At 40.9% G+C, this 52,386-nt stretch overlaps 2 protein-coding genes across 2 annotated transcripts; both read right to left on the reverse strand.

Moving 5' to 3' along the window:
• Positions 1-254: 254 nt before the first annotated feature.
• Positions 255-18,404, reverse strand: LOC306710893 (SWI/SNF-related matrix-associated actin-dependent regulator of chromatin subfamily B member 1-like). The gene is made up of 9 exons (XM_079179620.1): positions 18,267-18,404; positions 14,966-15,077; positions 12,938-13,046; positions 12,361-12,498; positions 10,214-10,341; positions 9,919-10,085; positions 7,811-8,001; positions 7,435-7,566; positions 255-2,639 (listed from the first exon to the last, which is right to left on the reverse strand). The coding sequence occupies exons 1-9, from the start codon at positions 18,354-18,356 to the stop codon at positions 2,600-2,602; spliced, it is 1,107 nt and encodes a 368-aa protein (XP_079035746.1). The 5' UTR covers positions 18,357-18,404; the 3' UTR covers positions 255-2,599.
• A 492-nt stretch (positions 18,405-18,896) lies between these two features.
• Positions 18,897-28,152, reverse strand: derl2 (derlin 2). Its single transcript, XM_079179386.1, has 7 exons — positions 28,022-28,152; positions 23,968-24,033; positions 22,530-22,603; positions 22,247-22,340; positions 20,807-21,002; positions 20,590-20,680; positions 18,897-20,243 (listed from the first exon to the last, which is right to left on the reverse strand). The coding sequence occupies exons 1-7, from the start codon at positions 28,112-28,114 to the stop codon at positions 20,138-20,140; spliced, it is 720 nt and encodes a 239-aa protein (XP_079035512.1). The 5' UTR covers positions 28,115-28,152; the 3' UTR covers positions 18,897-20,137.
• Between the last annotated feature and the right edge of the window lie 24,234 nt (positions 28,153-52,386).

Raw genomic sequence — 52,386 nt, forward strand, 5'->3', positions numbered from 1 at the left:
AGAATATTTATGAATGCTTATTTTTTTATATTCATATAATAAATCCAAAACAAAATAATTCAGAATTTTGTAACAGTCGAGACCAAAATGTTCCTGTTAGCGACTCCACACGGTGAGATAATGTGTACTTTCATTCAATAACTAAATACACTCCTGTATCTGTACCTTTTATGCAAAGTTATTCATCTCATGGCGAAGAGAAATTAGCACAATAGAATATAAAAAAAATAAATACACAGGTTAACAAAACAAGATATTTCCAACAAGTTCTCTTTATTGTTATTTTTCATATAAAAAACAAGTCCACTATAAAAGGTAAAGCCATTTTACAAAAGAAGAGAACAAGAAGCGACGGTACACACGTTAACAGAATTATCTGGAGTACGTTCAAGTTGAAAATCAGCACTTTAAAAGACACCATCGGTTCTCGTCAGCTTGGATTTTTCTTTGTCTGCTGCTCACAAACGCTCCCAGTAAAACAGAGGTTCCAGTCTGCACGGTGCAAACAGTAGTAACAACAGGAACAATGAGTCCCTCATGCACAGGGTACAGTATGAACTACCTATGTTTTAGCATGCAGATGAACACTGGTGCACATAACTGATCACAATTGGTAAGTAAGATCAGAACCAGAGTCTACATGCGAAAATCAAACCAACTCTCTAAATTGGCTGCAAACACTTGACAGCTTTGAGCCACTGCTGCTGTCTGAGCACACAGTAACATCACCAGGGTTTATAGTTTGTTTTTACCCGACTGATATAAGCCAGAGTAGCCAAAACACTTCAATGTGGCTCACTCACATGTTTTAAAGGCCGTATGTGTACGATTTACTGGCTTAAATTACTGCGTCTTTCAAATGATTCTGCTAGCATGACAGTTTTTGTTTCTTGGCAAGTCACACCATCCCAAGGAGAATTGGGACTTTTTTTCATCCTCTTGGGTTCTCCCACCACACATGGGGGAATTTGGTACTATATCTGAGGGATCGTCCACCGACAAAGGTTTGCTTTGCAAGGCCAGTATGAATTGAATAGTCTATAAAATAATACAAATAGGGGAAAAAAGGCCCATCACAATTTCAAATGTTTGTCTGACAGCACAATGAAACCCAAAGATATTCATCTTACAATGATATTCAACGAGGTAATGTGAAAAATGACTCAAATGATTTATCAAAACATGTCATGAAACATTTACAAGTGGTCCCAACCGATGGTCACGTGGAACATCAAAATGAATGGTTTTTCCCAACAGACACTTTTTTTAAATTTACATTTAGCCCCTTCATACGTTTTGAGCAGACAACTCAAAAAAAGTGTCTAAATGCATCATAGAAGCATTCAAGACAGATTTAAATCGGATTGCTTGAACCATCTCCAGAGGAGATTTCAGTTTAAAATGTGTAGATCAATCTGTGGATATGTGGGTATATCCACTCACTGTCTGATTATTTACATATATCCAGGTCTGTCTCCGCCGTCCTCCTGAGTTACACTACAAGTTGTTCTCTCTCTCATTAAAGCAACAAAACACACAATAACATACAGAATGTGTGTGGGCGGGACAGCATTTATTTGTATGGGTGAGATAGAGCAATAAAAACTTCTGCCTCATAGTTTATAAATGAGATTCATTCATATGTTTGTTAGCTTATGAATAACTGATAACTAAAGCTAGCTACTGTTGTAACCAGACTGCTAAGGTGCAGAAGTTATTCTTTTTCTGGCATCATAGCAGTTACCAAAGTTTCTTCAAGATAAGATGTTTGAAATTACACGTGTAAATGGGATCTTTGACTCGTCATGGCTGGAAAAGCACAGACGTCATTAATCTTACTCTCCACTTCATTCTATGCAGCTTAATAAGTCAGTATGGACACAGAGCCGACATTAATGTTATTAATTCTACCTATGCTTCTCCTTTCTGCTGTGAAAAACACCCATAGTGCAGTACTAGATGTCAATTAGAACAGGATCTGAATTAGACTGCTCAATCGTAGATCATTTTGTCATTTCAGCTGGAATGTTGGTAGACAGAGAACATGACAGACCTCTGTGACAGATGTGATAAAGGTCTGAAGTACTTGAAATGACTGTTGAAAGTTTCGCTGATGTTATACAAACGCTGTCCATATCGTATTCATACAGATATATCAAACTCAGTCACTGTAATGCCAAGTGTGCTGACTTGACACGTGTAGTGTGAATATTGCGTGTGACAGTGACTTGTGTAAACCTCCTTCAATGACAAACACTGATGTTGGGTGAGATTTGAACTGTTGCTATGACTGAAACATGATGAGGGTCGACTGTGTGGAGGAATGCCTGGATGTGTGTGTTGTGTTCAGTCAGTGAGGGGTCCATGGAGACGGACCACCCGTCTGTGAGTGCAGTGCAGGATGGGATGACCTGGTGTGTGTGTGTGTGTGTGTGTGTGTGTGTGTGTGTGTGTGTGTGTGTGTGTGTGTGTGTGTGTGTGTGTGTGTGTGTGTGTGTGTGTAACTCTGTGAGTATTTACTTGATTATTTCAGAGTAACAGGAGTCTCCTGAAGACACATCTGTGTCTCCGTCTGTCTGATGCAGCTTCATGTCTCTTTCTACCAGGAGGGAGCGGTGTTGGCCAGTCGTCTCATACGCCTAGAAAAACACATTTTGCTCACGTTATTTCAAGAATTCTGCAAAAAGGAATGATCTCAGCATCTGGATTATGGTTTTCTCCTTAGACAAGACTAATATTATATACAGCAGAGGTTCCCAAACTTTTTAGGCCACACACCCCCTTCTACATCCCGACCGGGTTCATGCACCCCCAATCTCCCACACCTTAAAATAAAAAAAGCAACAGAGCCTATTTATAGCCGCATAAAAATCGGACCAATGAGAGAACAGTTTGGCCCGTGGCGTTTGTTTACCAGATTTAGTCCGCTGTTAAATGTTGCCGTGTGAACACAAACCGAACGAGACAACTGCAACATTGTATCATATTAATCAAAGCAAACGAACTACAGGTGTGAAAACGCCCTGAAGCACAAACAAAGTTTAAATACAATTCAGTTACACAAGGCGTCACTTTTAAAGAGCAGTAAGGATGGCGAGGACACGCGCACAGGCTCAGAGGCAGATTGCATCACATTTCATTTACGATGAACCAAACATAGCGGCTACATTGGCAGCTGGCCAGCACACGTCTTCTGTGATTGTGTGAGGTAGCCCCTTTCTTCTATTCTGTAACTGAGCAGATATGAAGCCCGTAGTGCGTTTTTTGGAGACCCAACACATGAATGAGACTGCAGTTGTGTTTGGCTGTTTTGTAACTCCTCCAATTTCCATATAAAAGTGTAAGGGGCTTTTGACTTGCACTGGCATGCTTGGTGTTCAGGTGGTGACGTAGATAAGAGGTCTTCAGACAGCTGTTAGCCAGAACCTCACTGCACACCACGCACTGTGGCTTTGGGCAATCATTGCCAATCCAAGTGAAGCCAGACCAGATCATTCTCATCATATTTCCTCTTTTTCTTCCAGTCTGATGCTCACTCTCGTTTCCTCTTTTTTCACCTTGACTCCGCGATGGGCCGATGTGCTCCCGATGTGTCTGTGCTATCCCTTCCTCCTCTTCGGTCTCCTCCGTCTCTCCGTTTCTCTCGCCTCTGATTCCTCCCTCTCTCTCTGTCCCTGTCCTCTTTTATGACTGATAGCTTCAGATGTCCACAGACAGTTTTCCTCGATTTCAGCCATTTGCATGAATGTTGCTGAATGAATGAAGTTAGCTGTTAGCTGACGTTAGCTGCACAAGCTAGGCAAGCTAGTGTGTAGGCTACATAAAAGACAGTCTGGCGGCAGGAGCTGAAGTGCATTTATTTATTAAATTGTAAGTTTTTAATTTTAAATCTTACAAAGGGAATTTTTATAATTCATGTTTTTATTTTGTGAAAAATCCCACTTACATTTTTTAAAATTATATTTAATATTAATTATTACACCATTACATGTTTCCTCTCACGCACCCCCTAGAGGCAGCTTGCGCGCACCACACTTTGGGAATCCCTGATATGGAGGAACTACACAAAAGGGACTAAATAAATAAACATGCAAAAATAGATTTTTTGAAAACGGTGCGTGTTCCCTCTAGGTTCACCATGAAAAGCAGAGCCTCCATCTTAATCCAATGGATTAATAGAAATATTAATGTGAGTGGATGCAGAATATTATGTCTTTATGAACACAGCAGCAGTAGTGAAGGAGCCTGAGTTGAGGAAAAGAGTCAATAATTAAAACTACTACGTTTTATTCAGCGGAGTCCACCCAATCAATAACCAGACTTGACTTTCATTAAAAGAAGTGCAAAAAATTTGCTATATATTATAAATAACTTTCATAAATGTATTTACTCAGCAGTAACCTGATGGGAACAAAATGCAGCAGGAAGCAGTCATAGATCAGAGAAAGACTTTCTGCGAGATCACAACGCCTGATTACCAACGATCAGGCTGACAGAAGACTGGTGGAATTCTTGGCAGGTCAGACATGTTGTTTGGCTGTCTTCAGTTTGAGAAGTTCAACCGGACAGTTTCACATAACATAAGTCAAACACTGTGAATAACCCTTAACGGTTTTTTAATACGTACATATGATCCGTCATTGTACATAATCATCCAGTCCATCTATAACCATTCAGTATTTATTTATTTGCACTATTTCTATTTTTCACAACCTACAGAAAATTTGACTTGAATATAGACATTTTTTTCCTCTTATTTTATTGATGTAATTTGTACTTTTTATATAGATTTAAATATACACCTATTTTTTTCACTACTTGTGAACATTACATTCCCGTTTATTCTGTATCTTTGTCCCTCGCTCTTATTTCTGTTTCTGTGCAGGCATACCAGACCAAGCCAAGTCAGCTGATTCAAGTCCAGCCGGCTACTTTATTATAGGAATTTTTGATGGCTTCAAAGGATGATGATAACTTGCATCCATCCTGCCCACACATACTTTATATGACAGTGTTTCCCCTACCATTGGGGGGCGCCCGAGTTCTGCCCCGAAGCGCACACACACACGCACACACACAGACAAGTGCGCGCAAACACAGGTGAGCACACTCCCACCAGCGGACAGAGAGCGAGCTTTGGAAAATATGTTGCGTCAACCACCTGAAAAGCAGACAAGAATATCTGCGTGGTGGAGATGGGAAAACTCGCTCTCCTGCTAAGTACAGGAAAGAGCCCAAGTGCTGCACGCCCCAATAATGTACCCCCTTTAAAATGTTTTTAGGTAGGTAGTTGTTGGTTGTTGCCACAGTTGACAATATATGGCAGTTAAGGATTGCATTTTTTTAATTATTATTATTATCGTGTAATTATTTGAGTAATTATGTATGTCTGTTATTCTTTAAATTAATATTTTCAAACTATCAATTCTGCTCCATAGACTGTCATCAATGGTTTCAGATTTTGGCAGTGGCGGGCCGTCAGGGCCTGCAAAGCCTTCTCTGCTGGCCTAAACAGAATCACAAAGTTATAGCTATTTTATAATTTAATATTTTTTCTTAAATACATTTCATTTTTTCTTATATGTATTATAATTTATAAAAATATTTTTCCCATTATCTTATTTTCTCATTGCACAGCTACTGTGCTCCTCAGTTGCTCTGCTTCCAGTGCAGCTTGTTTTAAGTAGAGCTTTGATCCAATCAGATTTCACCTCTGTGTCTCTAGGTAGAAGAGAGGCCCAGGCCTGCAGACTCACCCAGTGCTGCCATGTGCAGTTTAAATTGAATGGGGACGATATTGTTGATTCAACCAATCAGATCTTTAGTTTGGGATTCATGGCCGCACCAGAGCAGTTTGCAGGCCTAGTTACGTCAGCTCAGAGTCCGGATGCCTCTCTGCCAGCAAGGTGCAGAGTGTGCTGTGATTGGTCAGTGGGCGGGCACGTGACTATGTGCCCGCGAAACATGATTGCTAGCAGAGCTTTGTAGCAGACAGAGTTCAAGTGGAAATATTTGAAAGACATTTTACCTAGCTTTGTTTTTTTAATATGAAATGGCGGAAGGAGGAGAAACGGATTTAGTGGAGGAGTTACTGGGAACGCTTTTCTCAAGAAGGACATTTCTGAACAAACTGGACAGTAAGAAACGACCCCACAGCTAGCAGCCCTGACCAGCCAGGAAAAGGATTTGTATGCAGCGTCAGAAGCGTTGCACATGTTATGGCTGTGAATGTGTTTCATTTTATCTGAGCATCGGTACTTTTGGAGAGACTCGAGTGGATCTACAACTCACAACCGCGGTCTGCCCTTCGCCGGTCCACGGCCGAAGACGACCACCGAACGCGGTCGGAGGCGACCACCGAACTGCGGCGGAAAACGGACAAGCGACCAGCGGCGGATCCGGTTGGACTTCTTACTGGAACTGATGTACTGGGATTAAACTCTTTGTCAGCATAGACAGCATTTGGTAAGTGAACTTCGTTTGTTTACCTCTACTGTTCATTTGTCTATCGTGGCGTTTTTATGAATAGTATTTGAATGGCTCGTGCTCGTGTGGTGGAATGCGTGGATCCGCTGCAGGTCTGCTGGATTGATTTGTTGCTTTGTTGTCATATGAATATGTGCGACTGCTCTTGTGAGTTTGTCATTGTGTTACATTGATTTGGACTATATTGTCCGTTAATGACACAGCGTCCTGTCATGCTCGTATTCATGTATCTGCACATTTTATTTCATTTGTCAAATGTTGCAGTGTTATGTGAATATGCGGCTTTTACACGAAACAAATAATAACCCGTAGCTGTGACGTCATAATGAGGTTATTAGAAGTGGAGAACAGCACTGAAGGCCCAGGTATAAAATCCACGGCCCGCCACTGGATTTTGGTAATGTTCAGGCTGCTTTAGTGGATTCAGAGCTGGTTCCTGGTTGAACGTTGTGGAATAGTGATACTCGTTACCCGGAGAGGTTGGAAGTAGATATACGTTTTTAAACGTTAGGTTTCAACATACAAACCTGTGAAGCTAACAGATGATGTGGTGGTTCACTGCGTGTGTGGAGCTTAACAGCAACCAAAATCACTTTTGTTGGTATTGTTTTACCACAGAGATCTCAGGGTTTGTGAACTCAGTTTGTTAAACCAACTAAATTAACTTGCACCTTGCAAATTAGTCATTGCTTATTTGTTTCAATACTATGCTATGCACATTTTTCTGACCATCCAAATGACATCTAATTTACATTGGAGTGTTCTTGTACTAGACCTTCTGTTTACTGAAGAACATCCTTCTTCAAGCAGCCAGCAATATACGGCGGTCAAATGTAATTTAAGCAACAGCTCTTGAAACAACAAACCTTGTGTAGCAATAGGTACAATGGAGTAGATATACATTTATTGAATGAACCTAAGTATTCTATCTGTATCCGACTGTCTCACCGTGTGTTCCTGTCTTGGTCTCGGATCTTCTTCTCCATTTCGGCATCTGTGAGGGTCTCCAACAGGGGGCACCACTGGTCTGCATCACCTGTGTTGCGGATGGCAATCTCTACTGTCGGGAGTGGGTTCTCACTGTAAGCACATTACAAGCATGGCAGTACTGAATCAGTCCAACATGATACACCAAAGTACATCAGCTCATAATGGGTATAGAAAATAAGGAATAAGACTATATGTCCTCCAACGTCAATGAAAGTTTGTAGTATAATTTGAAGTCAAACCTCTTCAATACATTCTATGTCTACCTTAATCATAGTGTTTAGACCACTGCCCCCATTGATTCTACCGACGCTGTTGCAGTGAGTGGCTGAGTTACCTGAAGGCGTAGGTCCTCTGGTGCCAGCTGAGCTGACCGCGAATGCTGTAGGCGATAGTGGTGACAAACTCTCCGCCCAGACCGAGCTCAGAGCACAGCTTCAGTGCAAATGACTCCGGCGAGTTCTCTCTCTCTGACATGTCCCACTCAAACTGGTCCACCAGAGAAATGTTCCCCACATGGATGTTCAGCTGAGGAATGGAGAAAAACAAATACTACATGGTTTTTACCAACTTAATCCTGTTAGCAATATGTCTTTCAAATTACAGTGGATTCAAATCTGCCTCAACCCAGACGATCTTCCATTCTCTGGATCATCATCATCATCCTCTGTCTCTGCATCTCTTCTCCCTTCTCTCAGTTCAATCGGACTCTGACGTTAAAAGTCTTTATTTGGCTAATTCAACAAATCAAACACTAGCTAAATACGTATATCACAGTAAATTAGATTTATGTTAAATTGGATAAAAAATGTTAAACCTACTTCAATAATAATTGGGGTAGGAGGGTGGCAGTAATATTTGATTAATTGGGGTTCACAGTGAAATTGAATTCTATGGTCTATGATTTTGCGTCGGAGTGACTGACTGAGAACAGACATCTTCAATACTGTAAAACAAGAGGAAAAAACTAAAAGAACTACGCCAACCAATTTAAAAAACAATAACAGTCTAATCTTCAAAACAGATTTTTTTTTTTACTATATTTATCCCGGCAAGGGGGAAATTTGTCTCTGCATTTGACCCATCCCTGTATACAGGGAGCCGAAGGGGTTCAGTGTCTTGCTCAGGGACACTTCGACACATGACATGACACGTCCCAGCCAAGGAATCGAACCGTCGACCTTGCCAGACAACCCTCTTAACCCAGTGAGCCACAGTCGCCCCCAACAGGTGTGCTGGTTGCTATGAAAACGAAGTGGTTATTGACTCACTTCATATCTGCCTTCAGCTAATCTAAATGACACATTTTCAGATATACATAGATTTTCTCACTTTAGCAGAGAGCTTGATTCGCTCACTTTTATTGACCTTTTCCATCACAGTTGTCCCAAGACATGACATATACAGGTGCAATTAAAATGTAAACTGGTTAATAAACTGTACTTGTATTTCTCTTTTCTATTCTTCCGACCACTCAAAGCTCTTTAACACTACATGTCATCATTCACCCATTCACACCCATTCATACACTGATGGAGGAGCTACCATGCAGGCTACCCATCAGAGCTATCTGATCATCATCATTCATCAGTGGTGGGCCGTCAGTGCCAGCAAAGCCTTCTCTGCTGGCCTAAACAGAATCACAAAGTTATAGCTATTTCATAATTTAATAATTTTTCACAAATACACTACATGTATAATTTTTTTCCCATAAGCTTATTTTCTCATTGCACAGCTCCCGTCTTCCTCTGTTGCTCTGTTTCCAGCACAGCTTGTTTTAAAGAGAGCTTTTATCCAATCAGATTCAGCCTCTATGTCTCTAGGTAAGAAGAGAGGCCCGAGGTCCTCTAGGTAGACTTTGCAGATTAAAGTAAATGGGGACGATATTGTTGATTGTCATAGTCTTCAACCAATCAGATCTTTAGTTTGACATGTTGGGCGTATTCTTTGACGTGCCAGTAGCACCGAGGTAGCCTGCTAAGTACGTCAGCATTAACGTGCGCCGTGATTGGTCAGTGGGCCAGCGTGACTTTTGTCAAACAGAAAGCTAGCTAGCAGATCTTAGTATTTAGTAAGATTACTTATGTAAGAGAAGTTATGACATTTTTAGCATTTTGCTTGGTGTAGATTCTTTTTTTTTTACCTAGCACTTATTACCTTAACACTCAATGGCTGAAGGAGGAGAAACGGATTCCTGGCGAAGGACATTTCCAGAAAAACTGGACATCGTATTGCAGTGTAATTATTAGGCTTCCATGTTATTTTCTCCACATTTGAAAGGTCTTCATGTTCATATAGTGTTACTATTGTTCATGTATTGGAATGTTCCTTCTCTCCTTAAAGTCAATGAAAAGAAAATGACCTAACAAACCCTGGTCTAGTATGTTCCTGCAAAGCCACCTGCTATTTCCTGAGGAATTGTTGTTCCTTTGGTTCAGCACGCACCTTGATGATAACTCTCTGGTCTGACTGCTCTTCCAGTATGCTGTCAGTCGGGTAGGACTCAATCTGCTGACGAATGGCTGAGGCAATGGCGGGGACGAAGGCCAGAGGATTTAGGTCCAGGTCATCACATAAAATCTCTGCAAACATCTCTGGGGTCATCAGTTTCTCTGAAGAGGGACGGATTGGGAGGGTTAGAGAAAATTCTAAAATTAGACAGTAACAGTATTGTCTACTGTAACAGTAGACAATACTGTATGCTTTGGATGTTGGTAAGCTAGTTGACGTATGTATTAACCATTCATGTTCCACGTGAAGGCATCTCGCAGTTTCTGTCCGTCAATCTCCATGTCTAGACGAATGGGAACCAGCGCCTCTACCTGGGCTGCGTTCTCATGGATCACTGCAGGGTCGTGGTCATCAAAGCTGAGCAAGACACAAGACACAGAAAACCTCAATGTTGCATTATTATTGTGTATCCGAGGAATTATAAATTGTCTTCAAAAAAAGATGCACTGTGTAAGATCTGGCGAGGCTCAACTTGCAGCAGCGCAAATCTCCTGAATGGAGATCCCTCTGAAAAGGGCCCATGAGGTAGAAAGACCCCGGGTAGAATGAGCACGCAGCCATTCTGGTGGCTGTAACCCCTTAGAGCTATAGGCTAAAGCAATAGCCCCCACAATCCAGTGAGAGAGCTGCTACTTTGAGACTGGCTTCCCCAAGTGGTTCTTTGCCCAAAACACAAAGAGCTGGTCACTTTTCCTACAGCCTTTGGTTCTGTCAATGTAGATGAGTAAAGCACGCACCGGACACAACATATGTAACCGCTGATGCTCCTCTAAGGAGAATGGCGGAGGATAGAAGGACACCAGATCAATTGGGGAGTATGACCCTAACACCTTAGGTATAAAGGCAGGGTTAGGATGTAAAGTCACCCTTACATTCCCCAAAGAGAACTTTGTACACGCTTGGTGTACTGAAAGAGCATGAATACGGCCGAAGACGGACGACCGACCGACCGACCGGCCGAAGACGGACGACGACGGACGACCAACCGGAGGCCGAAGACGACCGGCGAAATACAACTGGGGAGGCTCAACTGTTATCACTGGCGTCCATGAATCGAGAAGGACTTCTTACTGGAACTGAAACGATGTACTGGGATTAAACTCTTTGTCAACAAAGAAAGGAGGATAGACAGCATTTGGTAAGTGATGTTTGTTTGTTTACCTCTAAAGTTACTACTGTTCATTTGTCAATCGTGGCGTTTTTAAGAATAGTATTTGAATGGCTCGTGCTCGTGTGGTGGAATGCGTGGATCCGCTGCAGGTCTGCTGGATTGATTTGTCATACTTTGTTGTTTATATATATATAAACGCTATATATGCGACTGCTCTTGTGAGTTTGTCATTGTGTTAATTACATTGATTTGGACTATATTGTCCGTTAATGACGCAGCGTCCCGTCATGCTGGTATTCATGTATCTGCACTCTGCATTTCGTGTTTTGTATGCTAGGTGTTGAGCTTCATGTAACATTTTATTCCACTTGTAAAATGTTGCAGTGTTATGTGAAAATGCGGCTTTTACACAAAACAAATAATAACCCGTAGCTGTGACGTCATAATGAGGTTATTAGAAGTGTAGTAGAACAGCACTGAAGGCCCAGGTATAAAATCCATGGCCCGCCACTGAGAAGAACAGATGTACACTTTGCCTAATATGTAGCTTGACAGAGTTCTCCATGTGTGCCCTGGTGTTCTCATGTGTCCTTACCTCCTCATCCCTCACTCCCTAACTGTCCGTTGTTTTAAAAAGCTAAATAAGTTGTTAGCATGACTGCATCCAGCTAGCCAAACCTGTCTGGTACAGCTAGTAGAGAAGCTTCATGTCCTGCTTCTCTTACCCGCTAGTCTGCTGTCTGATTGTGAGGTCAGGCTGATCTGGGATCAGCTCTTTGGCCTGAAATTTCTCCTCAAAGTTCTCCTTTCAAACGGGTCTTGGAGGAGCAGCGCTCGCGCTCGCCTGTAGAGACTTCTTCTGACGAGAACACGCAGCTTGGGGCCAAACGACTTTGGCCCCGAGCTGAATCTATTTGAGGACGCTGATTGGCTAAATTGTATGTCACTCATTTATATCTTTAATCAGCAATTGGCTAAACTGCTTCATAGCCACGCCTTCTGTGGGCCATGTCTCAACGGCCCCAGCGCTGCTGAGATGTGCAGACAGGCAGAGAGGACGAGCAGGAAAAGCATATTTTGCGCAGATATCATATTTTACAAATATTACTGGTTACATTCCATATTTCAAAAACACAAATATTGACAATTTGTATAATTTATTATTATTATTATTATTATTTATTTTTTGTGGCTCAAGGAGGGGCGCTCAAGGCCCTCTATTGGCCAGCCGCCACTGTGCACCTGTAGTTGTAAAGCTTTCTTACCACAGAGGGAAGGTCCTTTTCTTGTCGCGGCCCATTCGGTTGCGGTTGATGGTGGTGGAGCAAGGCACAGCATCGAGATGGTGAGAGCTGTTGGGCAGCGTGGGGACCCACTGACTGCTCCTCTTTGCTTTCTGCTCCCTTATAGAAAGGGGAAAAAAACAAGGTTGACACAGGTTGACAAGAAATTAAGTATTGTAATTGACGGACTCACAAGAAACAGTTTAAGATATCCTGACTTTTCTGACTGGCTCAGGCTTTCTGTTATCAATTTGTAGTTTCCAAGCCCACGCTGAGATAACCCTGATGATGACATCGCCATGAATTCATCAGGATTATTTTCTGAGGTTTCTTAATACTCCCTTCATTTGTAAAATTGGTTAACTGTTATCTAACTATGGTACAACTAATTTTAGTGCTGTGAAAAGTATTTGGGGCCCACATCTGATCCTTCATGTTCTGACACCAAGGTGCATCTTGAATCACATTCTTTTTGGGACAATGAAAACAAAATGAAAATGTAAAAACAACAACAAGAACACAACAAATGCTAAATGAGCCATCATCTCATTGAAGTTACCTGAGGTAAGCCGGGGGCTCTGTGCTGATGGACACTGCCTTGTATTTCTCATCATTACCCTCGAAGATCTCTTCACATTCTGATGCCTTCAGCAGCGTAACACTAGTGGCTACAGATGGACAATGGCCAAGACAGAAACACAGATGCATGTTAACTTTTACTCACATCTTAACTGCTGAATATTACATGCATTGTGGATATAATTGCTAAGGATGTCTAACTGATGCAGTTGCTATCATGGTCATAATGTTTTGGGTGGGTTAAACATGGTAGCTATCTGGCCACGTTAAATCTAGTATCCCCACCTCCTGTATGCTGGACAGTTTTCCCTGTGTGATGTTTTATCAAACACCAGTATAAGGAGCCAGAGCGGATGTCATAACAGTGCCTCCCTCGCCACACTGTTTGTATATTAACCAAACTTAAATCACTGACACTACGAGTAAATCACCTGCATTCAGAACCTTAGTCAAGTATGTTATTATCAGCTAAATATGACTTTAAGTACTGAAATTAAAAGTACCCATACAGTAAAATGTTCCATGTCAGTGTGAATTATATCTGATGTTTTAGGATATACAGTATATTATTGCTGCATCAACGTGTATGCTGCATGTTTTTAACTAATTTATATACTGTTGGTTAGTTTAATCTACAGCAACGCATCATATTCTATAAGATCATCTAACTTTTGCAGCGCCAGTACAGCACAGTACAATATGTACCTCTGAGATTTAGTACAGTAAAAAGTACATTATGTACCTCTGAGATGTAGTGGAGTAAAAAGTACAACATGTACCTCTGAGGTGTAGTGGAGTAAAAAGTACAACATGTACCTCTGAGGTGTAATGGAGTAAAAAGTACAACATGTACCTCTGAGGTGTAATGGAGTAAAAAGTACAACATGTACCTCTGAGGTGTAGTGGAGTAAAAAGTACAACATGTACCTCTGAGGTGTAGTGGAGTAAAAAGTACAACATGTACCTCTGAGGTGTAATGGAGTAAAAAGTACAACATGTACCTCTGAGATGTAGTGGAGTGTTTAATGGCGGATTGAAAACCACCTGTTTAGCGCCACCTAGCATCTGTGTCTGGAGTGATATTCGGCCAATCCAACGACGAGGATTGTAACCAATTCAATTTGGTGATACAATGGCGACTCGGTCTGCCCACTTAGTGTCAAAAAGAAAACCACGAGCGACAGAGCAGTGATAGAAGTGGTGCACCAGGAGGCACTCCTTGCTCTCAGCATGGTTTTGTCCTTGCAGGCTTTAAGTTAGCTCGCACTTCTGCTGCGTGAGCTGCTGTTCGAGTTGCACGGACCTCTACGGATGCGCGCAGATCTCCTTCATGCTCACGGACTTTGACATTGATTTGCCTTCATCCTGCTGCAGTCTCCAAATGTTCTCCAGCCTACAAACTAGTTTTACTTGTTCAAGGTGAGCAGGAGGATTTTCCAGTTCTGTTGTTTCTCCATCATCACCGAATTTGACAGTCGACACATTTTCAATAAATTCTTTACAATAAAAGTCCCCTGTCCTTTCTGTATTCAAAAGCTTTTGTTTTGATGGGTTTTCATGAGCAGTAACTTAACAGGACTCAGACAGCAGGGGTCAGCCAGCTGTTCCTCTCTCCCCTTTGCTCTCCTCGGGAGAGGAACTGTGTGGGGGAGTTGATGGAGACTTTTGATAAGTTGTCCAGACTGTGTCCACACGCTGTCCACACGTCACTGAGATCTGAACTCAGTGAGCCAAGATGAGATGTGGGAGCGTGCAGACTGGGCAGCTAATGCATGCTGGCATGGTCGGATGACAGAAGTCCTGCTGGAAAGACAAGTGTAACCACGACCTACGTTGACAAGTCACTAGTCTGACTGGTCACTCGTTCAAATATTTTGTTAAAATTGTTTATAGCTGCAATTCTTCAATATAAACCTTATAAACAACCTATGGACATTACGGACGAGTAATCCCAAATGACTTTATTTTTGTCCAGAGGTGAAAAAACAAACAAAGACACACCACTCACCATGTGATGATGCTACGATTTTCTTCCTCTCCTCCACCGAGGCCAGCCTCCTCCATAAAGAAGGATATCGTTTATACAGAGAGCCTCTGAACATGCGCAGGTAGTTTCCAACCTGGGGAAGAAAGGCAGATCTTTACTTTTAGTAAACCAAAATGAACTAAAGTTCTGCAGATTAAATCATTTTTAATATTTGCACACAAGGCCTCAAAATAAACTAACCATCCAGGTTTTGTGGTGCTACAAGTTTCTAAGACAAGTTTTTATTGGGGCTTTCCACCAAAAACTAAAATCCCTTTCTGACCTCACCCCATTTCTTCCCTACAGGTCGACAATATGAGAGAGTGTTATAAAGTGGTTTGATAAACCACAATAACCAACTGTTCAGGAGACAGGGGCCCTCACAGCTGGTTCATCTTGGATGACCCCCACCCCACTAAATACAGATATCTTCAAAAATAAACACATCGGTATGGTTCTGTTTATCGCTTATTTACAAATTCAATACTTTGGGTATTTAACTTTTTAATATGTTGTAGGGTAAGGGAAGTTATTCATTAACAATTACATTTTTAAAGAAATGGGTTGAAAGTGATGAAGCTTCCTCTGCCTGGTAAAGAGCTTCCCTTTAGGACAGTGATGCTCAACTGGTGGGTCGCGACCCACCAGTGGGTCATTGCCTGACATTTTATGAAGCGGATTGCCGTCTATTCACACTCCTTAACAATTCCATCACATTATCCAAACCGCTTATCCTACTCAGGGGCGCTGGAGCCGATCCCAGCTGACATTGGCCGTGAATATTGTGAAGTATTCAATTTCAACAGCTGGGATATTGTCCTTTGCAAAGAGGAACAATGTGGAGTCTGTATTTGGTCTGTTGTTGCTGAACCAATAGTGGGCACAACACAACTTGGGGATGTAAAGAAGTGGCTGACCCCTCTCGGTCGTATGTCTTCCAGTCAAGTTGCAGTTTACATCCACGTCCGTCAGGCCTCTCACAATACAAGACTTTGAAGGATTTTAATAAAAAAATGGTCGTAAGTATATGGTTTTGGAAGTTATCGCTATATTGACGTGTGTGATTCCAGTGAATAATTTCCAGTCAAAAACATGCTGTCCTCACTCCGAGACTCTTTTAACAGAGAAGTACAGAGGACTGATGGAGAGGTTTTGTCACCTGAAGCTCAACATCAGCAAAACCTACGAACTACCAGAGGGACAGGAGCACGCTGTGCTGGTCGTCATCCAGGGAGAGGAAGTGAAGGGAAAGAACTTTGGGGTACAAATCAATAAACTGGACTGGACTCACTGAAGCCCTCTTCAGGGTGGGACAGAGCAGACTGTTCTTCCTGCAGCAGACTCCTACAGGTCTTTATCATGCTGCAGTAGTCGGGGCTCTGCTCTTCGTGACCAGGTGGTTGCATCAAGACCTGAAGGTCACCAGTCTCTCAATAAGCGATTAAGGAAGGCCAGCTAGGTGATCGGCGGAGTGAGGACAAGGGACAAAATACAACCATCTTGGATAAACCTTGTAACCCTCTCTGCAACCAGACGGGCAGATTGGCAGCTCGATGCAGAGAGAAGGATAACGAACAGGATGGAAGCCTGGGAGCTGCTCTTCTTCAAGCGGAGGCCCCTTGAGGCAAAGTTTTTGATTTACGTTAGGGATGTATAAATGAAAGTGTTGATATAGAAACAAATGATTTGACTTTGCTGTTCTTGATCTGCTGTATGCCTATTGGTGTGCAAGTTAATTGAGAGAAAAAGAAAGAGCCCTTGTATGTGTTCACATACTTCTGATAGACCACGGAGTTATAGCATGTCAGTAGACGACGCTTGACATAGATGTTGCTGCAAAGAAGCTACAATCGGTAGAATGTGGACGCTTCAACCCGGCACCACATTAGATCTGTACAATCACCAATCAAGATCAGTGTCACCGATTCAGTCTCCGTGTAGAAGTCAAATATGGCCACAATCTTTCCTATTATGACATTTGTGTGAAATGTTTCCACAATGATTGTATTCATCTTTTAGTTATGGCCAAAACCCTGATATTGAGGTCACAGTGACTTTTGACCATCAAATTCAAATTCTGGGTCGAAGAATTAGGGAAATATTCCCTAATTTGCTTTGTTTTAAAATTTCTTTTAAAAGTTTGGACTAAAAGTATTGAAATTGTGAATCACCTTGTTTGTTATCCAATGATGAGAGAAGCATACAGTCCTGTTTATATTTGTAGAAGATATCTGTGTCTTTAGGCAGCGTGAGCCTCGAGGGGCCACTTTGAGGGCCCCGTCTTTCTGGCTGATCAAATCCGATTGGAACATCAAATTGAAACGAGTGACACCCTCCTGTCTGTCTTACGGGACAACACAAACATGCTAAAGATAACGCAAATATAATACTATATAAGTATCAACTCCCCTCTGACCTCGTCATGGTTTATATTCTATAAGAAGTATTTTTTGACACTGATCAACAGAGAAAAAACGATGGTTATAAAAGGTTAAATAACTGATTGCAAAGTCTTTCTCTGCTTTCAAGTAAATATTGGGAAGAGGCAGCTTTGGCAGCAGTTACAGCCTTGATTCTGTGAGCATAGGTCTCAATCAGCTGTACGAGGGTGGACATGGAGGATCTCCTCCTCAGTTGAAGTTCTCTTACAGAAGAAGCTAAACCCATCAGACCATAGACGCTCTTTGTTCCAGAGCATCTAGTTTAGTGAGACAGTGAGCATCTCAAAGCCAAGACTAAGATCACCGACTGGGTAGACCTTCTTTAATACTCACTCTTTCATGGCCCCTAGACCCGGTGTTAGCGTTCCTGCTCGTTCAAACATCCCTAGTTAGTATAATATAGTAACGTAGAGGCGTCACTACTGTAGACATATATATGGTTTAGCTTTAGAATTGGTATGTTCAAATATCAGCCGTGGATTCAGACTGAGGGAGTTCGCGCGTTACTTTATGTTGTTGTAACGTTACGTTAGTGATTAACGTTACATCAACTAACGTTATACTAGACTGGAATTACAAGTTAACGTTACTGCAAGACAGCACAAGATATTCTGTTAACTTATTTATTTGGTTGTGAATATATAAAGTATGTCTAACTTGCCGGTTGCTGGCCTTACTTTAGCCGATAACATCCCGTTCTTCGTTTTTAGGTATTTCTTTGTTTAAGAAACCATCAATGGGGGCTGGTTAGCATGCTAGCATCAACTAGCCAGAAGAATAGATAACTGAGGCTAACGTTAGGGTACCAAGCTTTCAGAGTAAATTAATAGATCGTCACATACCTCTGACCCAACCATGTAAAAGTCTCCATCTTGCTCTAATTGGAATTTAACTGGTTTCTGGCCAAACGTTTTACTAAGAGCCAATTGCATCTTCACGCAGTCATTAACCAGCTATATGAGCAGCCTTCTCTTCTCCAGATGCATTTGAGACCTAGGATAAAAATGGGAAATCAGGGTGTCCTTGACAATTGCGTTCACTTCGGTTTTCTGCATTTAAAAACACCAGCTAGGACAATGTCGACCAAAATAGATGTAGAACTGCATAAGGAGAAAGCAAAACATACTAAGACTACAACCACTGCTGGACACGTCCCGCTTTAGAACGTCTATTGATCCACATCTGTGATGTGGATTTCTAAGTCTTTGTTGAAGTTTTGTTTTGAAAATCAAGAACGCTGCATTGGTCTTACTCTTCATTTCAATGTAGAGGAACAACTTCCAAAGCCCACTACCGCCCCCTACTGATCTAAGATGAGACTAGATTTAACCCACGTTTATCCGCAGAGACATTAAAATGGCATTTCCATTTCATTGGGGATTAGTCAAATTTTAAATCCCATTTGCTATATTACGATAAATACTTAATATTTAGTGAGATCAAAACAAAACACATGAAGCACACATGTAGGAATTAGATGTATGAATGTAAACGTTACACTGAAATACAGTGCATTATGTTGGTTAGAACTTGGCTTTTTAAGTCAGACAGTAAAATCCAACTCCATTTGTATAGCAGTTTTTTAAAGATTATTGAGAAGTGTAAAATGCAACAGAATAACCAGTTGTAATACATAAATTATGACTTCACTACAGTCCATTACTCATCTCAACCCACTATACAATAGTACAGATTAGAAACTCAAATTAGGCCCATATACTGTATATATTCTTTGTTCCAGTGCAAGCATAATTCAACAAAGCTTTTCAATCCTCCTAATTTGACATATGCATTTCACACTTCTTCATCTCAGCTTATTTGATCCCTTCTCTAGAGCAACAAGCAGGTCAAATATTCTCTACCAGGATTCATAATCAAACCAGATCACATGGTAACATTTAAAAAATAAAAACAAAACAAAATTCAAAATGTGTGGAAAATCCATAAAAAAAACAAAAGGGTTGTCACAAACAATAACATTGGCAAGACTCACCCCTTTTGTATATGACATAACTACACATATCTGATTTAAGGCCGTTTGTATCAAATACAACACAAAAGGAGTACAGCTGTGAAAACGTCACCTGATAGAGGAGGGAACGCTGGAGTTGAGAAAATAGTACAAATCTTGATATTTATATGACAATGAGCTGCTGTGAGAACAGAATGCAGTTATAAGACCCTTTCTACAGACAACAATGCTATTTGTATGTATCAATTAGTCCGAGATGGTTTTGGTTTCAAGCAGTACTACCACACATCAAAGATGAAACCAAAGCATCATTTGCCACACATTTATTTCTTTAAAAAGTGAAATGAGAAAAAGAATGCACTCGCCATCTGAATAAATTCATTTAGATATTTTACTGATGTCATTGTTTTCTCTTTAATATGACAGTTGTTTTGTAACCTTTTTTTTTTTTTTTTAGATTGAAAAAAACATCACCGGAGGCCAAAGGCTCACAATCCAGAGCTCCATCAGAAGCTGGTGTTCTCTCAAATAGTCTTAGAGCAAGGATCTTGCATCAAGAAGAGTTTCTGGGGATGATATAAGCCCATATACAAAGACAACAGACGTTATCTCTATATTTGGCAATCTTCATCCAGAACTAAACAAACAAGTCAGAAACAAAGACCATGTTCGTCCCCTTCATCTCTCTGAGGGAATGTCCTTGAAAGTGACCTGACAATCGGACACCATCTGTGGCCGTATTTAACCTCCAAGGCGCTGTCCCTCTCCCCAGGCAAATCCTCCTGGGCGCTCCTCGGGCAAAGGGTTGTAGTTGGCATCTTCCTCTGGTGTGTCAAACAGCATCTTTCTGTGGGAGACACGCAAAAGGAGGAGGATGAGGGATTTTCTAAAGATTTCGGATTGAACACCCATGATCTAGTGCCGCCATCAAGCCAAAATATACACCGTACACAAAATCTCATTGCAGATGGCCATGAAACTCCCTAAGCAGGTTCCGGCTCCCCAGAGGACGGGCCCTTTTTATTTTGGCTACTCAGCAAGCTTTCCTCTAGCCACCATATGGACAAAATACATACAGGTAAATTCATTCATTCCTATACTCTCAAATTGTAGGGTGGACTGTATATTGAATCTTACAGGTTTAGGCTTTCAGCACGGTTTAATCAAAGTGTTATTAGAAAGCAGAAACTCACATGATAGATGGGGTCTTGAGCCACCTTCCACCACCTGGCTGGTTGGGGAAAACATCCTCCAGAAAGAAGTACACATGGCCAACAGCGATACCTCAAGAACGGTAAAAAACATTTTAACACTTGGCACTATTCATACTGTACACCAACTACTACACCAGTTCCATTTGAGCACATCACCAAATAATAAATAAGGACTGCAGATGACAGAGATAGGTACCTAAAAGATCCACAATGATGGAGTTTCCCAGCAGAAGTGAGAATCCCATCAGCACCCAGGGAAGGAAGGGGGCCTGGAAATTCAGCAGGCCAAAGAAATTCATGCGAACGTTTGGATTTCGCCGACTCCACACGTACACCAGCATGATAGTGAAGGCTTGGCCCAGAAACACCAGGCTTACAAAAGTGCCAAATATCTGACACCTTGTTAAAGAACATGTCTTGAAAAATCTTTGAACAAACTGATTATTGTATTATGGGCTACTCCACAAATACAGAATTAACTGAGTCTGGATGAGACGAAGAAATATACAGTACGTGTTAGTTATTATGAGGTCAGTGGGACAGAAGTGACATTCCACCAACAATGGGCATATGGAACACCGCTGGTATATGAATATGAAAAGCAACAAAAGTGTTGCACACAGCAGCAGCATATCAGAATACCACTGAGCATCAATATATGCCCCTTAAACAGGAGGGGCATACCACCTTTTCAATTTAGCAGCAAAGATGCCGGTGCAACGTCTCCCACAAGCTTGTGGTTATTAAATCTTCCTTTCCTTTACACAGTACAAGTGCAATGCATTGTTCATGGTAAAAAGCTAAGGAGCTACCGGCTTGGTATCCCATAATGAAGGAGGAATGAAAAGATGCAGCGAGTGAAATGCCTACTGACCCTTAATAACGGCATCACACACGCAAACACACAATATTTGTGAAAGTTAAAGGGCACCATTAGCTGTACAAGAGAGCGGCCAATGACTCAGTTTACATGCACCAAATATTCCGGTTTTTACCCTTATTCCAAAAAAGAAAATATTCCTAATAAGCCGTTTACATGGCTAATGAAAATAAATATTCAAATTTACATGCAGCCGTGTGAATTCTGATTAACGGAGAACGACCTCGTGACTCATCCCCATCATTCTCGGCTGTGTTTGATGAGGTGAGGCCATAACATGTCGATCACATCAAACTATGGAAAAGTGATATCCAAGTCCTTCACAATGCTTAAAGGTAGGTGTGCTTCTCCTTCCAACCAGAAATGTAGGCTTTTCCTCTGGGCGTGTATCTCTACTCCAGCTTTGCAAACTGTTGCCGAGTTTGTGTTCAACTCACAGAGCTGGTCGTAAACAGGAACGAGGCCGTGTTCTGAATGTCCAAAGAATGCTCCTAAAACCTGGAGAATATCAACACATCACACACGTCTTCATCTGAAAATGCTCCATTTCAGAACATCCAAACGGAATATGATGTCTTTGAACCATATCAAGTTCGGAATATTATCATATCTGGAATAATATGAATAATACAAGTGTGCATGTAAACGTAGTCAATGCTGAGGTCAATATAAGTAATAGATGATTTACTGGTCATTGAACTGTTCACTACAGCCCTCATTGTGTGTACATGAAAATGATTTTCAATGGAAGGATACAGTCATCAGAAGGCCACCAAAGAGGAACATGAAGACAAAGTCAGCCGTGCGTCCCCTGAAGGAGCCCTCCTCCAGCATCCGGCAGTATCTATACCTGAAGGCTAACGGTTAAGGAACTCGACAGACGTTCAGCCAGACACATTTCATCATCACTAGAGAAATGCCCATCATACAGAAGGTCTCTATCATGTGACACCACATGGAGCCTTCCCCTGCCAAACAGGAAGTATGCAAACACACTTCACAATGTAAATGAAGTGAGACATGGAACCGAGAAGGATACAGAAAAATCATATTGAACAGGAAATTGAAGCCAACTGGACCAAAAAACAGGAAGTTGGTTATTAGTCGCCATACCTACAAAAAGAAAAAGACCACATTTAGCTGTACATAACATACACACAGAGTAAGATTTGTAGTGGCTAGAGGCTTTGTTTAACTGCAGATGTTATCAGAAACCTAGTTCATCATGTGAAAAATCAATAGAACTATTTCTATTTGATTTAGATCATGGTGTGATTAACCAGCTACAATCTAAGAAAACCACAAGATAAATATATTTGTTCTTATTTCGACAAAAAAAATGATTCTAAAAGATTAATTGTAACATCATATAACAAAGATTTAACTTATTTATTCATCCTGTTTGTAGTCAAAAACACTTTTACTATTAAATAGAAGAAAAATCTGAAATGCTCCTTTTTGTCTCAACCGGCTGGAGTCAGTGTTTGATTGACAGCAGCAGACGGTGTTAAGTTATGGAGGACGAAAAATGTATTTGTATAAATAAATAAATACATGTATAAGTAAATACAGGAATAAATGTATAAATAAATGTATAAATACAGAAATTAATAAATACAGAAATATTTAAATGCTGAAATAAATAAAATAAACAAATTCCAAGAGAATTTTGAAAGTTGCCAGATTTAGTGAGAAAGTCGTCAATTTGGCAACACTGAGCTCGCCAACTTCAACCTTACTGAGCAAGGCAGCAGTAGCAGACCAGAAGCCATCACACTGCTGTGACCAATCCTGCTTTAGACAGAGGTTAGGACCTCCCACCTCATTAGCATACAGACACATAAATGAATAAATGTAGGTGAACAGAAACGTAGAAATAAATATATGATATGTATTTCTTTATGTCCTGTTTGATTATCAACTTTTATTTATTTATCTATACATTAATTTATTTATTTCCTTATTTATTTATCTATTTCAACTTTGATGTATTTATTTCTGTAATCAAACATTTATGTATTCCTGTATTTATTTATGTATTTATACTTAAGTCCTATTCTGTCCTCCATATGAAGTGTTTGTAGGTCAGAAAGGAGACGTTAGCAGGAAGCCCCAGTGGTAGTTTGAGTCTGGCTCTTGCGTTGTGTGACCACGTGCTCTGCCTATGATGCTGACCATACTGCTTTATGCAAGACTTGATTGGCTGGTTCAAAATAAGGTCTCCATCTATGCAGACAGATACCCAACTGTATTTTGTCAATTTAATAGTGGGCGCCATCATTAAACCAAAAATGTGACAAATAAATGTCTTCCTTTTGGGGTTTTTCTAAAGGAAGAACACAGGACAGGTGACATACAGAAAACAGACAAATAAAAGCTATTTAATTTCACCTGAACTTGTGAACTACTCATTTCAGCTGAAACACTGAAATGTCCCAGTATGCACCCTGAATCCTCCTGAGGATCAGATAACTCACCTGGTAATTCCTTAGAATCAAATCCGGATTGAAGTATAGCTGAAACGGTGTGATGATCTCTAGTTGCTGTGAGAGATGACAAAACAAACAATAATAATGTTCAGATGAAGGATCCAGCTTTGACAAACATCGGAAAAAAGAAAGAAAAAGAAAGAAAGAAAGATATATATATATATATATATATATATAAAACCCTAGTCTCAAAGAAGTAACTCCTATTAATCCATTGCTTGTTGTGATCATGTTTGCCATATCCTGGTTAAGCCGGATAAAGAAGCCAGTTTCTTCACTTCACTACTATAAATGGAAATAGAGTTTATCCCACTGTTTTTCAAAATACAAGTGACTGGCATACTCTGGTAAATATAAACTGGGTATGAAGTGTTTACAAGTAACAACATATTTGAAGGTGTGTGTACATGCACTAACTGTTGCCAAAACCAACTCTTATCACTTGGTTTAACAAGAACACATGGAAATGTCTTCATTCTAAACGATGAATGGGTGTGTTTGTGTTAACATATAAGATATCTCATTTGTACGATCTGCCTATGGAAGGGTACAACAGAAGACTTCACTGGTGCCAACCTAAGGAATCCTTTTAACCAGCTTGTTGGGAAGGATCCTAAATACCGCTCCAAAGTTCAGCTACATTTTGGCAAAGGAAACACCGGCATGGTCCCTTGACCTCTCATCTCAAGACATCTGAATGAAAATGGTTCTATTGGTTCCCACAAGTCTGCCCTTTACAGACATGCCCACTTCATGAGTATATGTTATTTTCCAATATTCTTAAAATGGTGTATTTAAATTTTTCTAAACAGTCTTGGAATGAAATAAATGACTGGATCACGGAATGTGTGATGATGTTAGTCCTCATAGTAGCGAGACATTTTGTTAAACTTGACATCACTGTATAAAATGACCTGTTGTGACCTTTAGGTTAATCACAGCCTCATCAAAGCAGAGACCTGGGGCATTCAGAGGAGGTCTGCGTTTTCTAGCTATATGGACAATAAGGGGGAGAGGAATTCTCAGCTGTTTCCAGAACAGAAGTGCTCGCAAATCACTGAAACCTCTCCAAATGTCAAACCTTTGATACCAAATCAGAGAGTGTCTTTTTTATGGTGTTCCTCAAGGTCTTGGTGCCATTATATGGTATTTGAGAGGGATGTTTCATCATTCTTTATCAAATTTCAAGTGGTAAAAAATGGTTAAAAATGTAGCACTAAATCTGTGTAACAAATGAAATCAACCATAAAAATGCCGCAACAAATTATGGGGTATGATTGAGGATTGGCATCATATACCACCATCAGAATGCTCTATGGCAGAGGTCTTCAACGTTTTTCTGGCCAAGGACCCCCAAACTGATAGAGAGATGGAGCAGGGACCCCCGACTATATATATATTGTATAAAATTGTGTTTTATATTAAACGGGCCTAGTGCCATGTATAAACATACCTCTTTATTGTGCATTCAATACTAAGCTATTCAAATAATACACAGGTTGATATGTTCATGTTGTTATTTTAAACATGTGAAGGTACAGTGAGTAGGGGGCCGTGCCACTGACATTTAGAAACATACCTTGTCAGATGATACCAATGACAATATCAACATTGTCTGTCAATTGCATGATAATCATGCATACAAGCTATTCAAATAGATGTTTTTATTTTAAACATAAATGTGGAAACAAAAAGTGAGTGATGATCTATTAGTGCCGCTGTCATGCATAAATACACCTGTTATCTTGCATACAATACTGAACTATTAAAATAATGGAAAGAATCATGTTTGGAAAAAATATATATATACATACACATTGAAAATGTTAAAAAATGGTTTAATCAACCAAAAATGTCGCGGACCCCCTGCAGTACCTCCGTGGACCCCCTAGGGGTCACGGACCCCCTGTTGAAGACCTCTGTTCTAAACCCTTATAAACTTTCACAATTTACTTTTCTATAAATTAATTCATATATAGATACATTTCAGATGTATGACTAGAACAACTTGACACACTGAGGAGCTGCATCTGAAATTAATCTCCTGATGATGTACAGCACTTCTATGCATCTACTGTATAGCAGGTTTATTTGACGCTATTCTTCGCCTTTTAAGCTGAACTGCACCCGGTGACGGGTCTGCTCTATGTGCTGCTGTGTGTAAGAAGTGTTTAAATAAGTACGTCTGGCTGTGCTGTACAGTTAGTCCAGGGACTGACTGATGTCTTCAACAACTAAGGTAGTGACTCCATGTGTGTGCCTGGTGACTGCCTATGTCCACTAATAACAAACACTGTCCCCTGATGTACTCCATTCTGTTCGATGATGACAAATGACCAACCCTTCAAAAAGTCAACACTATGACTACAACGTCACCACCTGTGGCAAAAAAATCACCGGTACCAAAACTTCCTCTATGTTTCCACTAGGGGTGGGAATCACCAGAGGTCCCGCGATACGATATTATCACGATACTGCGATACGCTGAGTATTGCGATAACATATATTGCGATATATTGCAATTTATTACCTTTTTTCAACTGCAAATTATGTTTTATCTAATAAGATAACGTTTTCAGTCTGTTCGTCTCACTTCAATCATTTTTATTGCCGCAAAATGGGATTGTCAAGCAGACAGACCAACACCGTCATAAAAACCTGTCATAAATGTTGCACCTGACAAACTGAACTGTTTGTATTACAGTCTACATAGTCCCACTTAACAGAATGCAAACGTGCGAGGACAGCTGAAGATACAGGTATTAACAATGCAACTTGTACAAAACAAATGCAGCATAAGAATGGGGGATTGCCGACAAAAACCTGGTGGTTGTAACCGACAATGGTTCTAACGTGGGCGTTGCCGTTCAGTGAGCGGGATTCCTGCAAGTGTTTCGCTCACCCGCTCAATCTGGCCTCACAACGGGCCTTAAACCTGCCAACAGCAGCCAGGCTCATGGGAGAGTGCGGCGCGTAACTGGCTTTTTCAACAGAAGCACGGTGGCAAACGTCCGCGTTTGATTTAAACGCGGAACCATCAGTCGCGGACGGCGCATTTCTGATCTCCGATGTCTCCATCTTTGTTTTGACCAACTTCCTACCAATCAAGCTGACCCGGCACCTCTGCTGACCTCACCAGAAAACAACTCAGCGCCATCTAGTGGACTGAAAAAGCGATTTATTTTAGTTTTCTAGTACCAAAAAGTTTATATAGTAAAAGATCGATACTTGGCTTCGGTGTATCGATAAAATATCGCCACGCAAAATATCGCGATACTACGCTGTATCGATTTTTTCCCCCACCCCTAGTTCCAGTGTGGTTCTATGTAATGAGAACATTCTATCTCTCACACACACACACACACACACACACACACACACACACACACACAGTATTTGAACCTAATTTGAGATGTGACACTGAAGATGGATGTACTTCTTACCTCCATTCCAACTATTTGACAGCTTGAATGATTCAGATTTTATGCAAATATATGATCAGTTTTAACACATGTTGCATTGTAATAGACTGATGTATTGATAGTTAGACAATACGTATCCAATAACAGAAGACATAAACACAATAAATTGGTTTCCGGGTTATATTTTATGGAATACGAACACATACTGGCTAAACATTCAAGTTATGTTTAAGTTGATTGGGATAGAAGTTTAGTGTGGGTTTAGTGTAGCTAACTATATTGTATAGCAGCATCTGCAAAAGACTAAACTGACATTGTGAGCCTTCCGTAAACTGTCACCCGATAGAAACGCAACTTAACGGGCCCTTACAATTATGGATCCCTTGTTATAATTTAGCAAATGCACCGGGCAAAGTCAGCTACGCTTCTGTTTTTGTCTTAACTTGACTAAGAGAGCTAACATCCCCAACAACCAGATTCCGACACGTCTCCTTCTCACAGGTGCTATAACGTTAGCTAAACCGTCGAGCTAGCAGCAAAGTAACGACGTTACGTTAGCTATTTTAAGCAACAACAAGCTATGCCCAAGCCAACACGGTGAACATGTGAATGTATCTTACCACTGCAGCAGTTGTGAGGACACAGGCGGTTGTATATGCCCTGGTAACAACAGGAATCTGTAGGTACTCCTGTTGCAGTGTCTGGTAAGCCATTTTGGACAGACTGGAAGCTTCCGGCACTTTGTTGACACGTCATCCCACAAGGCGAAGGGTGGTGCGTTCATGCACGTGCGAGACATTTGCAAGATATCAACGGGCCTGGCATAATAATGTGTATGGATGAAGTGGAGTTAAAAAAAGATATGCGTTTTCAATTTATCATACAATTAGCTACCTACGTCAAATGAAAAGACAAATTGGGTTTTGGAATTTGAATAATGTTCTTCACATGGGAAATTAAATGTCCTGCAAATGGAATGCATCAATTAGGTTAAGTTGATCTCTTGGTACCACTTCCTCTTTATACACCCGTTAAAAGATACCCCTTTTAAAGTTTTGTTTAAGTGCTATTAACCAATGGCTTTGGTATTTATGGCTATTAAATCACTTATTAATGTGTATTGGGTTGCCAGGTTTAGCTGAGGATGATTCTTGAGCTGAAAAAACCTGTTGACAACGTGAGCGCATTGATGACTTATTAAAATGGCTTAACTGTAAACCTACAATCATTTATTAATGGATCACCAACATGTATATATAGAAAACACCATAAAGCATCAGTAAACTGTCAATAAAGCCAATAGTTACAACTTACCAACCCTTTATTGAGAGTGACTTATAATTCAAGGGGAGCAAATACTCCAAGAAATTAATGTTTTACAAAGAACAAATTACATGATTTTATGCATATCTATTGTAAAAGAATAAAATCAAACAAAACTGTGGGAGAAGACAGTACGTGAAAAATCGCAGACACCGAGGAGTCATTCTTCTCTGTGTCAAATTCTCAATATGTGTCAAGTTGTGTCAAGTTTTCAGGAGCCAATCAGACAGCTCAAATCGCTGTGTCAATTTCCAGGAGCCAATCAGGCTAGCCAAGGTTTTGGCATCCAATCAGATGGCTGCGTTGTGTCAATTTCTAAATCTGGAGCCGCCATGTTGGATCCTCGCTACCGAACGCTCTGTTCAAGTTGAGACGTCCAGGCTATTACCACGTAAGTTCAATACTTTCAATTTTATTCAATTTTAGTGATATAGCGCTTGTTAATTTGTGTTAGATATGAATGTAAAACACAGTAAAGCTCGTATAAACGTCGGACATTGGTCACACTGACTTTACTGTCCGTATCTGAGTGATGGATGCTCACTAGACTGTAACATTACAGTCGGAGCTTTATAGTTCCTACTAGTGATGGCGAGATGAAGCCTCATGAGGCATCGAACCACTTCAGCCAATTGGTTCGAGAAAGGGTTCATTACTCGAAGCTTCATGTGCACACGACACCACCTAGTGGCCAAAAGTATAATCACAGGCAGCTGTATCTGAACCACAATGTGATGCATTGAATTGTTGTGTCTGTTATGGCTGTTGGGAATGACTGAATTACAAAAATGTATGCCCAAATAATTTCTGTAAATAAATGATCACATATGTGCATAATAAAATATGTTTTGAATGTATCCTGTGTGTGAACATTTTCCCAAAATGGTAGTGTCGTATGGTAAGGCAGGTGGTGTAATGTTATTATGTCACTTTAGGGAAATGGCATGGGCTTAAGCAGGCAGGACAGTGAAAGTGCTTGTGGAACTAGGAAGAGAGGACTGAATATGCTTGTGGAACTTGGACAGTGATGTACAGGACAGGGGACATTTTATTCATTTTTATTCAGAAATAACAGTTTCTCAACAGTTTTTGGTTTTAAACGATTCCTTTTTTTGGACACAACCTCTCCGGCCTTTGAAAACACCCTTTCACAGGGTACAGAAGACGCTGGCGTGCACAAAAACGCAAGAGCTAGTCTATATAAATGTCGATAAAGAAATTTTTGCCTCTCCCAGTACACCAGAGGGTTTTCCAGCCGCCCAGCCTTGCCGGCGCAGTCACGTGGTACAGCCGGGTAGCGAGGCTTCGGACGTCATCATTTCTGGCTCCTCCCCTACATGAAGCAAGCCTCGATACGCGCTTCGAGGAAACGCCCCCTCCATTACTCGACACACGCTTCGAAGCGTCGGCACATCTCGTAACAACACTAGTTCCTACTATGTCAAACTTTAATATTAATACCTAAAGTTATAACGTTGCACTCTTTATCTGTGCTTTGTGTTAACCAGCTAACGTTGGTGCTGTTTGAACCGTTTTATCGGCTGTAGGCTGGACTCTAATTTCGCTAATGCACCGCTAACGCACCGCTGTATGCTATATAAATAAACTGCGGTCAAGTGGACCGTCATCTGCGGAACTTCGGTCACGTCAGCCGGCGTTTGAAATTAAATGCTCGTCTATTCGTGGTGTTACGGTACGGGTGCTTGGATAGCCCAAAAAGCCCAGAAATAGATCAAAATTCATCAATAATTTGTCAAGACTCTTGTTTATGAAGACTCTCACATTACTGTACAGTTTTTGAGAAAAGTACATGTAAAGTTAGTTCAAATGACATTTTGATATGAATAATTTCCCCATATTTGACATTTTATTAAAACTAATTCTTAAGAGGTTATGTAAATGTTTCACTGGATTCTTGTTTATGACGACCCTGGCTATGCCCAAGTATATTTTCAAGAGATATTACTGTACAGTTTTTGAGAAAAGTACATGTAAAGTTAGCTGAAATGACATTTTGATATTCATAATTTCCCTATATTTGACATTTTATTAAAACTAATCCTTAATAGGTTATGTAAATATTTCACTGGATTCTTGTTTATGAAGACTCTCACTGTACCCATGTATATTTTCAAGAGATATTACTGTACAGTTTTTGAGAAAAGTACATGTAAAGTTAGCTGAAATGACATTTTGATATGAATAATTTCCCCATATTTGACATTTTATTAAAACTAATCCTTAATAGGTTATGTCAATGTTTCACTGGATTCTTGTTTATGAAGACCCTCACTGTACCCATGTATATTTCCAAGAGATATTACTGTACAGTTTTTGAGAAAAGTACATGTAAAGTTAGCTGAAATGACATTTTGATATTCATAATTTCCCTATATTTGACATTTTATTAAAACTAATCCTTAATAGGTTATGTAAATATTTCACTGGATTCTTGTTTATGAAGACTCTCACTGTACCCATGTATATTTTCAAGAGATATTACTGTACAGTTTTTGAGAAAAGTACATGTAAAGTTAGCTGAAATGACATTTTGATATTCATAATTTCCCTATATTTGACATTTTATTAAAACTAATCCTTAAGAGGTTATGTAAATGTTTCACTGGATTCTTGTTTATGAAGACCATCACTATGCCCATGTATATTTTCAAGAGATATTACTGTACAGTTTTTGAGAAAAGTACATGTAAAGTTAGCTGAAATGACATTTTGATATTCATAATTTCCCTATATTTGACATTTTATTAAAACTAATCCTTAATAGGTTATGTAAATGTTTCACTGGATTCTTGTTTATGAAGACTCTCACTGTACCCATGTATATTTTCAAGAGATATTACTGTACAGTTTTTGAGAAAAGTACATGTAAAGTTAGCTCAAATGACATTTTGATAATAATAATTTCCCTATATTTGACATTTTATTAAAACTAATCCTTAATAGGTTATGTCAATATTTCACTGGATTCTTGTTTATGAAGACCCTGGCTATGCCCAAGTATAATTTCAAGAGATATTACTGTACAGTTTTTGAGAAAAGTACATGTAAAGTTAGTTCAAATGACATTCATTTCCCCATATTTGAACTGTTAAATAAACAATTCCTGAAAAGGTTGTAGTAAATTTTAAATGGATTCTTGCTCATGATCACTCCGACTATGTCCTTTAAAATGTAATGTAATTTTATTGCATGTCTAATGTTTCAATTGTCTATATTGAAAATCTAGACATTGACATTAGTAAGCCTTGTTCTTTTGTGTCATTTTGGACATATGTAGCTCTACCTCCCTCTACCTACTTCCTTAGTGAGATGGTGATCAAAGGCATTGTAATAAACATTAAGAGTATCAACTAAGTAAAAAGTGCAAAATCCCTCATGGGACACCCCAGCAGACACCCCAGCAGTGTGCTGGGGTGTCCACTGGATACAGTGGAGGTGGTGGGAGACAGGAGGATGATGGCTGAGCTATCATCCCTGATGGACAACACCTCCACCCCATGAGGGATTTTGCACTTTTTACTGACTCCGTTTCTCCTCCTCTTCCTTTCTTGTTTCTTCTCAGGAGAATATACAGGGTCCTGATGACCAGCCTGGGTACCAGCACGTCCTGAAGCTGGCCCAGGCCCTGGTGGAAGGAAGGAACCTTCAGGGGCTTGCTGACAGTAGGGTAGACAGTCTCATCCTGCTCTTGCCAGAGCAGGACAAACAGCGAGCAGTCTACCCTCCCAGATACCGGGACAGGCAACCTAAGGGGCGGTTCAAGGCAGCGAAGGGGAAGAACACCTCCTGTCCTGGCAAGGAGAGTCTCCAACGGTACGATTTTTTTCAAATATGAATAGATCCTCTTGTAAATATCTGCTGTATATTAACACACACTTTGCTCTCCATGACTTTTTCAGCTGCCTTCTCGGACCGAACTCCAGCCCTGCAAACTGGCCCAGCGCCAGTCGCCTGGTCGAGGCCATTTGCAGCCAGCTCTGCCAGCTCCACCCAGCGGCCACGCGGGTCTGTGGGATCACGAGGACTCGGTGGTCCCTCGTCCTCAAGGACTACGTGGCCATCAGAGAGGCAGTGCTGGCCAGCCGGAGGCTGATGGCTCAGACGGAGATCCAGCTCTTTGAGCTGAATCAGAGGACCCTGACCCAGTGGTAAGGGTTCAACATGAAGCTTTAAAGTTTTGATGGGTTGTAATCTGAGATTAATCATTTGAACAATCTGCGTTTGTCTCCCAGGTTCTCTCGGCGGCAGAACAGCGAAGCGAGGGATGTGCTGCTGCAGGCAACTGGCGTCGTCCCCGCAGCAGCTGTTGCCGTCCACCCTCTCCCTCCAGCTAAAGGGCTGTCCTCTGTTCAGGTGGGACAAGGACAGCCCTTCCCCTTCAATGTCCCCGATGAGCAACCAGGACCCTCATCGGGTGGCCCCCCCCCCCCCCCCTTCCTCCTCCTCCTCCAGCAATTCTCCCGGGTGTCTTCCGCGCTCCTGCCCCTGCCGGTCAGCCTCCTCTTCCTGGACCACAAATGTCCAGGTCCACGGCCTATTCTCAAAGTGTTTTTTTTATTTAATTTGTTGTTTATAAATAAAAGTCTGTAATCTGCACTTTGTTTGGAAGCTTTATTATTTCTGATTATATATATTTTAAAAACGAGCTTTACACATTAGGATAGAAATATGAGACCCATATTATTTATATACAGTATATATCAAGGTTGAAGGTTCAAGGTTCTTTATTTGCCATTTGCACATAGACCAACAGTCCAGATACATTGGAATTATTTGTGCAGAGCTCTCTGACTCAAAATTAGGAGATAGTAAAGATAAAAGTAAGGATAAAAACACTTTATAATAAGAAGAAGGATATACAAATATAAAAACACTATACATATAAATATAAAAACACTATATATAATATGGAGAATGAGTACCTGTGTATGGGAATATTTCACATTATGAGAGGTGGAAGAAGGTTATGGTGGGGATATTGCACAGATAAGAATATTGCACCTGTTCATAGATAATAATCTCTCCGGCTCCTCCTCCTTCCGTTTCTCCGCCTGTCCATCAAACGTCCCACTTGTCCCACTTGGCCCTTTTGGCCTTTTTTCGGGGCCCTTTGGACGCCCTTTGCGAGCCTACTTGTGTTCTACCTATGTTCTACCTAGGGAAGCCCGCCCTCCACTGTGATTGGCCTGTTCAACCTAAATGTGTTATTTCGATAGCACATATACTAAAATTGGAACAATACAGAGAAGATTAGCATGGCCCCATATATTTCGATAGCACATATACTAAAATTGGAACGATACAGAGAAGATTAGCATGGCCCCTTACGTGTTATTTCGATAGCACATATACTAAAATTGGAACAATACAGAGAAGATTAGCATGGCCCCATAGGAGTAGGATCTGCGAGCCTACTTGTGTTCTACCTATGTTCTACCTAGGGAAGCCCGCCCTCCACCGTGATTGGCCTGTTCAACCTAAATTCCCGTTCCCATTCGCTTGTTCAACCTAGGATTACCGCGTTGATTGGCTGCTACCGCTAAAGCCCGCCTCCCTCCCAGACAACAAAACTCGCCCTCTCTTCATCCCCTATTCATTGCGAATTTACGAATACAGCGGTGAGTAGAACTCTTTAAATGTTTTAATAACTTAAACTGTGATGTTAGCGACCATCTTATAACAGAATACATTCATTTAAAAAGTGTGTCTTACAGCTCAATTTAGAATAAACTCCGTAGTAGTTCTCCGGTAGATTAACGGTAACGTTACTTCACATTTAATGTATAGAAGACCGTAACACTTTAATGTTGTATTCCATTTAAAATAACGGCTGCATCTTGTAAATCCATAGGTTAAGTTGTGTAGTAACGTTAACGCTTTTACAATTCATTTAATATTACGGCTGCATATCGTAACGTTAACGTTTTATAATACATTTACAATCGAATAAACTCCGTAGTAGTTATCCGGTAGATTAACGGTGTTGAGGCTGAAGTTTCTCAAACAGAGGAGAAGAAGAGCACAGAGGAGAAGAAGCAGCCCCCCCCCCCCCTTGCTCTCCTTGTTTCATCAGCAAGCAGGGCCAGAATCAAATGGTTCAGGTTAAAATCAAAAGTATTTAATATTCTTAACAGAAGCCAAAACAAATGCAAACTGAATTACACTATCGACAGTAAAACAAACATAATATTCCATGAAATATGAGGCCCCGTCCACACCACAGGACAGAATGGTGTGTCTGTCCCATGATGCGGAGGAGGTCTGAGGATCTTCTGCAATTGGAAGATCCTTTGTCCCTGCTGAGTCTCTCAAAAGTATCATGTTTCACATTTCTCAGCCAATCGATCAGCTCAGTGATTGGCCGGATTCCAATAAGCCCCTCCTGGGCCGATGACCCATTGTTCTGTTCTTCTCACCTAGGTCAGCCAGCTTCGTTCCAACCCCCGCTGGCAGACACCTCCTTACATTCTTGGGGCCAGTTCCTTTGTTTGATTGGCCGAACCCCCGCTTCCAGTACACTCCTCACACCTTCCTCTTACAGTATGAAATGACCTCTGATGATGAAATTACTTCTTGGTCTAAACTCTTACAAGTAAACACACTGTAACATATAATATCCAGCACTAGGAATGCTCTAAAACTTAAATTCCTCACAACGGTAACGTTACTTCACATTTAATGTATAGAAGACGGTGAAGCTTTAATGTTGTATTCCATTTAAAATAACGGCTGCATCTTTTAAATCCGTAGGTTGTTTTATCGTAACGTTAACGTGTTATAATACATAAGGGCTGCATCTTTTAAATCCGTAGGTTAGGTTGTATAGTTACGTTAACGGTTTTAGAACACATTTAATATTACGGCTGCATCTTTTAAATCATAAGGAGAGAATGTGTTTGACAGCAGGTGAAAACAATGATATTTATTGATGTTAGGTGTTATTATGAATAATGTCTTCATGTTATTCCATACAGCAGTAATGACTGTGTTGTTGTAATTATACTGTGTGGTTGTTGTTGTTATGTTATTACGATCTCATAATACTACATTATTATACAGTATTACTACAGTACTGTGTTATCACTGTGTTCATTGGGTCTTCCTACTACTGTCTCCTTTTCATGAACAGATGGACTACATACCCAATTTCCGAATGACCTCAAGAGCCAATGCTCTCATCTTTAAAGCCTCACCCGAGGCGGACGCCTTCAGCCGTGAGCAGGAGGGAGTCCGGCCTCACCGCCCCAAGAACCCTGCCTCTACCCTGCAGGACGCAAAGGACCGTGTCGTTGCTGGTGGAGGGACTGTACCGACACCAAACTGGTCCTCAGCCGCCATGAGATCCAGTTTGGCAAATACAAAGGCCAAACCTTCCACTGGCTGTTCGGCAACGACGCTGGCTACCTCTTGATGATCCTGGCATCTCATCAGCAGCAGCGTGACTCGGGGGACCTCGACACCAGCTCGCTGATGCAGAATAAGGACGCTTTGTCCCGGTACGCCAGGCTGTTCCCCTGCGTTATGTCTGCTGTCCAGCAGAGGAGGGTGTCTGACGGCTCCTCCTCTGAGGGAGCGCTGGACAGCAGGCTGGTGGGATTCGGGGAGCATGCTGGACTCTCGTACCGGGAGTTCTATGAGTCTCCAGATGCTATAGTGCAGAGGTAAGTCACAGAGCGAGTCTTAATCAAAACGTCACCGTGAGGCGTTTTCTGTTTTCATCTAATGTGGCTTCATCCCTCCACAGCTACAGGATGTGGCTCAGGAGAGCCCGCGTGACCTCCAAGGGCTCCAGCATGGACAACCTGAAGAGGTACATGCTGGAGTGGGACCAGATGAGGAAAGCAGCCTCCTCGCCCTCTGCTCCACCAGCCACCGCCTCCTCAGCCACCGCCTCCTCGCCCTCTGCTCCACCAGCCTCCTCAGCCACCGCCTCCTCCACCAAGGCCTCCTCATCTTCCTCAGGGCCGTCACCGAGGAAGAAAAAACGGACGATGGTTCTCAGAGGTACTTGGTCTTCATCAGCAGCAGACCAGCACTGCTTTGTGCGCCTCTTGTGATTTTGGGACGTCACGGTGTAGCTGAAATAACTTGTCATGTTTTCTCTGCGTGTGACCTGCGGTTCTTCCTCAGAGGACGACATGGAGCTGGTGTCAGCTGCTGCTGAACTAGAGCTTTCCCTTGCTTCAGGTAATGACACCAGAATGACGTTCTCATGTAATAAGCTCAGTACAGTGATTCAACAGGTTTGGTATTTCCTGTTCACCTGCAGTAAGAAAAGCATGAGAGTAAATAAGTTGTTTTTATTTTACCACCATCTCTGTAGTTCCAGCTGCTCCAGTGGTCCCTGCGCCAGTGGTTCTCGCTCCAGCGGTCCCTGCTCCAGGCCAGAGAGGACCACCTGCTGTGACAGCACGTGTCCATTCTGCAGCTGATGTCAGTCTTCTGATAAAATCTAAACACACACACATATTGCAGATGTGATATTGCAAGATGAAGATATTGCAAAATCTTTTGCCAACTGTTTTTATATTCTATATATTCATTCTGTGTCTTTTGTTACAGGTTCCTCTCCCAGAGACCTGGAAGAGCACGCTGCCCAGGGTGCAGCACGGATGGGTGAGCCAGGCACTGTTCACCAGGGACCGGACTGGGAAGCCCGTGCTAAAGACGGAGCTGCAGTGCTGGTACTACCCTCCTGGGCCCCGCCGGCTCTACTACCAGCCACCAGCCTCGCCCGACGCCTTCTTTCAGCGGCCGTTCTTCTTGTGGGTGCCCTACAAGATGTGGCAGTGCCCCATCAGCTGCCCCATCTGCACCCGCAAGATGACCGGATGCGGCCTGTACAGGACCGTCCGCAAGGTGTTGGACAGCGACGGCTGGTACTACATGGGCACGGAGTACCTGGAGTGTCACTGCTGTGGGAAGAAGCTGGCGTCGTGGTCGAGGAGCATCCTGGCCCAGCTGGACGACAAGTACAGGACCATGTTCCCTGCGGTGCTCACTTACAGGTACATCAAAGACTCTCACGCTAACTTTAAAGGGGACTTTGAACTCTTAGGAGTGGAGGGGAAGCAGAGGGAGAGGGAGACGAGGAGAGAGGGAGACGAGGAATGCCCGGGCCAGAGACAAGAGGGCTAGAAAGATGGACGGCACAGAAAAGAAAAAAAAGCACAGAAAGAACAAGAGGGACAAAAAAAAGGACAACAATTGTAAATAAATTATTGTGTGATGTGTATATATAGTGTGATGTGTGTGTATATATATATATATAGTGTGACGTGTGTATATATAGTGTGATGTGTATATATAGTGTGATGTGTGTGTGTATATATAGTGTGATGTGTGTGTGTATATATGTATATATATATATATATATATATATATATATATATATATATATATATATATATATATTGTGATGTGTATATAGTTTGTGTAATAAATATTTGGACACTTTACGAAAATCTCCAGCCTCATTGACTTCCATGAATGCAAACGTTAGTTGTTTCTCCTTTTGCTCCACATTTCAAAGAGAGCATCCTCGATGACTCAAAGGTATTTAGTTAGTTGATAAATGAAACAAGTGTGATGACAGACCATACACATTTATTACATAGAATTACATATCTTAACGCTCGTTAAGTTAGCTAACGTTAGCCAACTAGTGCTGCAATGATTATAGCTAAGATGACTCAAATCAACAACATCTCACAACTGTCAACACTTCCTCAGCTCACTAACTCGCTAGCGATCTGTCTACTACACTAATTGTCTCATTTGATTTACGATAGCTAGCGAACGTTAGCCTAACATACACCATGTATAGCTACATTAGAAGATCAGACACCTGTCTCCCCTCCTCCCCCGACACAGATATACACCAATCCTGTGGGAAACAATGCTAGATATCTTAACAGGTTTATGATAATTATGATAACTAAACATTAACGTTGCGGCTCATGGGATTCATCTTAATGCACCTCAATGTGTTTCCTGTGGTTGGATGGGGAGTTTTTGAATGCCAATATTTCAGTAGCTTCGGGTAAGAGGCACTTCATCCGGTACGAAGAATCTTTCACTCCAACATAAGAAAACATTTCTCGCAAATATGGCCACGGTGTTGGTCTTCGTCACCACCGTCGTTTGTTGCGGGAGCAGCAGGTGCTTCCATCATGAAATCAGTCATCGTAGAGATATGTAGTCTACTTCGTTACTATACACCACTGACCTTAAGGCGCTTTAGCTGCTGTCGAACCTCCTCAACATTTATTACAATAGCTGGGCTACAGTCCTCAGGACTACTCAGTGCAAGAGAAGAGAGAATGCTCGTTTAATGAGGACAGACAGGTCTTCAGAGTGAAGGAGCTCCGCTCTGCTGCTGCAGTACCAACTGATGCAGTACCGACAGTGGCCATGGTGGCGCTGTTTCACATATGAAAAAAATCATAAAAATCATATTTACAGCAATAAATAAGGAACGCTTCACGAATTTGCGTGTCATCCTTGCGCAGGGGCCATGCTAATCTTCTCTGTATCGTTCCAATTTTAGTATATGTGCTATCGAAATAACACAACTAACCAATGTTCCTGAGGGGTTCTTATAGGGCCAGACCCGGGTAGACACTCTAGAAGGGTAGCAGAGCATGTGGGGCATGTGAGGGAGCCAAACACCGGGTTAGAATGTCTATCTGGGCAGAAAACACAAGTATGAAGAGGTCTGGGTGCTGCGCTGTGAACCCTGAACCCTTCACCGGCTCCAAAATCTGGTCTGAAACAGTCTGACCCACTTCAGGTCCCGTCTGCCCTGCTGAGGTACCCACGAGGCCGATGGGAAATCTATTCAGCGAGCACTGACGTCAGTCGGACAGGATTGGTGAGCTGCAGACGAGAGGACAAAAGGATCTACTCACAGCTCCGCCTGCATTCCTCCCCCACACTAACCCACAGCTGGGGGACACAGAGAGCCCAAGATAGAGAGAGATGGGGGAGGGTGGAGGGTGGAGGGGGGAGGACACACAGAGACAGAGAGAGAGAGACGGGGGAGGACACACAGACACACACAGGCTGCAACACGTGACCGGCTCTTTCACCCGGACGCTCTCGTCCTCGGCTCCTGAACGAAGGACTCGCGGAGCTGCTGAAGGTTTCTGCTGACTCGGACACTCCGGAGCAGAAGAACGGAGGACGGAGACGGTCTGAGAATCCACAACGAGACACGAGCCTGAGACCAGAAGCTGTGAGGGAGGAGAGACAAACCAGGAGGAAACAACACAGAGTCCACATCTGGAGCTTTATGTCTTCATCATGTTGTTCTGCTGCAGATAAACTCTTCAGGACTTTATATGAAGAACCCTGAACCTCTTTATGTTCAGTCTGTGTTCTAAACTCAACCAGCTTCACATGATCAGGACTGAAGGGAACAAGACGGACATGTAGTCCACCTCATTCAGACTCATTCTAGAGTCCACATGTGTGTTTAACAAGCAGGACTGTTTTTATTCTACTGAATAAACTCTGTTCTTTATTTTCACATGATGTGGTTTCTTCCTGCTTCCTGTTTTCATTCAAAACAAATGTCGTTGCAGTTTCACAAACTCACCAGCAGGTGTCGCTCTATGACCGGTCTATGGAGTGAGGGGCGCTGTGGTCTGACTGCAGAACATACAGGGAAACACACAACGTACTGCATGAAACATGAGTCACAACTAATTTGTTTTAACCTTGAAAAACATGAATTCCATTTTTTTAAATAGTGAGTTTAGACAAAATAAATTGGCATGCAACAAACAACAATCTTTTGTTATTTTAATGAAAACGTAACTTTTAGACCCTTTATTACCGCTGCTATGGTCTATAAAACATTCTTAAAAATTCAATGCAGTTTCACAAACTCACCAGCAGGTGTCTCCCTTTGACCGGTCTATGGAGTGAGGGGCGCTGTTGTCGCTGTGGTCTGACTGCAGAACATGAAGGCGCAGTGGCGGCTGGTGTAAAGTTTTCTAGGTAGGGCCATCCAATCAATTTCAGCAAACATCCCAGAATGATTTAATGCAAACAAATTAAGGTATCAAACACACATTACTACTTTGCAGTTAAATATTGAACATTTATTCCAACACGAAAAAAAGCAGTAAATAACACTTTGATAAAAACGTCAGGACATCTTATTTTAGTCACCCTCACGGGGAATTCAGTATGATATCACATAATCATAATATAATATAATAATATTCAGTATAATATAAAACACACGCATACATAATATAGACATAAGCTATGATGAGTTTTCACTGTTAATTTACCATCTTAATTAAATGTTGATGCCTCCATGAGCAAGTTGTCATGAAACTATGTAGAAGAACAGATGTTCACTTTGTCTGATATGTAGCTTGACAGAGTTCTCATGTGTGCCCTGGTGTTCTCATGTTTCCTTACCTGCTCCTTCCTCACTCCCTACCCTGGTGTTCTCATGTGTCCTTACCTCCTCCTCCCTCACTCCCGTAACTGTCCGTGCTGGATCTGTCGTCATTGTTTTAAAAAGCTAAATAAGTTGTTAGCCAAACCTGTCTGGTGCAGCTAGCAGAGAAGCTTCATGTTCTGCTTCCCTTTCCCGCTAGTCTGCTGTCTGATTGTGAGGTCAGGCTGATCTGGGAATCAGCTCTTTGACATGCAGAATCTCCGCCAAACTTCTCCTCTCAAACAGGTCTTGGCCAAATCGTTTTGGCCCCACTCTGAATCTATTTGAGGACGCTGATTGGCTAAATGGTATGTCACTCATTTCTATCTTTAATCAGCAATTGGCTAAACTGCTTCATAGACCCGCCTCGGTGGTGCGTTTGGCCCCACTAGGTGGGCGTTCTGAGACGTGCACACAAGCGGAAATGACGAGCAGACAGGATGCATAAAAAAGTGACCATTCAGGACTTTACCGTGGTCTCTGCAGCCTGAGCTGAGCCTCTGGAGTCCACTTCCACCATGACGTCATCAGGGCACGTTGGTGGCTCCACTCATCAGAGCAGACAGTTCAACAATTACACGGCCCAATCAATTCATTTAACGACTGCCAATCATCATGATGCTGGCAAGTAGTTTCCTTCAGTAGTAAACACACTCTTATTAATGAATACAGATATTTGCAGTATATAATCCATTGTTTAACCTCTGAATGTGAAACAATACACATTGAGCAACATCAATGTAAATGCCATAAATACAGCAGTATTCATGTGTTATTAGTTTATTTAATGTTTACCTGCAGCCCAGTGAGCACTAACCCGGATTTCAACGTTGATATTTGGTTTAAATCGCGGTGAAATCGGGTCTGAACGTCTTAGACCTATTTTCACCCTCATTTCAACCGGCTAAATTACGGTTACAATATCAACGTGTCACAAAACACCAATTTCTTTTAAAATATTGATGGTGTGTTCAGTTGTAGGTTGAAAGAGACGCGATTTTGCTTACTTTAAACGTATTTCTCCAAAATGATATTATGCTGGCCGTTGATATGTGGTCTATACGAAGACGCGATTTCAACGCATTTAATATTTCATATAAAACGTCATAAATATGGAACTATAGACTCTGTGCTGTCAACAAGAAGCTCCCAGGACATCATCATCTGGTCCGTTAAATACATTACTTTTAAATCAGACAGTTTGCTTACATCTGTAACGCGCATGCGCAAGTCCTTATAAGCCACAGTCTGGAGCTTCGACTGCACCGCCAGAGACGAACAGCAGCAGACACGTTGCGGCTCCAGAGCATCGAGAAACGGGCTACTAAACCCAAGGCTTAACGCTCCACATACTTTGTAAGTACATTGACTATTTTAAACCTTAAATTATAACCATTTCTTTCACTTTATGCTGCCCACACGATACTGGATGGGCTGCTCGTTCTGGCATGCTAGCTTGTGCTAGCTTGTAACGTTAGCATGCCAACTTAGCACGTGCTGCTGCGACGATACAAATTAAACGTAAAAAGTAAACTTAAATAGTCTCCCAGACTTTAATGTACAGTATGTGTATGTTTGGTGTTACTAATGCATTTGGCTTCGTGGACTGTCGTTACCTATAAAGTACTTTTAAAGCCCATTTCGCATCGGAAATACACTGCAGAACGCGAGAGGGGCTAATTACAGATTGGATGGGGGAGGAAGTAAACAAGGCCTGTTTTGCAACCAATACGGCCAAAACATTGTATGTTGCTGCATGCTAAACAGCAAAAAATGTACAGTATAATACAGTGTAATGCACAATGTTGAGAATGTTACTCTATAAATGTAATAGCTAGTCATATTTATCTTGTTAATAGTGTAATAAGTAAGCTGTATTTACTTTATTAATGACACGTTACTTATTACATGTGAGTACATTTTCATTATTTTTTGTATAACTTTTTTTAACTGGACAATAATGCTGAAAAGTTTTTAAAAGAGCACCATAAATAGGCAGTGTAAACCTCACAACACTGATCAACATTTAATACTATCCAACTTGTATTAAAGTTCTTCAATATAACTTGATTTAAAATTATAAAGGGCTACTATAATGATTGATCTTTTCTACATATATTCTAGCCTAAGCCTTTTAGCAAAAGTCAATTTGGGTGTAACCCCTTTGTAATCACCAACATTTTGATAAGAAACTGTTAGTTAATTGCATGTATTTTTCTCGGTAACTGTAACTGATTCCAATTATATTTATTTGGTAATATAATAATGTAATTCTACCTAACAATGTACTAATTGTAACAATATTTTTATTTACAGGCATCTTCCCTGTCAAACACCCACATGGACAACATGGACAACGTAAGTTGTCTACATGAAATGTACTTGAATTTGTCAATTCTCCGCACAAGCTGAATCTAACACAACTACATTTTACATTACAGTAATTAAACGTCTGCTCAAACAATAATGGATTACAATTATTTGAAAGAACGGAGGGTATGAAAAGCCAAAATTGATGCTTTAGCTACTTCCAACACAACTGATGGTGGACAGGAGGGATCTTTTGCACACGTGGAATCCGACACATCTGTTAATGAGGGTTCCAACACGTCTCTACGAGAGGACTTGTCCATGTCTGCACTCGAGGGGAGTTCTACACACTCTGTCTTTTTCTGAAGTTAATAACATTTTTCGTTGACATTCCACACCGTTCATGCTAATGTATCATGATTTTACTCTTGTTAGGTTCTGTATGCACTCACCTAGAGGCCAGCACCATCAGCCCAGAACTGTCAGACCATGGGCACAGAAGTCTGCAGACACAAACACAAAGAGGTGAGGCTTAACCACTAACAAAGTACTACATTCTGCCCTGTAATAAAGACCTGAAAGTATCTCCTAATTTCTTTGACTTTCAACTTCGTATGACTCAACAAAATACTTGACTGATATGTTCAACACAGTATCATAACATTCCTTTTCCATCTGTCCATCAATTTCGCCAGGCAACAAGAAAAGTCTGTTTCCGATGTCCACAGCAAGTAAGTAATAGCTTTTAGACTGAGGGATTTGTCTATAATACCTACATCAATGACCATGCAATGTTTTTTTTTAAAGAATTCCAGAGGGTGGTGCTGGGAAAATTGGTGGACCTCATTGAGGAACTGAAAAGAATTGGGAGAGGGGTAGAGAACAAAGGACTTGAGAGACAGGTGCCAACATTAAGAAACAACAAGGAGCTGGATGAGCTGGATGAGCTAAGAAAAAGAGGGCCTTCAGGGAAACTGAAGTCTACGCCGTTGTTAAAGGTAATATATGTTCTAATATGCAAAATACATTTAATGAATGGTTGTACAGTCAAAGTCTCTCATTTCATGATCTACTATATTCAATAATGCTATTCTCCTAATTTTATAGACCAAAAGTGCCACAGAGTCAGCAGTTGACAGAGCCATGGCAGACCATCTCAAACAGGCTCCTGGGAGGTCCGGTGGAGGTGGCTTTTGAAGAAAAAAAAACGTGAACGTTCAATCACCGTCTATGAATAGTCGGCGAAAAAACTTTCACTTTTGAACCAATTCTGAACGTCTTTTCAACGGTGGGCGTAGACGTCTTTTCAACGGAAAAATGCTCACTGGGTTTGGTCAGAGATGGGCAGTATTTCTATTACTTGTATTTGAAATACGTATTTCAAATACTTTTGAGTATTTTGTAATTTGTATTTGATAGGGCCGATTAAAAGTCGAACGTAATTTGTAACAAAATACTTCAGAGTGGAGTAATTTTGTATTTAAAATACTCAAAATACTTTCTCCACGAATCAAAAAACAGTTCACGAGTTCAGTCTTCAGATCTTCAAGTTCAACGGATTGTCTGTCAAGTTAAATATTGTATCTGAGTGTGACAGATGTCAACTAGCTTGATGTATAACTTATGTCTGGGTCTGGCTACATAGCCTATTGTATATGCATGGTGATGGTTATAATATCAAGCTAGCGATCGATGCTAACATGCTAATGACGCTAGCATGTGGTCTAGGCTAGTGCATAGCCAGTGTTTAGCAAGTTAGCTTATCAGTCGAGTAGCTAGCTATAGGAAGAGGGAGATAGGGAGCTTGTATGTCATATGTGATAAATATGTTCTTGTTGATACAAAGCCAAAGTGTATGGGCTGTTAAGTCCCATTAATAAAAATATATATATACATAATCAAGTTGTTGTTGTCTTTCAATAGCTTTGCTAAGTTACACTGACATTCTGTGACTGTTCTTCCTGTTTGTGGGGTTCACCAGAGCTTTGTGTACATTATATAAACCTGAATGCTCTGCTATACCACATTGTGAGAAAACGGAAAATCCAGAAAAAAGTATTTCCTATATTTTAAATACAAAATACATGTATTTTGTTACATTTTCTGGCACCAGTATTTTGTATTTTGTTGTAATCATTTATTTGGGGGTATTTTGTATTTTGTATCAAAATACATTTTGATGTATTTTTGCCCATCTCTGGGTTTGGTGTTGTGTCCCTCCTTATGTTGCGGCTTTGTATCAAGAGTCTCAGTTTCACACCTGAAACAAAGCAGCGTCTCTGATGTAGCGGTCTCAGCTGTATTATTGTTATTACCCAGTGAGCATTTTTCCGTTTAAAAGACGTTCAGAATTGGTTCAAAAGTGAAAGTTTTTTCGCCGACTATTCATAGACGGTGATTGAACGTTCACGCGTAGACCAGATTTCAACGGGATTTGCAATACTACAATTTGTTGTCCTCTACATTGTGCTAATAGTATATCCTCATTTTAGAGGCGTACTAAGAAACCACATCCACATTTATCAGTTGAAAGCCAGTATTGCAAATCCCGTTGAAATCTGGTCTAAACCTGAACGTTTAAACAACGACTATAAATAGTCGGCGAATAAACTTTCACTTTTGAACCAGTATTAACATGACTTCACCTCGAAATGCTCTCAGATCAATATGTAGCAACTAAATACTTAAACATAGTAACACATCAGTTTACTTACAGGACAAAAGACCAAGTGAGACAGGCAACCGTTCATTTGTATTTATTAACGTCTTGCACCGAGAGCCCCCTATTAATACACACAATATAAGGCACAATATAAATAACGTTCTTTATATATACACACACACACACACACAAACAACCATCATCTCCTTTTCCTGATTTAAATGTCGTTGTCAAAGCCGCACAGGAGCCGGTTTCAGAAGGTCTGCCATATTTTCAACTTGGACATCTGTAAATAAAACAAGTATTAGAAAAACATTGACTTTTGGACTGTGTACAGCCCCACTCGCTGTCCGTCGTCTGTTACATGTAAAATGTCCTACAACTCTTTGATAACGTCGGGCTACAGCAACAGTCCATATAAAGAGTCTCCAACATTTACTAACACATGTTTGCTGTTCGTCCATTCATCCACGCTACAAGCTAACATGCTAATGCTACAAGCTAGCAGCCTCGCCCGCATGGTCAACATAACATGCTATTTATCATATGGTAATGATATTTAGGTTTACAATATTGGAATAAAGTAGTTAAAGTACTTACAGAGTATGTCGTTAGCGTTAAGCATCGTCTTCAACGTTTACTAACACATGTTGCTAACGCTACTCGCTAACATGCTAACGCTAGCTAGCAGTCTCGGTGGTCAGCAGTAGTTAAAGTACTTACAGAGTATGTCGTTAGCGTGAAGCATCGTTTATTCCGTCAGCTCGTTCACTTCACTCATCAACTCAGTAAGAGCTGCTCAAATCGTGGCGTGTCTCCAGACTTATCGTCTCCAACAAAAATAAACAGAGTCCGTGCGCATACGTGTTGCAGCCGAAAACACAGACTCGTATTTTACGTGAACATACAGACATAATGTGCTCTGCTCTCATTACGATGTCCTGGGAGCTTCTTGTTGACAGCACAGAGTCTATAGTTCCATATTTATGACGTTTTATATGAAACATTAAATGAGTTGAAATCACGTCTTCCTGTAGACCACATATCAACGGCCAGCGTAATATCATTTTGGAGAAATATGTTTAAAGTAACCAAAATCGCGTCTCTTTCAACCTACAACTGAACAAACCATCAATATTTTAAAAGAAATTGGTGTTTTGTGACACGTTGATATTGTAACCGTAATTTAGCCTGGGGGAAATGACGGTGAAAATAGGTCTAAGACGTTCAGACCCGATTTCAACACGATTTAAACCAAATATCAACGTTGAAATCCGGGTTAGTGCTCACTGGGTAGTAGTAGCAGGTGAAAGCTCCCAGTGAGCATTTTTCCGTTGAAAAGACGTTCAAAAGACGTCTACGCCCACCGTTGAAAAGACGTTCAGAATTGGTTCAAAAGTGAAAGTTTTTTCGCCGACTATTCATAGACGGTGATTGAACGTTCACGCGTAGACCAGATTTCAACGGGATTTGCAATACTACAATTTTTCGTCCTCTACATTGTGCTAATAATAGTATATCCTTATTTTAGATGCTCACTAAGAAACCACATCCTCATTTATCAGTTGAAAGCCAGTATCGCAAATCCCGTTGAAATCTGGTCTAAACCTGAACGTTTAAACAACGACTATATATAGTCGTCTAAAAAACGTTCACTTTTAACCGTGTTTTAAATGCCAAAATGCATACAGTACTTTTGGGTATAGGATGACAACTAGACAACCCACAGCACATTAAAAGTTACATACTTAGTCATCATACATTAACATTTTTCACTTAAAAGGACAACACAATGCTTTTGATGCATTTAGATTTATTAACAAACAATGCATGAACAATATAACACGAAGTATTTTTATTAAGCAAAATGAAATGGAACAATATAACAATAACATGAATTACATTTATTAAATAAAAGCACAATAAAATGGAACAAAAATATAACAAAAATATAACAAAAATAAAGCTAAACAATCATAATATATTAACATTTGGATCTATTAATGAACAATATAAAAAAAGCACAATGACATATTAAAGCTGAACAACTATGGAAATAAAACTATTTTCTGCTGAAATCAGCTAGCTCCCAGTGTGGGGTAAACATAACGGGTTTTTTTCTTCAAAAGCCACCCCCACCGGACCTCCCAGGAGCCTGTTTGAGATGGTCTGCCATGGCTCTGTCAACTGCTGACTCTGTGGCACTTTTGGTCTATAAAATTAGGAGAATAGCATTATTGAATATAGTAGATCATGAAATGAGAGACTTTGACTGTACAACCATTCATTAAATGTATTTTGCATATTAGAACATATATTACCTTTAACAACGGCGTAGACTTCAGTTTCCCTGAAGGCCCTCTTTTTCTTAGCTCATCCAGCTCATCCAGCTCCTTGTTGTTTCTTAATGTTGGCACCTGTCTCTCAAGTCCTTTGTTCTCTACCCCTCTCCCAATTCTTTTCAGTTCCTCAATGAGGTCCACCAATTTTCCCAGCACCACCCTCTGGAATTCTTTAAAAAAAAAACATTGCATGGTCATTGATGTAGGTATTATAGACAAATCCCTCAGTCTAAAAGCTATTACTTACTTGCTGTGGACATCGGAAACAGACTTTTCTTGTTGCCTGGCGAAATTGATGGACAGATGGAAAAGGAATGTTATGATACTGTGTTGAACATATCAGTCAAGTATTTTGTTGAGTCATACGAAGTTGAAAGTCAAAGAAATTAGGAGATACTTTCAGGTCTTTATTACAGGGCAGAATGTAGTACTTTGTTAGTGGTTAAGCCTCACCTCTTTGTGTTTGTGTCTGCAGACTTCTGTGCCCATGGTCTGACAGTTCTGGGCTGATGGTGCTGGCCTCTAGGTGAGTGCATACAGAACCTAACAAGAGTAAAATCATGATACATTAGCATGAACGGTGTGGAATGTCAACGAAAAATGTTATTAACTTCAGAAAAAGACAGAGTGTGTAGAACTCCCCTCGAGTGCAGACATGGACAAGTCCTCTCGTAGAGACGTGTTGGAACCCTCATTAACAGATGTGTCGGATTCCACGTGTGCAAAAGATCCCTCCTGTCCACCATCAGTTGTGTTGGAAGTAGCTAAAGCATCAATTTTGGCTTTTCATACCCTCCGTTCTTTCAAATAATTGTAATCCATTATTGTTTGAGCAGACGTTTAATTACTGTAATGTAAAATGTAGTTGTGTTAGATTCAGCTTGTGCGGAGAATTGACAAATTCAAGTACATTTCATGTAGACAACTTACGTTGTCCATGTTGTCCATGTGGGTGTTTGACAGGGAAGATGCCTGTAAATAAAAATATTGTTACAATTAGTACATTGTTAGGTAGAATTACATTATTATATTACCAAATAAATATAATTGGAATCAGTTACAGTTACCGAGAAAAATACATGCAATTAACTAACAGTTTCTTATCAAAATGTTGGTGATTACAAAGGGGTTACACCCAAATTGACTTTTGCTAAAAGGCTTAGGCTAGAATATATGTAGAAAAGATCAATCATTATAGTAGCCCTTTATAATTTTAAATCAAGTTATATTGAAGAACTTTAATACAAGTTGGATAGTATTAAATGTTGATCAGTGTTGTGAGGTTTACACTGCCTATTTATGGTGCTCTTTTAAAAACTTTTCAGCATTATTGTCCAGTTAAAAAAAGTTATACAAAAAATAATGAAAATGTACTCACATGTAATAAGTAACGTGTCATTAATAAAGTAAATACAGCTTACTTATTACACTATTAACAAGATAAATATGACTAGCTATTACATTTATAGAGTAACATTCTCAACATTGTGCATTACACTGTATTATACTGTACATTTTTTGCTGTTTAGCATGCAGCAACATACAATGTTTTGGCCGTATTGGTTGCAAAACAGGCCTTGTTTACTTCCTCCCCCATCCAATCTGTAATTAGCCCCTCTCGCGTTCTGCAGTGTATTTCCGATGCGAAATGGGCTTTAAAAGTACTTTATAGGTAACGACAGTCCACGAAGCCAAATGCATTAGTAACACCAAACATACACATACTGTACATTAAAGTCTGGGAGACTATTTAAGTTTACTTTTTACGTTTAATTTGTATCGTCGCAGCAGCACGTGCTAAGTTGGCATGCTAACGTTACAAGCTAGCACAAGCTAGCATGCCAGAACGAGCAGCCCATCCAGTATCGTGTGGGCAGCATAAAGTGAAAGAAATGGTTATAATTTAAGGTTTAAAATAGTCAATGTACTTACAAAGTATGTGGAGCGTTAAGCCTTGGGTTTAGTAGCCCGTTTCTCGATGCTCTGGAGCCGCAACGTGTCTGCTGCTGTTCGTCTCTGGCGGTGCAGTCGAAGCTCCAGACTGTGGCTTATAAGGACTTGCGCATGCGCGTTACAGATGTAAGCAAACTGTCTGATTTAAAAGTAATGTATTTAACGGACCAGATGATGATGTCCTGGGAGCTTCTTGTTGACAGCACAGAGTCTATAGTTCCATATTTATGACGTTTTATATGAAATATTAAATGCGTTGAAATCGCGTCTTCGTATAGACCACATATCAACGGCCAGCATAATATCATTTTGGAGAAATACGTTTAAAGTAAGCAAAATCGCGTCTCTTTCAACCTACAACTGAACACACCATCAATATTTTAAAAGAAATTGGTGTTTTGTGACACGTTGATATTGTAACCGTAATTTAGCCGGTTGAAATGAGGGTGAAAATAGGTCTAAGACGTTCAGACCCGATTTCACCGCGATTTAAACCAAATATCAACGTTGAAATCCGGGTTAGTGCTCACTGGGCTGCAGGTAAACATTAAATAAACTAATAACACATGAATACTGCTGTATTTATGGCATTTACATTGATGTTGCTCAATGTGTATTGTTTCACATTCAGAGGTTAAACAATGGATTATATACTGCAAATATCTGTATTCATTAATAAGAGTGTGTTTACTACTGAAGGAAACTACTTGCCAGCATCATGATGATTGGCAGTCGTTAAATGAATTGATTGGGCCGTGTAATTGTTGAACTGTCTGCTCTGATGAGTGGAGCCACCAACGTGCCCTGATGACGTCATGGTGGAAGTGGACTCCAGAGGCTCAGCTCAGGCTGCAGAGACCACGGTAAAGTCCTGAATGGTCACTTTTTTATGCATCCTGTCTGCTCGTCATTTCCGCTTGTGTGCACGTCTCAGAACGCCCACCTAGTGGGGCCAAACGCACCACCGAGGCGGGTCTATGAAGCAGTTTAGCCAATTGCTGATTAAAGATAGAAATGAGTGACATACCATTTAGCCAATCAGCGTCCTCAAATAGATTCAGAGTGGGGCCAAAACGATTTGGCCAAGACCTGTTTGAGAGGAGAAGTTTGGCGGAGATTCTGCATGTCAAAGAGCTGATTCCCAGATCAGCCTGACCTCACAATCAGACAGCAGACTAGCGGGAAAGGGAAGCAGAACATGAAGCTTCTCTGCTAGCTGCACCAGACAGGTTTGGCTAACAACTTATTTAGCTTTTTAAAACAATGACGACAGATCCAGCACGGACAGTTACGGGAGTGAGGGAGGAGGAGGTAAGGACACATGAGAACACCAGGGTAGGGAGTGAGGAAGGAGCAGGTAAGGAAACATGAGAACACCAGGGCACACATGAGAACTCTGTCAAGCTACATATCAGACAAAGTGAACATCTGTTCTTCTACATAGTTTCATGACAACTTGCTCATGGAGGCATCAACATTTAATTAAGATGGTAAATTAACAGTGAAAACTCATCATAGCTTATGTCTATATTATGTATGCGTGTGTTTTATATTATACTGAATATTATTATATTATATTATGATTATGTGATATCATACTGAATTCCCCGTGAGGGTGACTAAAATAAGATGTCCTGACGTTTTTATCAAAGTGTTATTTACTGCTTTTTTTCGTGTTGGAATAAATGTTCAATATTTAACTGCAAAGTAGTAATGTGTGTTTGATACCTTAATTTGTTTGCATTAAATCATTCTGGGATGTTTGCTGAAATTGATTGGATGGCCCTACCTAGAAAACTTTACACCAGCCGCCACTGCGCCTTCATGTTCTGCAGTCAGACCACAGCGACAACAGCGCCCCTCACTCCATAGACCGGTCAAAGGGAGACACCTGCTGGTGAGTTTGTGAAACTGCAT

The sequence above is a fragment of the Pholis gunnellus genome (assembly GCF_910591455.1).
Source record: "Pholis gunnellus genome assembly, chromosome: 18".
In the NCBI taxonomy this organism is placed as follows: Eukaryota; Metazoa; Chordata; class Actinopteri; order Perciformes; family Pholidae; genus Pholis; species Pholis gunnellus.

Bases quoted from the DNA above. Each gene is read 5' to 3' on its own strand.
- LOC306710893 (XM_079179620.1), bottom strand. From the start codon at position 18,356: ATGCAATTGGCTCTTAGTAAAACGTTTGGCCAGAAACCAGTTAAATTC. The intron at 12,499-12,937 runs GTAACTTCAATG...CCTTTCTATAAG, and splicing joins GAGCCCCCGGCTTACCTCAG to GGAGCAGAAAGCAAAGAGGA. The intron at 2,640-7,434 runs GTGAGACAGTCG...GTGTTTTTCTAG, and splicing joins GACCAAGACAGGAACACACG to GCGTATGAGACGACTGGCCA.
- derl2 (XM_079179386.1), bottom strand. From the start codon at position 28,114: ATGGCTTACCAGACACTGCAACAGGAGTACCTACAGATTCCTGTTGTT. The intron at 22,341-22,529 runs GTATCCTTCTCG...GTTAGCCTTCAG, and splicing joins CTGTTCAATATGATTTTTCT to GTATAGATACTGCCGGATGC. The intron at 20,681-20,806 runs GTACCTATCTCT...ACCGTTCTTGAG, and splicing joins CATCATTGTGGATCTTTTAG to GTATCGCTGTTGGCCATGTG.